Source organism: Gopherus evgoodei, unplaced genomic scaffold (genome assembly GCF_007399415.2).
Source record: "Gopherus evgoodei ecotype Sinaloan lineage unplaced genomic scaffold, rGopEvg1_v1.p scaffold_45_arrow_ctg1, whole genome shotgun sequence".
Taxonomy (NCBI): domain Eukaryota; kingdom Metazoa; phylum Chordata; order Testudines; family Testudinidae; genus Gopherus; species Gopherus evgoodei.
In genome coordinates, this window is record NW_022060066.1 from 619,374 (window position 1) to 691,462 (window position 72,089).

The 72,089-nt window shown below is 42.0% G+C and overlaps 2 protein-coding genes and 3 pseudogenes across 2 annotated transcripts; 3 read left to right on the top strand and 2 right to left on the bottom strand.

The window, feature by feature from the left end:
- Positions 1–24,156: 24,156 nt before the first annotated feature.
- On the top strand, positions 24,157–25,131 carry LOC115642745 (annotated as a pseudogene).
- A 12,730-nt stretch (positions 25,132–37,861) lies between these two features.
- LOC115642792 lies at positions 37,862–38,805 on the top strand (annotated as a pseudogene).
- Positions 38,806–47,762: 8,957 nt separating this feature from the next.
- LOC115642746 (olfactory receptor 14I1-like) lies at positions 47,763–48,719 on the bottom strand. The gene has a single exon (XM_030546460.1). It carries the CDS (start codon positions 48,717–48,719, stop codon positions 47,763–47,765), a length of 957 nt encoding a protein of 318 aa, XP_030402320.1.
- A 9,750-nt stretch (positions 48,720–58,469) lies between these two features.
- Positions 58,470–59,431, top strand: LOC115642795 (annotated as a pseudogene).
- Positions 59,432–62,730: 3,299 nt separating this feature from the next.
- On the bottom strand, positions 62,731–63,684 carry LOC115642747 (olfactory receptor 6N1-like). Its single transcript, XM_030546461.1, has one exon. The coding sequence runs from the start codon at positions 63,682–63,684 to the stop codon at positions 62,731–62,733; it is 954 nt and encodes a 317-aa protein (XP_030402321.1).
- Positions 63,685–72,089: the final 8,405 nt, after the last annotated feature.

Here is a 72,089-nt window from a genome sequence, read left to right on the forward strand (position 1 = left end):
AACAATAGTTAGGAATAATGTTCCAAATACAGTCCAAGACCAAATGCTTAAGAAACATATAATTCACCCCACCGTTGCATGTATATTTGTCACATTTTACAATGGCAATTGCTCCCGGAGCTGAGAGAGACGTCAGTTTATGGCATGAAGAATAACTGGTCGGTCATCCTTGCACCCTGGTATTTTCAGAGGGATCTACGGGAGTCAGGTACCCAGTTCTCCATAACATTCAGTGGAAACTGCACCAGAAACTCCCTTAGGCTCTTTGAACACCCCAGCTGCAATGTCCATCCTCTGTCTGTAGTGTTGTTTGAAATCCTCAGACAGATAATGATCCTTAGCACTTGTGTAGCTCTTTATAGCTGCATTGTGCAGAGAACGACTATTCATCCACACAACACATGGGCATGCTTGAGGCCTGATTGAAGGCACAGTGGAGTAAATAGTTGACTAGCCAAATGTAATTGTTCCCATTGTAGAGCAGGGGCACCCAAGTCTCAAGTCTCTTAGATGTTAAGGTCAAAATGGACCATCATGACCATCTAGGTGGCCCTCCTGCACATCACAGACCATAGAATCTCCCCCATCCACTCCTGTAATAAACCCTTAACCTCTGACTGAGTTTCCAAATTTCTCAAATCATGGTTTAAACACTTCAAGTTAAAAAGAATCCACAATTTACACTAGTTTAATCTGGCAAGTGACTCATGCCCCAAGCTGCAGAAGAAGGTGAAAACCCCCCAGGGTCTATGCCAATCTGACCTGGGAGAAAATTCCTTCCTGACCCCAAATATGATGATCAGTTAGACGAGTGGTCTCAACCCTTTTCCATCTGGCAGGTGCCAGAAGAAGGACCGTGGCTGCGGTCGAGCATCCGCCAAAATTCGGCGGCATCTCGGTGGATGCTCGACCGCCAGTTAGTATACGGACCCATTTAGATGCCCTCACAAGTGCCATGGAGCCCACATGGACTGCACTGGGGACCCCTGAGTTAGACTCAGAGCATGTGGCCAAGACTCATCAGCCAGACCCCGGGAAAGAATTCTCTGTAGTAACTCAGAGCGCTTCTGTCAGAAACAGATAGCTAAGGGTAGCATAAAATCCTTCTTTATCCTGTAAAGGGTTAATTCCTCTTTTACCTGCAAAGGATTAAGAAGCTCAAATAACATGGGTGGCACCTAACCAAAAGAACCAATAAGGGAAAAAAGCACTTTAAAATTTGTGGGGGAAGGTTTATTGTCAGGGTCTCCCGGAGTCAACAAGGATCCCGGGCAGGGAAAATACATCTCCGAAGCCATACCTAAGATAAGCATAGAATATTGCAAAAATAGTAAGTAATAGCAAAAAAAAATGTGTTAGGTTATCTTTTGTTTTAGCTTGTGAATGTTCCCTGTGCTAAGAGGGAGGTTTATGACTGTTTCTGTAACTTTAAAGATTTGCCTAGAGGGGAAATCCTCTGTATTTTAAATCTTTTTGTTACCCTGTAAAGTTATCTTCCATCCTTATTTTACGGAGGTGATTCTTTTATCTTTTTTTAAATAAACTTCTTTTAAGATTGTTTTCAGTGTCCTAAGACTCAGGGGATTTGATCTGTGTTCATTTTGTAACCAATTGGTTAGGATATTATTCTCAAGCTTCCCCAGGAAAGGGGGTGTAGGCTCTTGGGGGGGCATTTTTGGGGATGTAGGACTCCCAAAATGTTTGTTTAAATCACTTGGTGGTGGCAACAATATCAAAGGCAAGGAAGAAATTTGTCCCTTGGGAAAGTTCTTAACCTAAGCTGGTAAAAATAAGCTTAAGGGGTCTTTTGTGTGGGATTCCCACATCTGTACCCTAGAATTCAGAGTGGGGAGGAAACCCTAACACCTCCCCATCTAGTTACCCATCTCCAGCCATTGGGGATATTTGCCACTAGCAGTTGCACATTGGCTACATGCCATTGTAGGCAGTCTCATCATACCATCCTCTCCATAAATTTATCAAGTTCAGTCTTGAAGCCAGTAAGTTCTCCCCACCCCCCGCCTGCCCCGCTCTCCTTCAGAGGATGATACAGAACTTCACTCCACTGATGATTAGAAACATTTGTCTAATTTCAAGCCTAAACTTGTTGATGGCCAATTATAGCTATTTGTTCTTGTGTTCACATTGGTGCTTAACTTAAATAACTCCTTTCCCTCCCTGGTGTTTATCCCCCGATATATTTATAGAGAGCAACCATATCTCCCCTCAGTCTTCTTTCAGTTAGGCTAATCAAGCCAAGCTCTTTGAGTCTCTTGTCACAAGGTAGATTTTCCATTTCTCTTATCATCCTAGTGGCTCTTCTCTGCACCTGTTCCTGTTTGAATTTCTTAAAAATGGGACACAGAATATTCCAGATGAGATAGAATCATAGAATATCAGGATTGGAAGAGACCTCAAGATGTCACCTAGTCCAATCCCCTGTTCAAAGTAGGACCAACACCAACTAAATCATCCTAGCCAAGGGATAATCATCCCAGACAACTATTATTCCATTTTACAAGATTGTCCAGATCTTGTTGTATGATATTCTGGTCCTCCTCTGTATGGGCAATACCTTCCAACTTTATGTCCTCAACAAATTTTATTAGCACACTCCCACTTTTTGTGCCAAGGTCAGTATTAAAAATGTTAAATAACTAGTAACCTCGCTCTAGCCTGACAGTTCACCTTTCACTATGACTTGTTCTAGTCTTCTCTTTAAGTAGTTCCTCATCCACTTTTCAATTCTCATAATAATCCCCATCTTCTCCCATTTAACTAAGAATTTCCTGTGTGGAACTGTATCAAATGGCTTACAGAAATACAGGTTGCTCAGATCTACTGCATTTCTTTTGTCTAAAGTATCAGTTGGCTTCTCAAGGAAAGAGATGACTTTGGTCTGCCATGATTAAACTTTTTCAAAACCATGTTGTATTTTGTCCCAATTACAATTAACCTCTATGTCCTTTACTACTTTTGCTTTCAAAATTTGTTCCAACACGTTGCATATAATTAAGGTCAAACTAACAGACCTGTAATTTCCCAGGTCATATTTTTGTGTTTTTTAAAATAGAAGCTATATTAGCAATTTTTTCACTCATAGGTTACATCCCCCAAGTTTACAGATTCATTAAAGAGCCTTGCTATTGGTCTTGCAATTTCATATACCAATTCCTTTAATATTGTTGGATGGAGATGACACCCTTCCTCCTGCCCCCGATTTAGTCCATTAAGCTGTTTAAATTTGACTTCTACTTCAGACATGGAAATTTTACCTCCATATCCTCATTCCCATTAGCCACCCTGCCACTACTCTTAAATTCTCCATTAGCCTTATTAAAAACTGAGGAAAAGTACTTTTTTAGGTGTAAGGCCATGCTTAGATCATCTTTGATCTTTATCCCATCCTCAGTGCTTAGCAGTCCAACTTCTTTCCTTGTTTTCTTTTCATTTATATGGCAATTGAATCTTTTACTATTAGTTTTAATTCTCTTTGCAATGCTCCACTCTGCTTGGATATTGGCAGTTCTCACTTTGTCCCTTTCTGACCTCCAAGAGGTAGCCTTTCTTATTGATCAATGTCATCTTCCATTTCTTGTAGGCTTTCTGCTTTCTCTTAATCACCAGTTTGAGACTCTTGCTTATCCAGCTTGGTCTGCAACGCTTCCCTACGAATTTTTTTCCCTTCCAGGGGAGTCATGGAGGTGAAGTGATTTGTCCAAATCTGAGAGACAACTGGGCATAGAACACAAAAGTTCAGATTCCTACTTCTATGCCCTGTGCCCTGATCTCAGATATAGATATCGTGAAACCTCCAGTCGCCAGAAGCTGGGACTGGACAAATGGGGTTGATCACTCCACATGGCTCTGTTCTGTTCATTCTCTCTGAAACATAGGGCACTGGCCACTATCAGAAGACAGGATACTGGGCTACATGGACCATTGGTCTGACCCAGTATTGCTGTTCATATTCACTTATAGAAGAAAAAATGTATAAATTCTTCTCTATTTGCCTAATCTTAATTACTAAACCAGTAAATTCAAGAGATTCATTTATTAGCACGCCCTGGAATATTTCCATTTCCATTTAAACATTTTTGAGGGATAAGAGACTTTAGCAAAAAATATTTTCACTTAAAAAATGGGATCTTCGTAAACAGAAAACTTCAGTTTCTGGTTGAACCTATTTAAACAAACTTCCAGTGATGGAGATTCTACAGGCCCCCTTGGAAGCTTGTTCCAGAGCTTAACTACCCTTAGAGTTCAAAAGTTTATCCTAATATCTAACCTAAATCTCTTTTTCTGCAGACAAAGCCCATTATTTCCTGTCATAACTTCAGTGGACATGGCAAACAATTGATCCCTGTCCTCTTGATAATGACCCTAATATATTTGATGATTGTTATAAGATTTCCCCGCTCCTCCACCAAGACTTCTTTCTTCATGATTAAACACGCCCTGTTTTTTTAAGCTTTCCTTATAGGTCAAGTTTTCTAAAGCTTTCATCATTTTTGTTCCTTTCCTCTGGACTTCATCCAGTGGGTCCACATCTTTCCTAATGTGCGGCTCCCAGAAATGGACACAGTACTCCAGCTCAGGCGTCACCACTGCAAAGTAAAGTGGGACAATTTCTTCTCCTGTCTTACTTGCCACACTCCTGTTTGTATCACAGAATCATAGAATATACCTCCAAATTATATTGCCCTTTTATGCAGCTGCATCACATTGCTGACTCATAATCAATAGGGGGTTCACTATGCCCCCCGATACTTTTCAGCAGTATGACCACCTAGACAGGTATCCCCATTTTGTAGATATGCATTTGATTTTCCCTTCCTAAGTGTAGTAAATTGCACTCGTCTTACCTGAATTTCATCTTGTTTATTGTTGACTAGTTCTCTAATTTTTCAGGGTTGTTTTTAATTCTAATCCCATCCTCCAAAGTGCTTGAAACCCTTCCTAGCTCAGCGTCATCTACAGTTTTATTAAGAATAGACTCCATTTCATTATCCAAATTATTAATGAAAATATTGGACAGGACTGGACCCAGGACTGAGCCCGGCAGGTCTACTAGGTGCGCCATCCCAGTACAACAGTAAACCATTCATAACTATGCTTTTGTGTACCCACCTTATAGTAATTTCATCTAGACCACATTTCTGTAGTTTGTGTCAAAGCCTGACTTACATCAAGATATATCACATCAACAGCTTCCCCCCATCCGCTAGAACAATAACCCTGTCAAACAAATGTCTTAATTTAAAACTGAATGTTTTTAAACAAAAAAAAACATTTTTAAATGAAAAAATACATTAACATTTTGGATGAAAATTAAAATATCTTTATGGAGTATATGTCCATCAATGGCAATTAGCAAGGGATGGTGTCCCTAGCCTCCATTTTTTGAAAACTGGGTATAGGTGACAGAGGATGATCACTTGATGATTGCCTATTCTGTTCATTCCTTCTGGGGTACCTGGCATTGGCCACTGTCAGAAGACATGATCCTGGGCTAGGTGGACCTTTAGTCTGACCCAGCATGGCCATTCTGATGTTATGTACTTATGTTCTCTAAATATTAGATGCAAAAAACCCAACTAACTCTTTTAGGTACACAATTTAAAATGAATGCTATTTCCTAGACTACAAAATATGTTAAAAAATAAAGATGAGCTGTATCCATTCTTCCTATACAGGTCGTTTGACTCCTCAATCAGCCAGACTTTTAGAACGACAGTGACAATTTCCAGCTGGGTCACATTGCCTTGAAAGGTGAAGTTATTTCACAATACAGTTACTTTCTCTTACAGTTTCAGGTGTGTCTGGCTAGTGGATCTGTCTTACCAGCTGTGTTGATGGAGCTTGTCAATATAAACTCCCTTCATTCCCAAACTTTTTCTCTCCAGAAGACACACAGCAGCCTTGACTGCTGCTAAGTGGTACATTATAGGATGGCATATCTTGCTTTCCCCAAATACACATATATACACATTGCAGGAAGATTTCATTGGTGATTCTAATTTCTGTGACAGTAATTTTATGCCACTGCAGCAGTGTCAAGGGGATTTAAAGTCTCTGTGATCATCACTTCAATTTTATGAACCAGATGCACTGCTAAAGTGGTGTGCAGGGTAGTCCATATAAAGGAGAATCTGCCACTCCACAACCAGACAACTCTCTCAAAGTATGTAGATCTCTACATCGGTTAGAATCTCTTTCCATCACCATCCAACTGTCTTTACCCTCTACCTACCTTGCTCATGAAAGACAGCTCGAAAGAATCGCATGAGGAGAACTGCTTTGTACTCCACCCTTATCTCCCCATCCGTCTGGGGACATGTGAACTCAGCAGAATGTCATAGACTTCCCTAGGGTGTGTAACACATTCTGCCAAGTCAGTCTGGTCTCTTGGTTAAAGCATAGGAAACCAGCACACTACCCCTGTCTTTCCCAAATGCTTCTTGCACTGTGAACTTCAGTGTGTTACTCCAGCCCCTCAGCCTCATTTTCCCCTTCTGTGAAATAATGATAAATATCAGAATTTGACCCCTCCCAGTTGCTGTACACAGATACAGAGCTGCCAATAGAAGTCACATATGTGAGTTTTATGAGTCCTAGAATAGTAAAGATTTATGCTGTATATACTTGAGCTCAATCCACTAGCACCTGATCTAATCACCATTTACAGATATACAGCTACTAAGCACTCTTGTAACAGGGGAAAGCACCAGTACAGAAATCCATAGATTCATGGATTCCAAGGTCAGAAGAGGCCATTTTGATCATCTAGTCTGGACTCTCCAAAATAATTTCTACTGCACTTTTTTTTTAGAAAATATCCAATCTTCATTTAAAAATCCCCACCACACACCTTGGTAAATTGTTCCAATAATTAATTACACTCATTGTAAAAATTAACACATTATGGCCAGTCTGAATTTGTCTAGCTTCAACTTCCAGCCACTGGATTGTCTTAGAACTTTCTCTGCCAGACTGAAGAGTCCATTAAAAATATTTGTACCCCATCTAGGAATTTAGAGACTTTGATTAAGTCAGCCCTTAACTTGCTCTTTGTTAAACTAACTAGATTGAGCTCTTTGAGTCTATCACCTTAGGGCCTGTTTTCTAATCCTTCAGTTGTTCTTGTGGTGCTTCTCAGAACCCTATCCAGCTGATCAACATCTTTCTTGAATTGCAAATACCAGAACTGGACACAGGATTCCAGCAATGTTTGCACCAGTTTCAAATACACAGACGAAATAACCTCTCTACTCCTTCATGAGATTCCCCTGTTTATGCCTCCAAGCATTGCATTAGACCTTTACTCCACAGCATCTCACTGGGAGCTCATGTTCTGCTGGTTATGTGCCATGGCCCCCAAACCTTTTTCTGAGTCACTGGTTCTTAGATTATAGTCCCCAATCCTGTGAGTAAGGCCTGCATTCTTTCTTCCGGTGGGTATACATTTACATTTAACCACATTAAATCATATATTATTATTTGCTAGCATCCAGTTTACCATGCAATCCATATTTTCAGCTCCTCCTCTGGCCTTTGTCTCTTTTCTAGGCAAGGAGACCACCTGATCTCTTTGTTCTCCAACATCTTTAGTTGGCAGCTTGTGGGAGAGGGGGCCAGGCTATGAGTTGCCAGGAGACAGGGTGGCTGCCATTCTCTGTGCAGACCCCTGCCCCTCAAGGGCTTTGCAACAATCACACTCCCTTATCCCACAATGTAGATACTTAAAAAATGCATAGGGGAAACTGAGGCACCCACACAGTATTCAGAGAAAATATTAATAACATTCCCACTTTGTCACAGAGTCCAAGATCTCGTTCTCAAGAGATAACATCTAATATAAATCCCATCATTTTGTATCATAGAATATCAGGGTTGGAAGGGACTCAGGAGGTCATCTAGTCCAACCCCCTGCTCAAAACAGGACCAATCCCCAACTATTTTTTTGCCCCAGATTCCTAAATGTCTCCCTCAAGGATTAAACTCACAACTGTGGGTTTAACAGGCCACTGCTCAAACCACTGAGCTATCCCTCCCCCCCATGCATGTACAGCTGGGGTTATTTTTTCAATGTGCATTACATTGCACTTATATACACTGAATTTGGTAAAAAGAGTAAACAGTAAGATGGCAAAGTTTGCAAATGATACAAAATTATTCAAGATAGTTAAGTCTAGTTACCCTACAAGGGGCAGCTTGACTCACTTCTATGAATTGCACTCACTCACTCCTGCTAGCAACTGAATTTTAGGTACTATGAAGCCTTAACTTTAGGCCCAATGGCCTGCTCTCTACTTGTGTTTCAAAACATTCTAATCAGCATAAGCAAACATTATTCTCATGGGGCAGGGACCATAATTTGGTCTGTGTTTGTACAGTGCCTAGCACAATGGCATCCTGGTCTATGACTAGGGCTCCTAGACAATACAGTAACACACCTACTACTAAACTACTACAGTGGGATCAAAGCGTTCTCCTGACTGCGCCGCAAGACCAACCATCCCTCGGGGGGAATTGGAATTTTACATCACCCTTTCAGGCTTTTGATTGGATCCTGGATCCCAAAATTCCCTGGGATGGTGTTGTCGTGGAAAATGACCACCACCCAGTTGAGTTGATCAGACAGCCTGAGGCTTCTTTATTGATTAATCAAAGAATACAAGCATAGATGCAGGGAGAGACGACAAAGTCCCCTAGCAAGGGGAAGTCGCTCTACCTTACAGCAGTGATACCTGGGTTTATATAGCCAAAAACCGCAAATTACCATATGAACTCATACATCCGAAGATACCATATTTGGTTAATACAATGACATCTTTTAACCATCTGCTAAAAACAACTACTATTAATATACCGGTTATGAGCTAATTTGCAAGCTGGCTCTTTGTAACTTCCCCTTTTATGGGTTTTTATGTTTGTCAGGACTTTGACACCTGGTGTCCACCTACTTGCGGTTTTAGCAGCTGCGTTTCCAAGCAAAATTTTGAGGAAGTTGGGTCCAAAAATACATGTTTGTTCCTTTGGCCAAGTTATCAGGGGTTATTATGATTTATAGTTATGCTTGCATGAGCTACTTAATAACCTATAATGACCTTACAGCTGTTAGTCTTTTGGCAGTGATGGATGGGTTGTTGAAGGGACTTTTATGTCAGTTTAACCCCATTAAAAGCAGCATTTTAATTGTTTAGCAGCATTTGGTAATATAATAGTGTTATGATAGTAGTGTATAATATAGTAAAATCGGGAAGTGAGCCTCAGGAGGGTTAGTGTAAAATCAATGTTTTTACTTTGCTATATGTTAGTATGATTGCGGCCTAAGGCCTTAATATGATTACTAACTTGATTAAGACCCGGCCTTTGGGCCTGGGGTCAGCTTTCTTTATCAGTGTTTTCCCTGAGTTTAACTAAAATCTGATGGCTGAAGTTTGATGGGAAGTCAAATTAATGTATGTCCTCTGGTGAGTAGCCCTGAATGGCCTGTCACTCACACACTTTTAGATGGCTACATACACTGTGGTTTAGTGGAGCAAGCAGTAGCCTGGGCCTGGGCCTTAGAAGTTCTGGGGTTTAGTCCTCTCTCTGTTACTAGCTTGTTGTGTGACTTTGACCCCCTCAGTTTGTAAAAGGTGGATAATGCTAGTGGCTTCCTTTGTAAAGTGCTTTGAGATCTACTAGGGAAAAGTACAATCTACAAGTGATTATTATCACCCTTGCTTTACGGTGCTGTCAGCATGACTCATGCCCCTAGTCCCAAGGAAAGTCAGTCCTGATTTAGACTTTTGGAAGCGAGAGCAGAATCAGGTCCCTTTGATCTTAATTTTCCTCCTCTACATGTGGCTCTACTGAGGCACCAGCTGGTTCAATGGCAGAGCTGAGCATAAATTCCACTTCAGCTGACTACCAGCTGTTCCTCCAACCTAAAGCTGGAATAGGCACCTTCAAATGCTCCTGTCCAGCACCCGTCTGGTGAGACCCAATCCCACCGACGTCCATGGAAAGACGTCCACTTCCTTGGAGATCAGTGGATGAAACCTGGGAGCTGGGATTTTCAAAGGTTATTGGGCACCTGAAGATACATAGCAGTCCCTAGTGCAATTTTGCAAAGCACTTCAGGAGGTTAAGTGTTTCTCTTCCATTACAAATCAATATGAGTTAGGAATAATATTTTTAAAGGAATTTCATGCCTAACTCCCATTATAATCAGTGGGAGTGAGGCTCCTAAACTCCTTTAAAAATCTGGTTCTGGGATCCTAACCAGTTTAGACAGTTTTGTAATCCTACTTGGCACCTATCTGCATCTATAGATAAATAAATAGCTTTGAAAATCTGGCCCTTTGACTCCCTGCTCCACTGACTTTCAATCCCTTAAGCCCCTTGGGAAATCCCGGCCTTGGGATATATACTCCATTCTTTGATCTTCATTAGGAATGTTATCTTGGATGGTGAACTCCAGAAATACAGAGATTCAGCTGCCATGAAGATGGGCTTAACTACATAGATAAATCTACATATGGGGATCTGATCCCAAGCCATCCTGTTATCATGCTGCTGTAATGGGCCACTGAGAATAGGGATGTTGTGGTTCTAATGGCCAGGGCATGGGGGCTGGCACTTAGGTGGAACTAGAACACAGGTCTCCTATGACACTGGGCATCTTGTTCACTGTGACCTAAATATAAACCCCTTAGGACAAGAACTGTGTCTGTACAGTGCTTGTCACACTGCGGCCTCTAGGTGATGCCATTGTAATAATAAAGACACCAAGAAGGATTGAGACTTGCCTTGGCAGCTTCTTACTGCACTATAAATCAGTCAATCTGAGTTTGAGGGCAGTGACACAGGTACAGCAGAACTAAACCAGTACTGCTCCACTGGCTGATGCGTTGCATGGACATTTAAATTGCACTGAGTTAGCTTGAGCTCTGGGACAGATCCTCAGCTGGTGTAGATCAACAAGCCAATAGAGTGATGCTAATTGACACCACCTGAGGATCTGACCTCTTGCCTGAAAGACCTCTGATATCAGTACATAATTATATGTATTTTTATAGGTTAGGGACTCACCAATTTGCACAGCAGTAGAGGAGCTGGTGCTTTGAGAGGTGAGACTGATTTGTGAGATGCTATTGCTCATTTGCTTATTAAAGTGCACTCAGGATAAAAATGCAGAGAGCCACTAGTCTAACAGTGACAGAGCCATTCATCTGGATGCTTACATCCAGATCCTCGGCTGGTGTAAAGTTGCATAACTCCACTGACTTTACCTGTGTCAATTTATATCTCTTGAGGATCAGACTCCAATGATATGAACAGAGCTATGCAGATTTACACCCTGCTCAAAATCTGGCCCATTAACATCAGTGTAGCTAACCTGATTTACACCAGATGGGGACCTGAAACAGTGACCTCAGTGGAGTATTTCTGATTCACATCAGATGGAGATCTGGCTTTTCAGACCATAATATGTATATTTCAATTAAGTATATACATTTCAACCTGTGTTCACCTCCCATTTCAAGAGTTTTATAGCAGTGTCATAGATTGGGGGTGATTGGCCAATTGCTTTTAACATCAGCTGGGTTTTATATCATGAAAAGGGAATATGAAGTGACTGTCCAATGCGATAATTGGTATGAGGAGGTAAGAGTGAGCTGATAGTTACCCAACCACTCTGCACTAATTTATCACAAATGAAAATGACAACAGGAGGTGGGAGACCATGGAAAATCAGGGGCTCTCTGCTTTTTGCAGAGATTACACAGACGCAAAGGCTAAGGGATGCAAATGGTGTTACTATACTGTGATAAAACATGACTAGCATACAGCAGAGAATGGAGGTGGGGAAGGAGCGGCTATACATTATAATGAGCAGAAGGGGCTAGGATGAGCAGATGGCAAGTGTGGAAAATTGGGACAGGAGATGGGGGTAATAGATACCTATATAAGAAAAAGCCCCCCAAATTGGGACTGTCCCTATAAAATCGGGATATCTAGTTACCCTACAAGGGGCAGCAGAAGGTGAGGAACACGGGACTATATAATAGACACCGGGGCATTAGCGGGTGGGGTTGGGGAAGAGGTGGCTATACAGTGTAATAGGCACTAGGGGCAGCAGAGGGTGAAGGTGGGGAAGGGGCAGCTATACTGTATAATGGACACTAGGGGCAGCGGAGAGTGGGGGTGGGGAAGGGACGGCTATACTGTATAATGGGCACTAGAGGCAGCAGAGGGTGAGAGGTAGGCAAGTGTGGAAGTTTTTTTAGGTTTACAGCATATGCCTTTCTGTGCATTTGCTTTAGTTGGCATAATCAGGAGGAAATCTGTTGGTGTGACTACTGTTACACTTTCCTAAACTAATTTTGTAATAAGACTACATATGCGAATTAATGTGAATGTGTGGGTGAGAAAAACCAGCCTTTATATATCTTACTGAAAGGGCAGGTGTGTATTTGATGGCTTATGGATCAGAATGATTTTCTAGGTACGTGTGCTTATGCCTTAGACAGAGAAATAGAGATAGTGTGTGTGCATTGTGTTTGTGTGGCTGTGTCTGAGTGCGTGCATTTCAGAGTTTGAATCTGTATGTATGTACCTCCATATGTGTGTCTGCAGTGTATGTGTTGTGTGGATCTGCAGTGTGCCTGAGTGTGTGTGTGTGTGTGTGTGTGTGTGTGCGTGTGCATCAATGAATGAATGCTTGGTTAATATGTGTGTGTGCATGAATATATTGCCTGCTCTGTGTGTGTGAATTGTGATCTGCTGCGTAGCATGGACAACTAAAGCCAGGTCCTCAGCTGATGGATATGAATGTAGCTCTGAAAGCCAACTGAGTTCCACCCATTTTCGCCAGCTGAAGCTATGTCCTGAAGTTCCACATTTCTCCTTGGTTGATCCCGTGGAGCATTGATGTCCAGGCAGAACTGTGCTCCACAGTACCACCACTGCAAATCGCTGATGTTAAGTGCACCATGGCCTGATATATCAGTGAGGCCATATGCATCCCTGGCAGCACCTGGATAGTGTCACTGTCTATCTTACAGCTCTGTCCTGGCCTCTCTGTGAATTTCTTAGTGGTCCTGGTCTAATTCACAGCAGAAACAGGCTTCCTGGACTCCAGGATCTAAGAGGAAAACCTCGGATCTGAAGAAAGCCAATAAACATGGTGAGTCTCAGGCCCCAGGACTGAATTTCACAGCCCGGATCAGTGGCTAGTTATCAGTTGACAGAAGGGGACATGGATCAGCATTCATGTTGCAATACCTGGCCTCAAGGTGGAGAAGATAATGATCCAATCACTGGACCAAATTTGGTGAAGAATCTTGATCACATGCTCCCAAAGGTAGCATAGGCTAAGCAGCAGAAGAACTTGACAGGAAGCCACATGAAAACTACAATACTGTGTATGATGCCAATTGGCCTATTTACTGGTAGGCTCAGAAGTCACATTAAGGGAAGACAGACGTGGCATGTCAACTAACTTCTGGGTTCTGGCCCATAGAAGTTATCTCCTTTGGGTCACTTTTGAAACACATTGCCTGATGGGAGCATGAGTGTGTGTATGTGTGAGTAAGTGAGCTTGTATTCCTACTGCTCTCTCTAATTATCTGTCAGTCCATCTAACTATCCATTTAATTATTCATCTGTATAATCATTTGCCAATTCACCTAATTGTCTGTCTTGTTCTTTGTCTGTCCATCAAGATGTCTGTCCATTTTTCCTCCTTCTGCTTTTTGTCCACCCAATTATCTATCCATCTGTCTAACTGCCCATCTATACAGGGCAAGGTAATATTTTTCACTGGTCCAAATTCTATTGGTGTAAGAGATAAGCTTTTGAGGTTACAGAGAGTTCTGCTTCAGTGGAGGATATCTAATGTGATGCCAATTTTTAAAAAGCAGCTCCAGAGTCAATCCTGGTAATTACAGGCTAGTAAGTCTAACTTCAACACCAGAAAATTGATTGAAACAGTAAATAACAGAATTGTCAGACACAGAGATGAACATGATTTATTGAGAAAGAATCAACATGGCTTTTGTACATGGAAATTATGCCTCACCAATCTATTAGAATTCTTTGAGGGTGTCAGCAAACATATGGACAAGGGTGATCCTTTGGATATAGTGTGCTTGTATTTTCAGAAACCCTTTGACAAGTTCCCTCACCAAAGTCTCTCTAGCAAAGTAAGCTGTCATGGGATAAGAGGGAAGGTCCTCTCTGTAGTAGAAAGGGAGCATAAGATATATGCCCTTGTATCAGAGGCGTGGTAAAAGACTTGAGTTAAAGTAGTGGGCAAGCTTTTCTAATATAAAGTAAAGTTAGCAAAAGTCAGGCTGTGAGCAAACGTCAGGCTCTGCCTGCTTGCAAGTTTACAGAATTTGGCAAGAACAGGGCTCATATTGCAGAAATATACATTCCTAAGAAGTGCTAATTACAGACAATGCAAACACATGTGCAAGGTGATGAGTGATAACTAGCCATGTCAGGGGGCAGTAACTAACTATGTTAGAGGTGCAATACTAACTTGTTTGTATCGGGTATAAAAATGTACCTCAGAGGGATTATTATTGTCTGGCCTAGGGAGGAATGGAAAGTCCTGCCGTTCACTGAGCTGGTCATTGTTATGGGTATACATGTACTAGTGGTCTGGTAGAGTCTGCGGGATACTAGTACTGTGCTTCATTGACAATAAACCTGGCTGGGTGCCTTCATCCCTTAATGTAACTTGTGGTCATTGGGCAGTTCGATCAAGATCTCCTGTGCCAGCTGTCTGCACAGGTCTGGGGTGGCAAACAGAGGAAACACACACACACAGCCAAACATCTATCAACATCTAACCACACTTTCAGAATCGGTAAATGGCTAAAAGACAGGAAACAAAGGGTAGGAATAAGTAGCCAGTTTTCACAATGGAGAGAGGTAAGTAGCAGGGTCTGTACTGGGACCAGTGCTGTTCAGCATATTCATAAACAATTTGGTAAAAAGAGTAAACAGTAAGATGGCAAAGTTTGCAAATGATACAAAATTATTCAAGATAGTTAAGTCCAAAGCTGACTGCAAAGAGTTACAAAGGGATCTCATTAAATTGAGGGACTGGGCAACAAAATGGCAGATGAAATTCAATGTTGATAAATGCAAAGTAATGCTAGTTGGAAAACATAATCCCAACTATACATTTAAAATGATGGGGTCTAAATTAGTTGCTTCCACTCAAGAAAGAGATCTTGGAGTCATTGTGGATAGTTCTTTGAAAACATCAACTCAATGTGCAGCAGCAGTTAAAAAAGTGAACTGTACCTTTATGGTTCTAATTGCCCCATCTCCAGAAAGATATATTAGAATTGGAAAAGATACAAAGAAGGTCAAAATAATTAGGGGTATGGAACAGCTTCAGTAGGAGGAGAGAGAAAAATACTGGGACTATTCAGCTAGGAAAAGAGACTACTAAGAGAGCACATGATAGGGGTATATAAAATCATGAATGGTGTAGAGAAAGTGAACAGGAAAGTCTTATTTTTCCCTTCACATAAAACAAGAACCAGGGGTCACCCAATGAAATTAATAAGCAGCAGGTTTACAATTAACAAAAGAAAGTATTTCTTCACACAACACGCACTCAATCAGTGGTACTCATTGCCAGGAGACTTTGTGAAAGCCAAAAGTATAACTGGGTTAAAAAATATTAAAGCAGTGTGTGGGGATAGGGCCATCAATGGCTATTAGCTAAGATGGCCAGGGATGTAAACCCATGCTCTGGGTGTCCCTAAGCCTCTGACTTGCATAAGCTGGGACTGGATGACAGATCATTCAATAATTGCCATGTTCTGTTCAATCCCTCTGGCACCGGTCATTGTCAGAAGACAGGATGCTGGGCTAGATGGACCATTTGCCTGGCCCAGTATGGCCATTCTTACGTTCTTACGTAGGCAGGGGTTGCTGTGTGGGTATATTTCACAGTGATGCACATTAAATTTAATTTAAAAACATATCATGATTTTTGGTAGCTAAAGGATATTCCTTCTGACTCTGAGGGCAGCTAATGTCACAGGCAAAGCAAGTGGGAATTGGAGCTGGAAAGAGGCTTGCAGTGGGACTGTGACACTCTGTTAAGGGCAGCAGTGGCAAGGGGATAGGCTGTAACAAGAGCTATCTCAGTCCCTGGTGGCTGACCAGACAAGTGGCAATGAACAAACTGTCCATAGGGTGTAAAGTGCTTGACCTTAAGATGCAGCAGTTTCTATACGTCTGATAGCAGATCTGCACTGACAGATCCCCAGCATGAAGGAACCCTGAGCAGTGTCATTTGAAACATGTTAATTTCATTGACTTTTGTTTAGGATAAAAATAATAATTAAATTAAAAAATCCTTGCTTTGTTATGTTATTGTCATTAAAATCATCCCCGTTAGCAACTCAGCTACTAAAGAGAAATCTCTCCAACTAGCCATGCAGCACCTGTGGCTCTATGGAGATTTGCAGGAGGACACGGAGGTCATTATAACTCTTCATGTCTTAATCAGCACTCTGAGAAATGTTTTGCCCAGCTGAGACCTGGGCACTGCCTGGGGATCTAACAAACCCCTCAAGGAATTAAGGGCCAGTGGCAGAAACAAAGTTACTCATCATTTTAATGGGTCTCAGGGAGGCCATTAGAATGGAAACACTGTTGAGAAATGCAGGTCACGGCAGCAGTCCCATTGGGGCTGATTAGAAAGGAAAGTCAGAGCCACTGATTAATGTTAGACAAAGGAAGGGGAAGGTTTGTTCCTATGGCAAGGAGCCCCCTGATGTGTAAAGTGAAAGGGGTCAGGCCAGTTTGACCAGCTCCTGTGAAGGGAGATCCCTTCATTCATAAATTCCACCAGAGCCTCACCTAGCTAGGGGATGTAGTGGGCAGGTGTGTAGGGGGGTGCTGGTGGTGGTGGATTGCAGTGAAACTGACATGAAAACAAATGAGATTCCCACTGGGTTAGCCGAGACACAGGGCCCAGGTACAGTGAGTGAAAGGCAATTCCAGGTGTCTAGGCCTCAATGATAGAGATCAGCCAAAGTACCTGGATTGTGACAGGCTTTACTGTCCTGCCCATGACACCCAGTGCTGCCAGTGCCCCTCAGTCATAGCCTACAGCCCCTACCCACAATGCTATTCCATTTCTGGGCCCACACAGACATAGAGCCAGGGCCAGCACAACTCATTAGGTGAACTAGGTGGTCGCCTAGAGCACTGACATTTGGGGAAGACGACTGCAGCGGCCGGGTGTTCGGCCTCCGTGGTCGGTGGCAGTATTTCAGGGGCGGGACCTTCTGCTGCCTCTGTTGGGGGTGCCATTTTGGGGGTGGGACCTTCCGCCGCCTAGGGGGCCAAAGTACCTGGATTGTGACAGGCTTTGCTGTCCTGCCCATGACACCCAGTGCTGCCAGTGCCCCTCAGTCCTGACCCACAGCCCCTACCCACAATGCTATTCCATCTCTGGGTCTACACGCACACACCTCAGTCCTGATCCTATAGTCCCCTGGTTGTCACAGCCCTGCACTGTCCCCACCCCACGGCTCTGCCAGTGCCCCTCAGTCCCGATCTGCAGCTTCCTGCTATCCCAGCCCTGGGCTCCTCCATGTCCCCCAAAGCTCTGTTGATGTCCATTAATGCTGATTGCAGCCCCCGCCTTCTATCCCATTTCTCGGCTAACACACACAACACACACAGCTCTGCTGCTGCTGCACCTCAATCCCGACCCAGAGACACCCTGCAATCAAGCCCTGCCCCCTCCCTCCAACTCTGCCAGTGCCTGGGAATAAATTGTGCAGTTAGTTGCTTGATCACACTTTGGCTCAGTAGGAAATAGATTCAAGAGACCAGCTCAGCAACAAGCGAGGTTGATTGCTATAAAACAGTGGCACTGCAATGGGGTAGGAGGGCCAGAGACCCCTACTTCATTCCCCTTCTTTTCCCCCCAAGACCCACCCACTGGCCAGGCCAGCAGCTGATGGAACCTGACCAGGGAGCCCAGGCAATTGTGGGAGCCGTGTGGACTCCCCATCCAGTACAGCGCCCCCTACTGCTGAACTTGGACATTGAGATCCATCAACCTGAGAACATCCTCCAGGCCCCTGCCTGCTAGACTGGGATATTGCTAGCAACAGTGACTAAGGGGGAAGATTGCCCCAAACTGAGCACTCTACCTCACTCGCAGTAGCACAGCCTCAGCCCCCTATGGCCATGCTGGAGAAATGGGGTCAGAACTGTCTAAGAAATGAAAGTGCTCCCAGCTGAGCCCATCACCCCATTCCCTGAAGCACACTACACCCTAGCACCTCTCAGCTTCCACATAGAGTTTATTTTACTGCTCCTGTGAACTAGTCCTGATTCTGATTCCACTGCAAACGTTGTCAAAGGGAATAGTCCCAGTGACTTCTAAAGACTTTGTCTCTGGTCCTCAAGAAGGGAAATGGACCCTTTGGTAAGAGCAGTAGAGTCTGAGAATGAGGAATCCCGGGTTCTGTTCCGAGCTCTGGGAGGGGTATGGGGTGTAATGTTTAGAATAGTGGGAATTGGGAATCAGATCTCCTGCTTTCTAATCATGGGTCTGAGATAGGAGTGTGGCACATAATCTGAATGTCAGGGAACTGGAGTAATGAGCCTTGGGTGTTGTTACTGATTCTGCCCCTGACTCTTTGTGTTGTGTTAGAATCATAGAATACCAGGATTGGAAGGGAACTCAGGAGGTCATCTAGTAGAATCCCCTGCTCAAAGCAGGACCAATTCCCAACTAAATCATCCCAGCCAGGGCTTTGTCAAGCTGGACCTTAGAAAACCTCTAAGGAAGGAGATTCCACCACCTCCCTAGGTAACCCATTGCAGTGCTTCACCACCCTCCCAGGGAAAAAGTTTTTCCTAATATCCAACCTAAACCTCCCCACTGCAACTTGAGACCATTACTCCTTGTTTTGTCATCTGGTACCACTAAGAACAGTCTAGATCCATCCTCTTTGGAATCACTTTTCAGAGTAGTTGAAAGCACCTATCATCTTCTCTTCTGCAGACTAAACAATCCCAGTTCCCTCAGCTTCTCCTCATAAGTCATGTACTCCAGCCCCCTAATCATTTTTGTTGCCACAAAATTCAACCTAATGATTCAAGCTATACACTCATATACCATTGAGTAAATAGTAGTGTGGTCAAATGTTTAGAGCATAGAGCTCTGAAGCAGGAAGAGCATGATTTTCAAAGCATCTGAATCACTGAGTCAGTGTGTAGCACTGGGCCAATCACTTGAGACCTCCTTAGTAAGTGCGTTGAACAAATCATTCCTCTTTCCAGACAAAATAGTATCATACAATTTACCCCATTTAGTAAATCCCATTACAATTTTCATCTAGAAAATACATAATCATGATGATACCACCTCCTCTGAAATTATTGCCCTAGTGTGTTTTGTGTTGCAGTATGATGCAGAATTGTTCTTTCTCTGAGGAATATTACAAGAAATTTCCTTCAGAGACTGGGTCCCAGAAGCCAGTGAATGAAATAAAAACACCTCTGTTTCCTTCAACACATTTTGTGCTTGTAGCTAGGAGATAGAACTACTCTTCTTAAACAAGGTAGGGCATAAATGAATTAATTAAGACCCCAGCCATCCTCCCACTGAAGTCCATGGGTGCTGTGTCCCAGTCTGCAATGTGAGCAAGATCATGTCATTGGTTTCTTCATTTGAATTTTCCATACGTGGGCAGAGAATCTTAATGTATGTCTGAGCACATGGGTTGTGTCCGTGTTCATATCATCTATCTATCTATCTATCTATCTATCTATCTATCTATCTATCTATCTATTAATTAATATATAAATTGATCTATTCATGTCTGAATCTATCATTCTGAATACATCTAGTTTAATAATCATGGGTCAGGTTGTGAGCTTGACTTCAGTGTTGTTGTGCTAATTTAGGTGAAGTTCTGGACCCATAATTCCATAGTGTCCACCAAAGTGATAAATAAGCACCAAACATGCTCATCATCATGCCATGACTGTATTTATTTTTGTTGCTGTTTTTCTGTTATCACTGATGTTTCTTGCTTCTCCCTCCTCTCGTCCTTACTCCCCTCTATTCCTCAAGTGTTATCATCACCCACTGCGTCTGAGTGGAAATGTTGTTTCTTGAAGTGGTTCTTGTATTTGGATCTGAATACCGTCAACTGGGAGGACTTAGTCTGATCTCTTCTAATAAGAAAGTCCACTCCCAGAATCCGACCACGGCACATGCTCTGCACCTGCTGCCCAAGAGTTAAATGGCGGTCTCTTTTAGCTGAATTTTTTTCAAACCTCCCTCCACGTAATGTATGCTTCTTTAATTGCTTTCATGTCCTCCTGTATACTAATGGAGTGTCCAGATGCCTTGAAGAGCTCAGAAAATATCACTCAACTGCCAGTGACGAGCATCTTTATAGACCTTATTCCTAATGGTGAGTAAATTTCTACATTTATTTAGAGCCAATCCAAATGTCAGCCATTAAACAAAGAAATAAATTCAAATTCCTTCTGAAAAAATAGTTTAATCAATATTGATGTTTTCCATGAGAAAACTTCGATATTGATGGCAGTTTTCAATTTTCCATTCTATTTCATGTGGACTCTTTGAATCGAAATTAAGATTTTCACTATTTCAACTTTTCATATAGATTCAGGATGAAAATATATATTGGAATATTGGAATTTCTCATGAGATGGAAATTCCATTTTCCAGCCAGCTCTACATGTACTACAATGGTCGTGCTGAGGAAAATATTTACAAACATGAATAGAGGTTCCCCAAAGTCAGTCTTAAGAGAGGCTGAAGAATTCTCACCTCTTCTCCAAGGCTCCCTATTTAGAGAAAAACATTCTCTTTTGTTTTAAATTGTGCACTCTGCATAATGTGCACTAGAGTGTGCTTTGGTTGTCGGATTTAATTTTCTCTATTTCAATGAATGTGTGTGAGTGTTTGAGTGTGTTCAATTTCCAGGAGAATGGTTCGGTGGTTATGGCAGAGTTTCAGGTATCAGCAATGCTGACTCGCTGTGTAAACCTAGTCTCTTCACCCCTATCTTTCCCCCAATCATTCCCAGTTTTCCCCTTTGTAGCTCACTATTCTTTGACACTATGCTTTGAGAACCATATATTGAAGGTGCTAAGAGTATGCAAAATACAATATTTGTTATTGCTCATTTTTATTTCAATGCTGTCATTTCAGTGTCATGCCTTTATTAGAAAGTTGCTTGTCAAAAAACAACCTAGAAGTAATACATCTGTGGAAATTGTCTCTTTGTACATTGTAGGATCTTTTTTCTTGTAAAATTCTTTATAGCAAGGTGATTAGACAAAGATCCTCCACTGGTGTAAAGCAGTATAGAACTTTTTTATACCCATGAATCTGTTAAGATTTACACCAGCAAAGGAACTGGTCCTAGCTCTTATTTTGTATATTGAGAGAAACAAATGCATTTCGGATGCTGTGATGATAAATGCAGGTATTATTTAAATTGTTCTCTAATATTTACGGAAGAATAACATTTAATAGTACACAAAAGGCCAAATCCCCCATTGTTTTCAGCATTTATCATGCTTCTCATTCTTCAAAGGGCTTCAATGATATTGGGCTCAGCAGCACCAGTTTACTCATGTGAGTAGTCCTCACTTATGTGAATTTTAACTGCAGTTGGAATATTTGCATTCGTATAAGAATTCCTGTGTTTAAGATCCGAAAGAGCTCAGAATTTGCTCTCATTTGAAAAATCTTTTTTGATAAATGTGGCTGTAGAAAGAAAGAAAGAAAGAAAGAAAGAAAGAAAGAAAGAAAGAAAGAAAGAAAGAAAGAAAGAAAGAAAAGCATTGATCCCCTTTTGGATTTTCATGTAGACAGAAAATAAATGTTTTTGAAGAGGAAGAACAGAACCCCTGAAGCTGGAAACTGGTATACCTCCATTGCTGGTATAAACTGATGTAGCTCCTTTAGAGTAAATTTATCAGATCCCCGTCTGTTGCAAACCAGTTGTATTTCCATTGGTGTCAAAGTGGACATTGTGATGGGTTGCCTCCCCACCACAGGGGTGCCACCTGATGTACTGGGGTAACACTCAGTCCACCTGTTCCACCAGCCTGGGCTCCCTTACACTGTACTGCTGAGCCAGGCCCTCAAGCCTCCTCCAGCACACACGCAGGTGGGGCCCCACCCAGGTGTGGAACGAAACAGACACTGAAATCAGACCTGCATGGGAAGCTTCAGACAGGGAATTGCCCAGCACTCAAGTACACTCCCCCCCCTGCACACTGAAGTGTAAACCCAAAATTGAAAGAAAACACAGAGAACTGTACAGCATAAGCTCATTGAAATTCACCCCCTCCCTAATGCAGAGGAAGATATGCACAACTTTTTGCCCCCCAGTTATGAATTCCACAAACTGGTTTTAGAGACATCATAATCAAGTTTATTAACTACAAAAGATTTTAAATGATTATGAGGGATAGCAAACAGATCAAAGCACTATTTTAGAAAAAGCTAGAAATGTACAAGTCCATGAGTCCAGATCTAATTCATCTGAGGGTGCTGAGGGAATTGGCTGATGTGACTGCAGAGCAATCGGCCATTATCTTTGAAAACTTGTGGAGATTGGGGGGAGGTCCCGGACAATTGGAAAATATAGTGCCCATCTTTAAAAACAGGGAAGAACGAGAATCCTGAGAATTACAGACTGGTCAGCCTCACAGCAGTCCCTGGAAAAATCATGGTGCAGCCCCGAAAGGAATCCATTTGGAAGCACTAGGAGGAGAGAAAGGTGATCAGGAACAGCCAACTACCTGAAGGGGGGTTCCGAAGAGGATGGAGCTAGTCTGTTCTCAGTGGTGGCAGATGACAGAACGAGGAGCAATGGTCTCAAGTTGCAGTGGGGGAGGTCTAGGTTGGATATTAGGAAACACTATTTCACTAGGATGGTGGTGAAGCACTGGAATAGTTAACCTAGGGAGGTGATGGAATTTCCATCCTTAGAGGTTTTTAAGGCTTGACTTGACAAAGCCCTGGCTGGGATGATCTAGTTGATGTTGGTCCTGCTTTGAGCAGGGGGTTGGACTAGATGGCCTCCTGAGGTCTCTTCCAATCCTAATCTTCTACGATTCTGTGATTAGCCAGCAAATAAAACAAAAACACAATATAAGCTTAATATACTAAAGAAGCTGGTTTCAAGTAGTAATTTCTTACCCTAAATGTTGATTTAGGCAGATTGCAGAGGTTCTTGAAAGCAAGCTGCTCTTGCGTGCAGTTTAAAACTCCGAGTATTTCTTTCACAGGTCAGACACCTTCTCAGCCTCGGCTCAGTCCTTATCTCCCCCTTTATCTTTGTTCCTTAGATGTTTCCAGCAGTCATCCTGGGTGGGGATTCAGTGAAGAATGAATCCAGATTATCTCCCTTCCCCACCCTTTAATAAGATTTACATATGGCAGAACCCTTTGTCTTTCAATGTGATTCCCATACCCCTCAGTGGAAAAATACTGGTGTTTTATCATGGAAACCAGTACCATGTGACTTGAACACATGACCCTATAGTGTCAAAGCAGCCATAAATAAGAGGCAGTTTGTAGCATCCCTGGAAAGCTTCTCAGGAAGGTGGGAGATTAACATCTTCAAAGATCTATTGTTCTTCCTAATGGTCCTTTGACTTGTTCCCAGCTAGCCAGCCAGACTGACTGCCTTCTGTCTGGTGGGTATTCCCCAGGTGCAAACACTTTTGTAGTACAGATGTATAGTCAATGTTGCTAACTTTAGATACAACAATGATACATGCATACTGATAAGCTAATCATATTCAGTAAATCATGACCTTACTAATGATACCCAATATAACCTATTTTAAATAAAATACATTAGGATTATGACATAATCATATTATACTATTACTATGAAAAATATGGGGAGCAGCGTCACAGTCATACCAATGCAGCTACACCAGTTTACAATGATTATTGGGCCCAGTTACATATAGAACTGCAGCAGGTTTTTGTCTGAAGCATCCCAACACATAGGAAACCAGTATGAATTGTATGATTCATATGCACATGTATGGTATTCTTCAGATTCAGCTCCAGTGTCTTTCTCTTTCTCACCCCTGCAGATGACATATTCTGAGAGAGAGCCTGATGAGAACCAGACCATTTCTGATGTGTTCATCCTGGTGGGGTTTTCATACTTTACAAGACTTCAAATCCTTCTGTTTCTGGTGTTTCTGCTCTCCTACCTGGTCATTCTGATGGGGAACCTGCTCATTATCCTCCTTATAAAGCTAAACCCATCACTTCATACCCCCATGTATTTCTTCCTACTGAACCTGTCCTTCTTGGAAGTTTGCTACACCAGCAGTGTGGTCCCTCAGCTGCTCGCTCACCTTCTCGTGGAGCAAAAGACCATCACCATTGTGGGCTGCGCGGCACAGATGTATGTCTTCACCATCCTGGGCCTCACAGAATGCTGCCTCCTAGCAGCCATGGCGTACGACCGCTACATAGCCATATGCAACCCCTTGCACTACAGAACTATCATGAGTGGTCGGGTATGCGCACAGCTCGTGGCTGCTTCATGGACCATCGGCATCTCGGTGGAAGTAGTTCAGACCACGTGGATCTTCAGCCTGCCCTTCTGTGGCTCCAACCGCATCCACCATTTCTTCTGTGACATCCCACCGGTGGTAAAGATGGCATGAACTGACACATCCAAAAACAAAATTGTGGTCTTGACAGTGTCAGTTTTGTTCATCATGGGCCCTTTTTTGTTGATAACCGTGTCCTATATCTGCATTATCTCCACCATCCTCAAGCTGCCATCAGCAGAGGGAAGGCGTAAAGCCTTCTCCACCTGCTCCTCCCACCTCATGGTGGTGACTTTGTTCTATGGAACAGCTCTTTTCACCTACCTGAGGCCCAAGTCTATCTCCACCCCAGAGAGTGATCAAATGATTTCCCTCATGTACACAGTTGTGACCCCAGTGTTGAACCCCATAATATACACGCTGAGGAACAAAGAGGTGAAGGGAGCTTTTAGAAAAACAATAGAAAAGAGTATCTTTCACACAACTGGAGAAATCAGAGAATGAATGATAGAGTTAGTTAAAACGGGGAATGAGGGAAATTCATAAATATTTTGTTGAATTTCTTCCGATGACATTCACTTTTTTTAATTGGAATTTTGACATTTGAAAAACTTTGACCTGTTCTAAATCTGTTTGGAAAATGGGAAGAGAAACTTTTTTTTAAAATGAAAGAAATAAATAAACAAAGAAATACATAAACTTTTGTCAAACTTTTGATAGTCAGAACCTTTTGACCAGATGTAAAGATATTTGAAAAATCAAATGAGAATCATTAGTCAAAGTAGTATCCTGATTTTACATCTTCAAAATTTGAAATGTCAAAGCAAAAAACAAAACAAAACAAAACAAATTAACGTAAGAAACATTTCATAAAATATTCACCTTGGTTTGTTGAAATTTAACAATATTCACCAAGATTTTAATACCTGAATAATTCCAACCAGCTCTACAGAAAAGTCCATTTAGGCTTCCCCTTTTCCTGCTCTGGCTGCCCGGTGCAGCATTTCAGGTTTTGGGTTGGGTTGGCGTTCCCTCTGGCCTAATTTTAAATAACATTGCTCAGCACTTACGCAGGCTTCCTATATAAGACACGGATAGATTTTTCAATGCCTAACATGATCAGGTCACACAACAACTCTGGGAGATGGCTCTTGACTTCCATGGCATTTTTTACTAGCAGATCAGATTCTAAGATTATGGTGTATATCATAGATTAATCGATTTTAAGATAATAAGGGACCATTTTGATCATCTAGTGTGATATCAGCAATTTCCAGGGAAGTCCAACATTGCCAGTTTAGCCTGGAGCTGGAGCACACTCTGCGGGGAAGGATAGGAGCTCTAAGCCCAGAATTCTAAGAAGCATCTATTGAGCATGTGGAAACCGAGATTCTTCCAAATGGTCATAACTTGGCCAAGCCTGGGTGCTGTTTCATGGAACCAGCAAAAGGTGCATCCCTGACACCAGGGTGCCCCCTGCCCCGCCTTATATTTCAATTTCTGTGTCAGTGCTTACCAGAGCTAGAGTGTCCGAAAAGAGAATTCTTCCCCTTTGTTAACACAGGGGAACCAATATATTTTCCAATAATCTCTTTCTTGGAAATGACTGAACCTTTTTTTTTGTGTGGAACTCTTAAGAAAATTTCCTACTGAGGCAGACACCCAACATGAAAAAATTCAGCCCAAATGGTTAAAGTTTTAGGAAGTTATAAGGAATTAAAAACAGGGTCTTGTAATGCAAAGTATTGGGTAACCTCATTTATAGGATTTTCTCCCATTGACACTTATAATATATCTTGTCTGGAGTCTATCTAGATTCGTAGAATCTAAGGCCAGAAAGAACCACAGTGATAATCTAGTCTGACCTCCGGTATAACATAGGCCATAGAACTTCCCCAAAATAATTTCTAGAGCATAACTTTTAGAAGAAAAACATAGAGTCTTGATTGGATCCACCACATACCTCAGTAATTTTTTCCAATGGTTAATTAAAAATATACAATTTATTTCTAGCTTCAACTTCCAGTTATTTGGTAGACATGCCCAAATATCTTCAAGTGATATCATCTTCCCCATGTCTTCCATATTTATTTTTTTTTGTTCTGTGTTTAATTGAGCTATAGATCATAAACTGCCCAGAGAACTATTTTATTCTGTTAATTTTACTATAAATTTCCATGTATGGCTATGGCGCAATAATGTAAAAGAAAGAAAGAAAGAAAGAAAGAAAGAAAGAAAGAAAGAAAGAAAGAAAGAAAGAAAGAAAGAAAGAAAGAAAGAAAAATGTTTGTTTGTTTGTAATTGACAATAAAATAATTCAAGTATTTCTCTCTGTAAGGAAAAAAAATTATCACTCAAAGGCAGTTGAAATGTTCTGTAAATAAAAAGTAACTTGATCAAGTACAATTATTTATTGTTTGTCTCTTCAGGACAAAAACAAACTATTTGATGGTCTAAAAAACAAATTAGCAACATAAGCAAGCAGCATAGCATTTAAGGCCAGAAGGGACCATCAAATCATCTAGGCGGACCTCCAGTATATCACTAGCCACTACCACCACCCAGCGCTCTCACACCCATCCAACAACTTAAATTAAACCAAATTATTTTTCCTTTCCTTTGAACCTGAAGGCAGAGAGCCTGATGTTCTAATAAACTTGTTCAAGTAATATATGGTTATAAGGGTCAAATTGAATATTTTCAAAGCTAGCTAAGGGATTTGAACAATCAAATGGAAAGTCAGTTCCCAGGTTGCACCTTGTAGGATTTTCAAAGCACCTAACCAGATCTAGAACCAGATTTTGAAATGCATTCAAATATACAAAAAGGTTTTTAGTGAGGTGGGATTTAGTCACCTGAATGATTATGAAAAATCCCATTAATTGCCTATCTGCATTATAAGTGCCTAATGGCCCTAATTTTTAAAGGTATGTAGGTGTCTAATGATCACATAGGTGCCTAGATGGATTTTCAACAGTGCCTAGCACCTAGCTCTCATTTTATTGAAATAATGTGGTGTCTAGCCTCCTTAGGAATCTTTGTAAATCCCATTAGGTACATATCCTCCAACTGTAGACACCTAAATACTTTTGAAAAACTGGCCTTTAGGGTCTGACCCAGTACTCACTAAAGTCAATAGAAAGACACCTGTTGAGCATTGGATTTGGCTCTTAAGTGATGCATTGTGGTGGCCATCTGCATTTGGGGGAGTTTTGTCTCAAGGGAGCACAAAGGTAAGAGCTCAGCTATGCTGCCATAATGTATTGTGTAGGCTTTACTTAGGAGATACCACAGCAATGGAAGGGGTTCGTCTGTCACTGTTGTAACTCCACCTCCCTTAGTAATGGTAGCTAGGTTGATGGAAGAATGTTCCCACCCTTCTCCAACTGCCAGGTTTGCCGCTCTGCATCCTCTACTGGGGGAGGGTGGGACTACAGGGGAGTGTTTTCCCCTCTTTTCGGTCAATTCCAGGGTTTGCTGTGTGGGGTTCTTTCATCCTCCGCCCTCAGAAACTACATTGTGTGTGTGTGCGGGGGGGTGGGGGGGGAAGGAGAGGTGGATGGCGCCACGGATCCGCCCCTTTTTTCATGTTCTATGTGTGTATATATATATCTTACTACTGTATTTTCCACTACATGCATCCATTGAAGAAAGCTTATGCTCAAATAAATTTGTGAATCTCTAAGGTGCCACAAGTACTCCTTATTCTTTTTGATGATGAATGAGGTTGTTTTAGTCAAACGAACATGTACAAGGTGAGAGGCGGCACCTTGCTACATAGAGGGGTTGTACCTCAATACATCAGGACACTTTTTTGTATCTATGTATAAGAATGCATCCCTGAGGTGTTGTCTTTGTCTGGCCAAGGAGGGCACTGGTAAATCCCACCATTAACTAAGCCAGTCAGTTATCAGGGAGCACATATGTATTAGCAGAATTGTAGACATCTGATCCAGGGAGCTAGAGACTGTTTTATTTAGCAATAAACCTGGCCGGGTGCCTTTGTACCTTAGCAAATTCTGTGATCGCTGGGGTTTCTCTCAGAATCTGGTGTGCCAGCGATCTGAAGAGCCGGGGAAGCACACAGGGGGAACACACACGTGCAGCTGACTGATATCAACATTAGATGGAGCAGAGCACCACACTAGTGATGCTTGACAACATAAATCAGTGTAGCTTCCTTGAAACTCATAGGAAAGTTGGTGTTAATTAGCACAGCTCCATTGGAGTCAATGAGCCAGTTCCCCAGTAAGTATAAATCAGTGTAGCTCCATTATATTCCATAGGGCCAGGTATTCTGCTGGAGTAAATTTGTGCAGCTCTGTTGACACTAATGGGACAGCTCTACCACTGCTGTAGATTGGAATCACTCTGCTGATGATAAAGAATCAGATTCTCAGATGCCATAGATCAATGAGCTAATGTAAATTAGCATAGCTAAACTGTGATCAATGAGACTGATCCCCAGCTGGTGTAAATCAACATCATTCCAGTGTAGTCAATTGGCCAGGTCCTCGGCCGGGCTAAAAAACTATGGTTCAGTGAAGGTCTTCTCTCTGGTGGGCACAGATATTATTCCTGGCTGGAATATCATCAGCAACATCACAAACAAAGTTCTCACCAGGGACATCAGTGCCAAAGCTCTGAAGTCAACAGGCATGCACAGGAGTAACTGAGAGCACATTGTGAAGTAATGATACTTCACAGAGTGTGACAGGACAGGGCTTCATAGGGGTTACTAAGAACATGGTGTTAAAGGTACAGGGCTGCACACAGTCCTTTAAGGGTAGACGGTAGAGTATGATGGGGAAGTGGATGCCCAGGGTTAGTATGTTTTAGGAGTATGTTCTGTGTCTTTAAGAGCAGAGCACTGAACTGAGGCTAGCATTCTAGTGTCACCTTTGCCAGACACACAACTTGGAGCTCTAGGCTCTCCTTTAGCTTTTGGAACATGTTTTAGTTCTAATAATGTGTTACACTGTAGACTTCAGAATGTTCCTCCTCCTGATGAATTCACAACACATGGTACCAGAGTGAGGTAGAAGAGAGGACAGAGAAAAGAGGACTGTGGTGAAGGAATAAAGGAGTAATCATGGAGATGGAGCATCTAAAAGCCCCCAAATAGTTGAAACTCCCAGGTAATGCAGCAGACTCCTGGAAGAGTTTCAAAGAGAGAATCTATCTATCTATCTATCTATCTATATATCTATCTATCTATCTATCCAGAAATATATCATTATGACAAAATGAGATTGTTAGGACAAGTAATAGGCCTGTCTGCCCCACCTCACAGCGTCGTGGAGCCCAGGCTCCTGCCCAAGCCCAGGCACCTACACTGCAATTAAAAACTTGTTAGCCTGAGCCCAGTGAGCTCAAATCAGCTGGCGTTTGCCAGTGGCAGATTTTTAATTGCAGTGCAGACACACTATAAGAGGTAACCAGAGTCAAAGACTGAAAACTAAGGGACAGATCTCGAGCTTGTGTAAACTGATACAGTTCAACTGATTCCAGAGTAGCTAGGGCTATTTATGCCAACTCAGGATCCAGTTTTTGGATTTCAGTGGAACTACAATGATTTAAATGACCTGGGGATCTGTCCCATTGTCTTCCATGGAGCTGTGGCTGATTTACACCTGCTTGGGATCCAGTCTGTTACACAGTTTCAGATCCATAAACTTTGCCTGTCATTCTGAACCAAAGATGAGTCAAAAGTTTTTAACTCATCTGTCCTTCCATGGCTTTTTGTACATGGGATTAATTACGAGAGTGGAACTGTTAATGGCTGTGCAGTGATTCAGTCCCACTGAGTCAGAAAGTTGGAGGAATTCAGTGTTGCAGAGATTTTTTGTATCTGATTTTCAACTGCTACTGGGATGAATGGCCCGATCTTTCTTTCTTTCTTTCTTTCTTTCTTTCTTTCTTTCTTTCTTTCTTTCTTTCTTTCTTTCTTTCTTTCTTTCTCAGCAATTACTATTTTTCCCTTTACTCAGATAACACTAAAACAAAACACCATTAGGCTGCAGGTGCAATGGTTCATGACATTTTAAAAACATTTAATTCATATGGGTTGTAGTTATCTCAGAGAGATTGAATATCTATAAAGGACCAGAAGCTGTGTGTTAACCAGTGTAGCTCCATTGGAGTCAATGGGTCCATACCTCCAGCTGGTATAAAACATCCATAGTTCCACTGGATTAAATGGGTCAGTTCTCTCCCTTTTGTAAATTGTTGCAGTTCCACTGAAATCAATGGGGCCAGATTCCCAGCTGCTGTAAACCAGACATAACCCCATATAGTCAATTTTGCCATTTCCAAAGATGGGATGAATTAGTTTAGTGCTATGGAGTCATGGTAATTTACATGAGCTAAATATCTTTCCTGTAATGCCTAATGTTGTCTATCTTTTCATCTGTGATTCTTATTTCTTAACAGCACTAGCCCATATTAAACCTCATGGAAGATTCCAAGATCATGGTTAATAGACAGAAATCTGAGATATGTGTACCCAGCCATTAACAAAATGCTGTAGTGGGGCAGCAGTTTAGTTACATTCTTACTAAATATGGTGTTCCTCTGGACAGTGCAAGGTAAGTTAGCAACCCAAATTTGGGGTCAGTTGAGCCAGAGGTACTGGATATATAAGTCCTAAGAAAATGGCCTTATTTTATTTTATTTATTTATTTTTTCACATACCTGGGGATCAAATTTTTGATGTGTTGAAGGTCAAAATGGTCTCTGTCTGCCAACTTTTAACATGGGATAACGCATGGCACCTACTAAATCTTTAAGGAACCCAAACTGAGATTCGTGTTTAAGAAGTTATTCTCTTTTACAGTGTGTAGACGCCAATACAGAAACACAGATAGATGGTTTCCATGAGGCCCATTTGAAATATTTTAAACCGCAACTCTTTTAAGTGCTCCGAAAATTCAAATGGTTAGATGGTTTGATCTGAAATTCAGTGTGTCATTGAGGCACAAGGTCCTGTTAATGTTCCAGATTTGGGTCATGTGACCGTGGGGTTGACAAGTTACACCCCACCCAAAATGGTTTTGTTCTGCTGCCTCGTACTGTTAAACTGAGAGTTACTAATGACTGGAGGAATCACAGACCTCACTGAGATTGCTGGCTGTGAATTTTTGAGTTCTGGGTGGCTGTTTCATTTTGGGGACTGTAATCACATTCTTTGGATGTAAAAAAATAGACATGCAATTCTTTTCTGGAAGGGGAATGGTAATTGGAGGACAGAGGAGTGGGGGAACTAGCAGAAAGAGGTTTGGACTACAGTGAGGGGTGGGGTTTATGAGGAGGGCGACAAATGTCCCTTCTGACCCTATAATCTATGAATCTAAATGGAGACGAAAGATAGGAGAGAGATTGGGAGGTCTCGTGAAGGAGGCATGGGGATTTGGAGAATGGAGGAGTGTGACACTGGGCAGGGGGAGGAGGAGGTGAGTGTCAGGAGGACTAGGTGAGAATAGCAGCCAGGGCAACCATCAGTCCAGCATTCTCCCTTCCTGGGTCTGTGTCCATACCTGGGAGGGGAGGTTCTTGCCCCTCTAAGGTGGGCTGAGGCCCTCTCCCTATTCCCTATGTGGCCAGGATCTGGAGAGGTCCTGTCCTTTTGGGTGGGGAGCTGAGAACAGGGAAACTTCCTACCTATCAGAGACTCTGAAACACTCAGGAGGCGGCGGCGAACAGCCACTGAGATGAATGGAGCTGTTTCCACATCTTAAAGCTGCTGTCCCAGGCTGTATCATCTCCACAGGGTGTTCTCATTCAGTAGATACCATCCTATTCAGATGAACTGGCCCTGTCATACCTCTCAGAGCCCCCAGTGCTGCAGATGGGTGTGCAGAGGAGTCCTTTCCTTTCATCCTTCTTCTAGCCTTGCTGTCTAAAGGACAATGTTTCTAAGGCTATGACTACACTATACATTTATGTCAATGTAAGTTACATAGGCACACAACCACCACAGCTATTAAATCACTTGTGCATGTGCACACTACACTCTTGTGTCAGTGGTGCGCATCCTCACCAGAAGCACTTGTAATAATTCAGAGAGCAGTACATCGTGGGTAGGTATCCCAGCATGCAACTCATTGCCTTCCAGCACAGGATCTTTTGGGAAGTTCTGGCAGTGCCTGGTGAAGCTGAAACAAGTTTTGCGGGATGACTGGGAGCATAGTGTCAGCTTCCCATAATGCAATGTTCTCCGTCCCATAATTTCATCTGCAGCCCATAATATTTTACACCTTCTTTTCAAAGTCCCATAAATGCGCATATTCTTCCTCACTGTCCACCATCTCTGACAGAAGCATGGAGACTGCACAGATCTGCACTATTGTTATGAGGATCGCGAGTTCAGGGCACCTGATCCTTCAGTATTTGTGGAGCTGCCAGATGACCCATGGAGAACATAATGATTCCTTAGGGGCTAGCTTGCTGTGGGACTTAGAAAGAAACAATTCAAGGTTGCTGTTGGAGTTCACGGAGCAGCTGGAGATTGTAGAGCAGTGCTTCTGGGCTTGAGAAACAAGCATTGACTGGTGGGATCAATGTCAGGCAGGTTTGTGAAGATGAGCAGTGGCTGCAGAGCTTTTGGATATGCAAGACCATATTCCACATCTGTGTACCAAACTCGCCTCAGCCCTTCAGCACAAGGATACCAAAATGAAGCCGTACTGACCGGAGAAGTGAATGGTGATTGCACTGTGGAAACATGCAACACAAGTCAATCAGGAATCATTTTGGAGTCAGAAAATCGATTTCAGGGTCCGCTGTCATGCAACTGTACAGGGCCATTAATTGACTCATGCTATGCAGGACTGTGACTCTAGGCAATGTGCAAGACATAGTAGATGAATTTGCAGAAATTCCCAAACTGCTGTGGGTCCATAGATGGCACATGTGTCCCTATTTTAGCATCAGACGACCCTGCCACAGAGTACATCAACAGAAAGGGTTACTTTTCTATGTCTATGCAAGTGCTGATGGGTCATCAGGGATGCTTCACCAACATCAGTGTTGGCTAGTCAGAGAAGGTGCATGATGCTCACATATTTAAGAACACAGGCCCGTTCAAAAAGGTGCAAGCAGAGACTTTCTAACCTGAGCAACTGATTGCCATGGGGAATGTTGAAATGCCAATAGTCATCCTGGGCAACCCCTTGCTTCCATGGCTCATGAAGCCATACACCAGCCACCTTAACAGCACCAAGAACTGCTTCAGCTACAGACATAGAATGAAAGATGAATGGGCCCTTGGTCATCTGAAGGGACACTGATGTTATTTACTTACAAGATTGGTAAAAAGTGACAAATAGTCCTGTGGCACCTTATAGACAAACAGATGTATTGGAGCATAAGCTTTCATGGGTGAATACCCACTTCACCCATGAAAACTTATGCTCCAATACATCTGTTAGTCTATAAGGTGTCACAGGACTCTGTTGCTTTTTACAGATCCAGACTAATATGGCTACCCCTCTGATACTTTACAAGATTGGAACTCAGTGAGAAAAATATCCCACTGGTTATAGCTGCCTCCTGTGTCCTTCATAACATCTGTGAAGAGAAGGGGGAGAAGTTTCCATTGGGGTGGAGGTGGCGTGGCTGTCTGCTGAATTTGAACAGCCAGATACAAGGGTTATAAAAGAGCTCAACCCAGAGTTAGATGACTGAGGCAGGGCTGACTCTTCCATTAGGCGACCCTGGGTGGTCCCTAGGGTGGCAGGATTCAGGGGGCAGCATTTTGTGAGCTCCCCACAGGGTGTACGGGAGCTTCCGGTTCCGCTTCGGTTGTGCCGCCGAAGAAGGACCTTCTGCCAAAGTGCCGCGGAAAACAGTGGCAGGCAATTGAGCAGCTAAATGACTGCCTCTGTCGCCTGTGGCATTTTGGCAGAGGGTCCTTGTTCGGCGGCGCAATGAGAGTGGAACCGGAAGCTCCCTCGCACCCTGTGGGGAGCGCACAAAATGCCTTCCCCTGAATTCTGCCTAGGGCACCAGACACCCTGGCGCCGCTCCTGACTGAGGGAGGCTTTGTAGATGTTCACATTTCTATGTCTGAATCCGAGTTGTGTTTACACAGCCTTTTCTCCCCACAGGCCCAAGAAATCCAATATCTTCTGCATACTACAGGCAGGAATGCGTTTGGAACATGTAGCTGGTATAGTCAACAGGGCAGTTATACAGAACAAAGGAGAGCTGCTAGGTGGGCTCTCCTTATCAGGCAAAAAATAATTTCAAAAATTTCCAGGGCTTTAAAGGGGAGTAGGGGCTTCCTGTCCACCTGAACCCTGGGCAGCTGAATTCACAATGGTGACTAGAATGGTCAGTGGTGGGCGTTGTGGGACAACTCCAGGACACCAATAACAGTTGATGTTTCAGTGTCTACAATGCATCAATTACATTGCCCATGACTCTATGACACTCAGGGAGGTGGTGTTGTTAAATCAGTGTGGCAGGGCACTTATGTTGGTGGGAACCAAATTGAAGTGAAAAGACTTTGACAGCTCGGTCAACATAAGCAGCCACTGTGCTCCATAGAGCCTCTTTGTCTCAGGCTCAATCCATTTTGTCAATTTCCAAAACTTGTTCAGTTTGAGTGGCTAAAAAGAAACATAACCAAAATGAAAAACTCCAGGAACTTATTAATCATTTCACTTGAGTTTGAATTCTCAAATCTCCGAAGCAGCAACTCTCTTGATCTGGCTCAGTAAAAAGCTCAGGGGGATTTCAGGGAGTCTTTGATTCTAGCACCAGTCTTGGTGCATGGCTCAGATGGGATATAAGGGGTAGATTTCCACCACTCTCTCCTGTTTGGAACCAGGTTCCCTGCTCCAGCCAGTAAGAAGAGCAAGGTTCAGCTGTGAGATGTGACTTCTCCAGATCATCCTCAATTGTTTGGAGGAGGTCTGTTCTGAGATCAACAGCACAGAGGTTGAGTGAGGTAATGATTCGTGTTGTATAAGATCTACAGTGTGGTACTAGCATTAGGCATTGTTACTGCAGAGAGGAAGTGGGTACTGGTGAGCTCATATACTGGCTTGGATCTTAGAGGAACCTAAGTGAATTAGAAGGAGAACAATCCATCGATCCTTTATCACCCAAAATTATATGACTAGCTCTGTCTGACCAGGCGTTTCCTATGGCGGGGTCAGTGCTGCTCTGATCTGAAAGGTTTTATCTTTGGATCAGGGTGTGAAAACTGGAAAAAACCCAGGGAAGTGCCCTGATCTGTGGATAAAACCTGAATGAGATTCCCTGTGCCTAACTCTCTTACTCCTTGAAAATCATAGACCGAGTGCAGATGTGAGTTACCCAGAGTCCCAGAAGGTATCCATGGCAGGGCAAAACCTTAACTCAAATCTCCAAAGTCTGAGGCCAGTATTTTACTCACAGAGTCATCACACCTACAGCACATGTGGATCACTTGATGATTACTTCTTCTGTTCATTCCCTCTGGGGCACCTGGCATTGGCCACTGTCAGAAGACAGGACACTGGGCTAAATGGACTTTTTGTCTGATCCAGTGTGGCCGTTCCTATGTTCACATAGTAACATGGCCCTATCCATAAAGGAGGAGACATTTCAGGCTGGCTGACATTCTTTGGCAAAATCTATTTCCTGTAGAAATATACTCTTTCCTCAAAACCCAATGTTTGGAGAGGAAAATCTTGAAGTAATGAAAAAAAGAGATACAATGGGGGAATGGTGAGAGACTGAAAGTATCATGGCCTAGTGGAGTGAGCATGGAACCAGGACTGCAGAGGTCTCTGTTCTTTTCCTGGCTTTTTCAATGTCTGTCTGGGGGACCTTGTACAACTCACTTCACCTGCCTGTGCCTCGGTTCTGCATTTGTTGAAAGGGTATAATGATACCAACCTCCTTTGTAAAGTACTTTGAGGTCTTTAGATATAAAGAGCCAGGTACACCTGGCGACGTGACCTTCAGGCTGATAGCAAAAAAATGGACTATACCTGGAATCAGTTAGAACGAATAGCCCAGGATAGAGGACTCTGGAGATCTGTTGTTGGCGGCCCATACCCCGGTTGGGGTGACGGGCATGAGTGAGTGTGAGTGACTGATAGTATTCTTCATAACAACAGATTTCAAATATGTTTGACTCCCCACCAATAAAAAAGAATTAAAGTTAAAAGTTAAATTTCAATCTGAAATTAAATAAAAACAAATCCTTATTTACAAATTAAATGAAAAATGGGATTTGATTACCAATGATGTGAACATTTTCATTTTCTTGCTTTAGAAATTTAACCACGAAAAATTAGAAATACTGACAATTTCTTGGGAACATTATTGGGAACATTTTTTTGCCAACTACTTCTACAGATTTTTGAAAATGTTAATGGGAGTTGAGCATCCATAACCCCACAGTAGTGTTCAATATTTATATCTCGATTCATTCATGGAAATATTTTAGTGTTCACAGCTTTTAAATAGAGATATTTAAAATTAAGCACCAAAATCCATGGACATCTCATTACAGTAACTATATTTATTTCAGATGTGGGGAACGCATGCAATTTCTGCTAAAGAGAATAAGATTTAATTCCTTCTCTTCTTGTAGCCTCTAGAAGGGGACAACTACCATTGTTTTGTTAATGTGGGCTACAGATGCTCAGTACCTCTCATATCAAGGCCACAGGTTGGGTATGTGAATCCCATAAATCAGTGGTTCTCAACATTTTCAAGCCAATTCCTCTTCAGTCTAGACCAGGAGCTACTTGGGACTTCCCTGCCGCTTGTGAATATAGGAAGGGCATTTTGGTCATCGTGATCTCCTGACACTTCTTTGTGATCTGCATTTTGAGAACCATTGGACTCTGAGAAGTCCAACTTAAAAGCACTCTCTGAAACCCACATTCAACTCAACCCTGACCCTCTAGGCCTCAGGAGATGTGCAGCATCAGAACTGCAGGCAGGTAAACGGAGACAGCAGTTAGACATGAGCTTGAATTGCAGGTTGCTCTCCTTCACTCCCAATTACCTCAGAACTGAGGATAACTGCTGGTGTAGCTCCTAGGGTCTGCTGAAGCAGGGTTGCCCTCCATTGAGGCTGACTGAATTTAGTGAGCTAAGAAAATTCCTCAACCAAATTCAGTTGAGAGGAGTTAACACTTACTTAACATTAGTAATTTAAGGAGGGAGTAATAAGAACTTCTTCATATTAATCATTACAGTTGCCTCTGTAGGCACGTTTTGAGGCTAGTAAATGGAACAGCAGAACCTCAGCTCCACAGTTACAGAATTTGTCCTTTTGGGACTCACCCAGAGTCCTGAGATTCAACAATGCCTCTTCATCATCTTCTTCATAGCGTACCTTACAACCTGGGTGGGAAACGTTACCATCATCATCACAGTGATAACTGAGCACCAGCTGCACACCTCCATGTACTTCCTGCTGGCCAACTTGGCTTTCCTAGGTGTCAGTGACTCATCAGTCACTGCTCCCAAATTGCTGTTGGGTCTCCTCTCCCAGCACAGAGTCATCTCATTCAATGAGTGCATCCTCCAGATATTCTTCTTCCACTTCTTCGCTGGTGCTGCAATTTTTGTTCTTGTGTTGATGGCAGTTGATTGGTATGTAGCTATCTATAAACCATTGCGTTACTTGAATATCATAAACCAGGGTGCGTGTGTGGGCCTGATGGCAGGGGCATGGATGGGTGGATTGGCTCACTCAATTGTTCAGATCGCACTGGTCCTCCAGTTGCCATTTTGTGGTCCAAACATCCTGGATAATTTCTACTGTGATGTCCCACAAGTCATCAAACTGGCCTGCACTGACACCTACTTGCTGTTGAGTTGCTGCTGGTCTCCAAAAGTGGGATGCTCATCATAGTAATGTTCATCAACCTGCTCATTTCATACACCATAATCTTAGTCAAGATAAAGAAACACGTCACAGATGGGAAGCGCAAAGCTCTGTCCACCTGTGGAACCCAGATCACAGTTGTGTGTTTACAATTCATACCTTCCACCTTCATCTACGCTCGGCCCTTCCGGAAATTCCCCATGGACAAGTTGGCCTCAGTCTTTTTCACCCTAATCACCCCAATGATGAATGCAATGATCTACACTCTGAAAAATGCCGAGATGAAAAAAGCCATCAGGAAACTGATGAGAAGAATCTTTTTCTCACAGAGGAAATTATAAAGATGGAATTTATCTTGTATGAGCTTTTTTTCCATTTTGTAATAATTATCTTGCATGAACTTCCCATCATATTAAATGTTTTCATTCATAATTCCTGTATGTGACATGGGGAAAAATTGCACTGGTGAGCCTCTTAACATGAAGTTTTTATTCGTGATGTTCAGCTGCCAAACATGGTATTAATTCCTTATGCATTCTACTTGACCCTGAGCTAGGGATCTCTGCCATTTTCTCCACTGGAAGGATTTCCTATACTTTATTTCTCCATGCTACTAATGATGGTGGATCTGTCCTTCTCCAAACATGAGCTCTCACAGATCTGACTACTAGCAATAATAGTGAATCGGTCCTTCCCGGAGTCAATAACCAACTTTGTACTATAGCTATGGGATCGAAAGGTGGCCTAACTTTAGTAATCTTGAAGGATCTATTTATTTTCTCCTAACATGTTGTAATATTTCTATCTGATAACCTTAGGGCATCACTATACCTCCATATTTTCTCTAGCCCTTATGACTACATTTCTTATGTATTTTTCTGAGCTTAAGTAGAATGAATTACCGTAGATGAAGTATTTGGTAATAATTTGTGTGAATAGTTACACAAATAGATGTGGTTTTAGCCTTCCTCCCTGGAGCTCCACCAATCTCCCCTTCACCAGAAGTTCTTCGTGCCCCTCATCCTGCCCTCCTCCAATACTAGGGCTTCCATTCTTTCCCCATAGCAGTGGTTCTAAGTCTGCCTTTGATTCCTAAAACAGTCCCTGAAATTTTGGAACTGATCAGATGTGCTATTTAAAAGTTTTCAGAGTATATAGACAGACAGACAGAAAAATGCTGTCGAGTTGATTGTGAAACCTTCATAGGCTTGGCCAACCAATGAGAAGCAGACCCTTAGAGGTGTCATTTTCATTAATTAGTGGGTCCATCAATGCTAACATTCTTCTAAAACTTGGGCTTTCTACATTGTATTATAAAGCTTTTAATCTCAATTAAGCAAACAATTGCATATTCATGTTTCTTGTGTGTTCTTTGAGGGTATTAATTTCCATAAATTCATTAATACAGAGTAGCTGGCTGATGGTTCTATGTCTTTTTCCTCCTGTACTTTATATATTGCATTTTATGACCCTGGATGAATATCTGGGTTATTTTTTGGTGGGTGTTAATCCAGAAGGGGAAATGGCTTCCTCTTATCAATGTCAAATTACGCTTCTCAAGTGTCATTATGTCACCATGGTTATTTCCTTTTTGTGTCGGTCCAACCTTTTAGGGGGAAATAATCAATGTGCTAAAATCTGTTAGAATCAGATGCCAACATAGTGGAGAGCAGATCTATAAAGCCATAGATTCCTAGAGTATAAGCCCAAAATGGACCAAGAGATCACATGGTCTGACCTGTATATCACAAACCATTAGATTTCACCTGTTTACCCCTGTGTTGATCCCAATAACATGAGTTTGGATATGTTGCCCCTTTTTGATACAAGTGGATAGCCAGAGTTTGGGGCCTCGCAACTCATTCCAGCTGGAGGTAGAAAATGACGATAAAATCTGGTACTTCCTGTGATGCAATCTTGTTTATTTACAAGGGATGTACAAATTCTTGTTCTCTGTAGGAGGAGGAACCAAAGACAAAAGGAGTAGTTTCTTAGTTTACAGATCCAAGCTTAGTTCATCTGCAAGCCCAGAACCTCCTTGTAGGCTCTTCCCAGGTTCACACTGTACTTACAGATTGCTGCTTTGCTTTCTTCCTTTTGCTCTTGTCTCTCCCTGTTTCTTACCAGGCCTAGAGCTAGTCTTTTACACATGCACACGGGCATGCACACACACACACACGCTCACACCTCTGCTCATAACAAGAACACACAAATGGGCTTCTTTCTATTATTTCACTGTCATCTTATTTTCAACACAACAAAAATGCCAAAAGTACTGACCTTTTGAAATGTCACGAATAAGATAATTATTGACTAAATGTTTCACTCAAAAATGTTGGCTTTTTCCTTGACACTTTCCAATTCCTTTGTTTTTAACTTTTCATTTTGCAAACTCATCTGATATTTCCCCTTGAAAATTTCTTCAAAAAATCAGTTCTCACTGAAATTTCTGTTTTTTTCTAAAGAAAAAAAATCAGGTTTTCTTTGTGTAAGCAAAGTCAAGATGAGCTCTACCCTGACATCTGGTGGTGAATTATGGCGAGTGTGGAAAAGAATTTCAGGGGCTGATCTTGTTTGCATAGGAACACCCACCCCTCCTAGCATAGCTTACGGCAGCCTAAAATGGTCACTTTGACAGCTGTGGGATCCTCAATTTCTTTGTTATTGAGGCAGGAGGAATAAAGTGCTCTTACCCTGATTATATGAATGAGGGACTATGAACCTGTTTTATGACAGAGGACCTCACCATCAGCTAAGCAGCACTCGCTAGACAAGGGACATGAGTTCCAAAACCCAGTGAATTGAGAGAGGTTGGGGACTGGTATGGGTATGATAATGGGTATGTAATTCTTCCACTCTATTTCACGCTGATTAGGCCTCAGTTAGAGTACTGTGTCCAGTTTTGAGCACCACATTTCAGGAGGAATGTGAGCAAATTGGAGACAGTCCAGACAAGAGTGGCAAAAATGATTAAAGGTCTAGAAAACATGAGCTATGAGGGAAAATGGAAAAAAAGTGTGTTTGTTTAGTTTGGAAAAGAGAAGACTGAGAGGGGACATGATAACAGTTTTCAAGTATGTAAAAGATTGTTTCAAAGAAAAGGAAGAAAAATTGTTTTTCATAACCTCTGAGGATAGGACAAGAAGCAATGGGCTTAAATTGCAGCAAGGGATGTTTAGGTTGGACATTAGGAAAAACTTCCTAACTCTCAGGGTGGAATAAATTGCCTAGGGAAGTTGGGGCATCTCCATCATTGGAGATTTTTAAGAGCAGGTTAGACAAACACCTGTCAGTGATGGTCTAGATAATCCTTAGTCCTGCCATGAGTGCAGGGGACTGGACTAGATTAGCTCTTGGGGTCCCTTCCAGTTTTATGATTCTATGAGCTTTCAAATGATACCTCACAAGGCATACTTTGTACAAAATATATCATACCCTTTTAAAAGGTTGAAAAAGTTGTGTGACTAAGTGGGCTTTTCCCCTTGTTATGTTGCATGTGAGTCTTACTGTTCTGTACTAATACTGTGTGTACCTCAGCTTCCCTGTATACTGCACCAATGCCTAGGTGTTTGGGATTGGATGTGTGACTTTTGCTGAGGCCCTCAGGGCAGATGAGGCTGCCCAGCTGGCTGCACCTAACCTATGGCCGATGCCATTCATAACCTGAGAACTAGAAGAGAGCATGCTTTCAGAAGTCTTAAAGAGTAACACTTCGATGAAGAAACTACAGAACCCAAGCTACCAAAAAAGAAAATCAACCTTCTGCTGGTGTCATCTAACTCAGATGATGAAAATGTCACTCTGCACTGTTTTGGATCATTATTGGGCAGTACCCATCATCAGCACGGAAGCGTGTCAGCACGGAATGGTGGCTGAAGCGTCATGGGACATGAATGTTTAGAATATCTGGAATGCAGATGCCTTGCAATGCTGGCTACAAAACTGCCATGTGAACTCCTGTTCTCACTTTCAGATGATATTGTAAACAAGAAGAGGGAAGTGTTATCTCCAGCAAATGTGAACAAACTTGTTTGTCTTAGTGATTGGCTGAATGAGATGTAGGATTTAGTGGACTTGTAGGCTCCAAATTTTTGTACTGTTTTCTTTTTGAATGAAGTTATGTAACAAAAAAATCAACATTTGTAAGTTGCACTTTCGTGATAAAGAGATTGCACTATAGTACTTGTATGAGGTGGACTGAAAAAACACTTCTTTTGTTTGTAATTTTTACAGTGCAAATATTTGTAATAAAGATAAGAATATAAAGTGAGCCCTGTACACTTTGTATTGTGTGTTGTAAGTGAAATCAATATATTTGAAAACAGAAAAATATTCAAAAATATTTAATACATTTCAGTTGGTATTCTATTGTTTAACAGTCCGATTAAAACTGTGATTAATCATGATTAATTTTTAATTGTGATTAATTTTTTTGAGTTAATCACGAGTTAATTGTGATTAATCAACAGCCCTAATTGTTACGCAGAGTGGGATCATACATATAGGAGACCACTTAAAATGAAGTGGGAAATTAACACAACTCTGTTGAGCTGTCAGCAGGGCCCATAGGGTCCATAGGAGCTACAGCCAATTTACACCTGCTCCACAGCCAATGTGAATTAAATATTTTTAAATGCCATGTTGCATTGCATCTGCAGCTCAGTGAGCCTTTTAAATTAGTGCTGTCTGCAGCAAGAGAAAAAATAATGTAATGGCTGAGTAAGAAAGAAAGAAAGATGAGAGTTAAAACTGGTTAAAGGAATCATTCACATACAGTAATGGCAAAGTTCTTGGTTCAGGCCTGCAGCAGTGATGGTTTGCTAAGTCTCTGGATTCTTCGGTCCTCTGTCCCTTGGTTAGAATGCTCTCAGTATACGTTCATAGTCCAGAGGTTAGAGCAGGAAAAAGGCAAAATGGAGATGTTTCCAGCACCTTTTACAGCTTCGCTCAAGTGAAGGGAAACCCATTGTTCTCACTGTGGAAAATTACAGGTAACAAGATGGTGTTTGAAGTCACATGGACTTTCATGTCCATGCACGATTTCACTTAGTCATAACAGAAAAGTCCATTAAGTGTAGGTAGCCATCTTCCATTGGGAGTTAAGTGTTCTTTAATGGGCCATTCACTTGGAAAGTTCATTCACAATGTGCTCGCTAAACACCTTGTGGGTGCTACCCAGAAGCAAACATTTGAAATACAGGAATAGAGCTAAAGCTCATAACTTCAGATGCAAAAATGAGACATGCATACCAATCGCATAATCATATTCAGCAAATCATAGTGTTTCTATTGACACCTTACTTGACACACTTTGTATAAGATTTGTAGCATACAATGATTTACATGGTTGTATTTTAATCAGATAACATCACAGTTCCTTGGAGGGGAGAGCCATTGTTCAAATGCCTTTCACCAGGCTGCGTAAGATATTGAATTTGAGTCTCCCACCTCCTGGGTAAATGCTTTAACTCCAGAGCTAACAAATATGAAGGAGGCTGCCTCCCACCATCAGGGACACAGAGCCGTGGTTGTCCTCAGTGGGCATTAGCAGGGGAGTGAGTAGAAAACAGCTCAACAGCATGGGCCCAATGTATCTTGGGTACAAATCTGCTGATTTCATTGGAGAGGCACCAGGAATGATCTTGGTCCTGTGGCTGGACCTGAGCATTCTGAGCAGCATCCTGAGCAATTAGAGCAGAAACAAGGGGCTGCAGAATGTGGCACAAATGATTCAGTGAGGTCTTACTCTAAGCTGTGAGCCGTGACTGGGATATCCAGAGTGGCTTCATGGAATTAGGTGCCCAACTCATATTCACTGGTCAATGAGAATTAAACATCTTATACCCCTTTGAATACACCAGCCTTAATGAACAGAGATTTCTGTCTTGTCCCATTGTATTCTACTTGTCTTTGCATTGCCCTCACCCTGAGTGGCCAGATGATTAGCCTAAGGGTCTGAAGTCTGACATTTTTCTGTAGTATATTTAGAAGCCCAGAAGGCAGCTGAGCAGTTTTCAGCCACTCTGCAGTCCCTAGAAATGTGCTTCTACTCTGCCCTGGAGGGACTCTTTCCAGATATGACAGAGGATTCCCTTCTCCGTACTTGGACATCTCTATAGTAACAGAACACAGTGGTGCAAATATAATTCCAGTGATGTTGATATTTGTGTGGCAGGGACTGGACAAGGATCCCCAGTCCATTTCTGAAGGCCACCATGAAACCATCAAAAAGTACTAACTTCTCTCTTTTTATAAAGCGGTAAGTTAGTTTGGAAGCCTAAGTCCATGTCTTTAGGCCTCTCCTAAGCTAGGAAAAATACATGGGACATACAGCACATCATTAAAGTCAGAAGAATTGGGATGTAGCACAAGAAGAGAATTCCACTGTCAATGAGCCATCGGCTGTTGGATCACCTGTCTCAGCAGATTCCGGTTACACTGGTGTAAATTATTAGATGAGAGCATAAACTTTGTAACATGATGTTAAAATAAGGCCTAGCTTTGGGAGATGTTACTCTTGTGTAGTCAGGAATTAGCCCTGGTAGGCAATGAATGGACATTAGTATTTACTGAAATATATATTATAGCACAGAAGTATACAAAAGCTGCATCTTGATTTATGTCTCCTGGATGCTTGAGTGAGCTTCTACCCACTTTCATCTGAAGAACTGAATGAATACAACAGTCCATATATGTGTGCATAGTAATGTTACTTTTAAAATAGTTTTGACTGAGGTGAGGTCATGGCCTCTTTTTGGTTACATTCCATGAATATTCTACCAATGCAGACATGAATGTTCAAGGAAGCAGAGAATGTGAAGGAACTGGGATGGGATTCATCAACAGGCCCAAGGAAGTTGGGTATTGAACACCCAGTGGAAGTCTACAGGAGTTTCATGTCTAATTACCACAGACCCAGTTGACAGTTTTATTCATATGCCCAAATCCAGAAAAGCACTCATTCATAAATTTATCTTAAGCCTGCAATGGGACTTCCCACACATTTAAAGTCAACAACTTGCTTTTTCTAGATCAGTGCCTTTAGATCAGAATATTTAAAGGAGATGAGTTTTAACTTCATAATCACTGTGTGTTCAGACAAAAAGGCTAACAACATTTTGGGCTGTATAAGTAGGGGCATTGCCAGCAGATCGTGGGATGTGATCATCCCCTCTCTTCAGCATTTGTGAGGCCTCATCTGGAGTACTGTGTCCAGTTTAGGGCCCCACACTAAAAGAAGTATGTAGAGAAAATGGAAAGAGTCCAGCAGAGGGCAATAAAAAGTAATTATGGGGCTGGAGCACATGTTTTATGAGGAGAGGCTGAGGGAACTGGTACTCTTTAGTCTGCAGAAGAGAAGAATGAGGGGGGATTTGATAGCTGCTTTCAGCTACCTGAATGGAGGTTCCAAAAAGGATGGATCTATATTGTTCTCAGTGGTAGCAGATGACAGAACAAGGAGTAATGGTCTCAAGTTGCAGTGGGGGAAGTTTAGGTTGGATATTACGAAAAACTTTTTCACTAAGAGGGTGATGAAGCACTGGGATGGGTTACCTAGGGAGGTGGTGAAATCTCCTTCCTTAGAGGTTTTTAAGGTCAGGCTTGACAAAGCCCTGGCTGGGATAATTTAGTTGGGGATTGGTCCTGCTTTGAGCAGGTAGTTTGACTAGATGACCTCCTGAGGTCCCTTCCAACTCTGATATTCTATGATTCTATAGTTTACACCAACTGACAATCTGCCTTTCCATTTTCCAGAATTTGGATTATAATTTGTCAACGTATCTGGTCAGGAAAGAGAATCAGATCATGTTAAAATGTGACCAGATGAAACAGCTAAAAGTTCAAACACTTAATAGTAATCAAGACCTGACTGTAAATGAGCACTGGTGCATGAAATGGTCACAGAAATTGTGGTGAATAAAGGTGACATTAATCCTTTTAAGAAAATCATGATCTCAGTATTTGGTAGTCAGGAAAGAAGCTGAAGCACAGTAATTTAAATGGATCATCTATCTATCTATCTATCTATCTATCTATCTATCTATCTATCTATCTATCTATCTATCTATCACACTCTCCTTTAATCTCACTTACATTATATGCACAAATATGATAGTAATAATAACAGTAACAATAAGCAGCCAGCTTCTGTGATCCAGGGCACATTTTGTCACCTTTGGATCCTTGTGGGATAAAACACCCTTGGCCAAATCCAGATCCCTTTAAAGTAAATGTCTAAATCCTAGTTGTTATGGTTACAGGCCTAGTTGCATCTATCACCTGTCAGGGATGGTCTAAATAGTACTGAGTCTTGCTTTGAGTGCAGGGGACTGGACTAGAAGACCTCTTTTGGTTCCTTCCAGTCCTACAATCCTATGATTCTGTGATTCTCTGGTCTTTCTGAATGCACATCTTCTGATTTGTGCTTCATGCCTACACATTTCATAAGGTGGAAACTTGTAATTCTCCTACTTTTATACTGAGACTCAAGCTACAGCACCAAGTGCACCAACCATGATTTCTCAGCTGGTCTGATTGGGTTTGGGTCCTGCAGTTCTTCCCACAGAGCTGTGACCAGTCGTAAGTTAAGTGACCAGCTGGTCTTTTCCAAAGTATAATTTATTTAGCACAGCAGAAACAAAGAAAACTGTGCTCAGACACATCACTATAAACAGACTAAAATCCCATCAGCATTAAAATAATCACTTGAGCAGAAACTCAGCCATCCCTACACAGACAGAAATTATTTCCCATCTCTTCATCAACATGGGAATCAAAAGTTGAGCCCCCTCCCATGAAAGGCATGACATACTGACACCCCCAGTACATGGAGAGAACAATAAAGAAGGAGGGGAAAAGACACATGCGTCTAAGCAAACGTACCCCACTTTCTGCAATTCACAAAAAACAAAACAACCAGCAAAACAAAACAAGAAACAGAGGCAATCAAGCAAATAAAACATCCCTTATCCCAAACATAAATATTACCCCTCCCCCCAAAAAAGGAAGAGATGAGCCAGAGAGTAAATGAAGTTGACTAATGACTTTGTCGTAGCTACTGATTTACTGTGTATGGTGCTCTGACGATGGAGTAATGGTAGCCATATAAATCCTTAAAATGGATTAATAGATAGGTTCCGACCTCATTTACACTGTTAATTCTACAGTAACTCCACTGACTTCAGTGGAATTCGTCTGTACTTTAACCACTACATAAACACATTGCAGGTGATTTTCCCATGGAAAGAATATTTCTATCTGTTAAATGTAGCTATAATGAAACACAATAAAATGACAGTTATGGGAGAAAGACAAACATATTGTTCTTGGTAAATAATGTCCACACATTCAGCCTCCTCAGGGCAGCTTTGATCTCCTTATTCCTCAGGCTGTAGATGACTGGATTCATTGTTGGAGGCACTACAGAATACAGAACAGTCATCATGAGATCCATCCCTGATGCTGAGCTAGAGGTGGGTTTCAGGTAGACAAAGGTGCCAGTGCAAAACAACAAGGAGACCACAGTGAGGTGAGGGAGACAGGTGGAAAAGGCTTTACGTCGGCCCTGCTCAGAGGGGATTCTCAGCACTGTCATGAAGATGTGAACATATGACGCAATTATTAAAGCAAAGCAGCTTAATATCAAGCATGCACTAAAGCCAAGAATGCCAACTTCACTGAGGTGTGAATCAGAGCAAGCGAGCTTGAGTAGCTGGGGGATTTCACAGAAGAACTGGTTGATGACATTCAACTGGCAGAATGGTAATCTGAAGGTGTTCCCAGTGTGCAAGGCAGAGTAGATAATACCACTAATCCAGGCACTGGCTGCCATTTGGAAACAAGCATCCCTGTTCATCACTCTGTCATAGTCCAGTGGTTGGCAGATGGCAATGTATCGGTCATACGCCATGACAGTGAGTAAAGTCATATTGGTTGCTGCAAAGAAGACAAAGAGAAAGACTTGGGCAACGCATCCAGCATAGGAAATGGACCTAGTGTTCAATAAGGAGTTGGCCATGGATTTGGGGACAATGACAGAGATGGATCCAAGGTCTAGGATGGAAATATTAATCAGGAAAAAATACATGGGGGTGTGAAGATGGGGGTCAAGAGCTACAGCTATGATGATGAGAAGATTCCCAATTAAGGTTGCCAGGTAAATCACCAGAAACACCACAACATGTAAAATCTGCAGCTCTCGAATGTCAGAGAATCCCAGGAGAAGGAACTCGGTCACTGTGGTTTGGTTGGACATTTTCTTCCTTAGTTCATTGTGTCTTGCCTGTGCAGGGAAGAATTAAGACTATGGTCATCATTTTATTCTGTGTTTCATTATAGCTATATTCAACTGCTGAAGATATTCTTTAATAATATCTCATGATGTGACTGTTACAGGAGCATTGCACTCATCAGTTCCATGACCAGGCATGATGAATGCTCCTTTCCCCTGACCATCAGACCATTAGTCAAGTGCATTATCGTACCAGTGTAAACTGGCATTTGTGCCAGTGTTGCTGGGTCATTTTTCACCATCGGAGGATCTGGCCCAAGAGTTGGCTTGATGGAATGTAGTATAAGGGCTGGAACAAATTACAACCTAAACCCAACACTGCTAACAATGGTCCCTCTATTCTGAGAAATAGCCAGCTGACAACTTGGGCATGAAACTGAAGTACTAGAATATGCCAACATAGCCTCATTCCCACTCTCTGAGGCTACACTCCATAGACTCATCCCACACCAAATGTCAGCTTGTCTGTTATGATTTCACCACAGCAGCACGTCAATGGCCTGCTGCTCAATTAAAAACTGATTTACAGCACCAAATACCAGCTGTGCTTCCATCAGCATGGCATGAAGGTCTTGGAGAATCGGTAGCTCCTGGGTGGTGGTGTTCACTTCTGTGAATTTAGGTCTGTGCTGTGTGGCTTGCTGGCCATCAGTACACTTAGGTTCTATGTTTGGCTCTGTCACTGGCCTGCTCTCTGACCTTGGGCCAGTCACTTTGACCTTTCTGTGCCTTTTTTCCCCTTTCAAGTTTTATCTGTGTGTAATTATTGCTTTTGTAACCCACAGTCCTCCTGGATGTGGGGTACAAAAGTGGTACCGAGACCATCTTAGACTTTAACAAGTCTGCTCTACAGCCTTAGCTAAGGGGTTTGTGGCCCTTAGCTCGTGGAGTTAGCTCCAGATATCCTAAATTCAGTCCTGCCCACCAACACCCAGAGTCTATTGCTGTTACACTTTGAAACAGAAATGCAAACAAGGTTGCAATAGAATGAAGTCATTTGAAATTAGGCAGTATTAATGTCCACAGCATTTCTTTAAAGTTTAAGGCTCATTGCAAATTGTCTGTTGATATTTTTTATGGAAATTTGGCTTTTTTTCACCTAAAGAATGTGTGTTTTACTACTAAAAATATATTTTTCATCTTAAAAGTTTGATTGTCCACAACTGGCTAAAAAAATCATTTTTTTTTGGTTTTTCTTTTTCAAAGAAAAAATCAGCATTTTCCAGAAGGGAGAAAAATTCTGACAAGACATTTGATTAAACTGATAGTAAAAATCTTAAAAGAGTTCAGATTACAATTCATATTTATGTTCTTAAATTTCCCCTCTATATTAATTCCCAACAATATTTAACTGAAGTAGCAAACTTACTGTGTTGGAATTTGTAGACTTTTTCCCAAATTCCGATGCATTCTGTCATCCACTGCCTGGATTCTTTGGTCAATATCATCTATCTATCTATCTGTCTATCTATCTATCTATCTATCTAATTTCCCCCACCACTGTGATGTCTTGATGGCAAAGGCACAACTGCCTAAGAATCTTTTCAACCCCTCACTCTTACCTGCTCAAAACTTGAAACTTAGATCAACATAGTTATACCACTCAAGACTATACATTCACACTCCAGAGTGGTGTAGCTATGCTGCTTTCACTCCTGGTGTAGATGGAGCAAAATCAATGGAAAAAATATGTGTGATGATCCAACTCCCATAATTCAGGGAGGTGATATTCCTACATAACCACTCTTTCCATCACTGCAGGCTGTGGCTAAACTACAGAGTTTCTCTGGCACATCTACCATGCTGTAGCTATGCTGTTATAGCCCTCGTAGAATAAACATGGCTTTTGAGACAGAACTGACTGTTGCGCTCTGCAGATGAGCTGTATGTAGCCGGCTTTGATCGTCACCGGCATTAGACAAGCAACACTGCAGGAAGGTGATTTATCCACGTCTAATTTGCAAGAGCTGGAGGGACTCATTCCCTGGAGCCCTGCACAGCTCTGAAGCAGAGGCCCAGAGGCAAAAGTTCATGAATTCATCAATTTTAAATCTAAAATCTATCATTATTATCCTGGGTAATTTAATTCCAGCACAGCACAGTCCCTAGAATCTCCCCCAGAGTTTCCTGATCGCAGTCCAGCTTCTGTGTAATCTATTGGCTAGAACCGCAAAGGGATTTAGGAACCTACAGATAAAGCCAAGTGCCTAGTGGGATTTATCAAAACTCCTAAGTAAGCCAAAAGTCTAAATCCCATAGACTTTCAATGGGAGTTAGGTGCATAACCTGCTTAGGTGCTTTTGTAAATACCACTGGGAACCTATTAGAATAGTAATGTGCCTAAACCCCTTTGTAATCCTGGCCTTGTGTCTACCTTGTTACATTCTAAGGTCTGGCCTTCCTTGAACTTCAGAAACATTAAATCTATGATTTCCAAAGTTGCTTAATGGAGCAAACTTTGGATTTATACAACTGATAAGTCACCATCTGCAAACCACTACAGTCTGAGACCATTAGGGACTTCATGCAAGGAAATGTAGGTGCCTACCCGGTTAAGCAACAGCTCAGAAGAGGTTTTCAAGATGTTAATTTTGGACTTAGACACCTAAATCCTTTTGTGGATCAGCCCCTTGGCCACTGTTCAGTGGGGATTGGTGTAAACAGGGGACTTAGAGGTGAAAGCAGCTGCTTCATCTCTTGTCTCCCCAGCCAACCTGTTCCCTCCTGTGGTAAAATGTCTCTAGAATTCACATGGAAATAGGTGTGATCTGTATCCTCCTGTCCTTTCAAATGTCCAGTGGGGGCTAAGGCCAAGCGCTGTCCTGCTCTTTAAAGACACCTTGCTGAGTCACAGTCTATTCCCAGGCCCTCCCACAGTGTTAAGATTCTGCATCATGTGCAAGAAACATATCATCAGCCCAGGGATTCAGATACAGATAGCAACCAAAGTAATCAGACTGAGTGGGGAATTCCGCAGGAAACCCCCATGAGGAACACAGAGCTGTGATTATCCCCAGTGGGCATTAGCAGAAGAAAGAGCAGAAAACAAGCCCCTGAGAATGGGCCAAATTAATCCTGGGCACAAATCCACTAAGCTCCATGTTGAAGTACCAAGGATGGGCTTGGGCCTGAAAAGAGACCTGTAACCTACTCTGCCGCATCCTGTGCAATGAGAGCAGAAACAAGGCTGTGAGTGCTGCAGAATATGGCACAAATGATACAGTGAACTCTTGCTCCAGGCTTTGAGCTGTGACTGAGATATTCAGAGTGGCTTCATGGAATTGGGTGCCCATCTCCCATTGACTGCACAAGGGCAGTTAGACACCTATCTCCCTTACATCCCTTTGAATATTCCAGCATTAATGCACGGAGATTTCTGTCTTGTCTCCTTGTATCCTAATTTTATTTGCATTGCCCTAGTCCTAAGTGGCCAGATGATTCACCCAAGGTTCTGAAGTCGGATATTTTTTAGTAGTATATATAGAAGTGAAGGTGGCAGCTGGGCAATTTTCTCTCACTCACCACTCCCTGGAAATGTGCTTCTACTCTGTCCTGGAGGGAACTTTGCTATATATGATGGAGGATTCCTTTCCCTGTACTCCTGGACACCTCTATAGTGATGGAACTCAAGGGTGCAAATACAGTTCCAATGATGTTGATGTTTGTGTGGTGGGGACATGTCTTCTAGAAACTGCACAAGGATCTCAGTCCATTTCTGAAGGCCACTATGACCCACAGTCCTGTGATCTGTTTTTGGCTCATTTTAAAGAGACAGAGCCGTTTGTAGAATCCATTTCTGGGTATGGATGCTGTTTACAAAGCCCTCAATGTCTGGAAGGGCTCAGAAATAGTGGTTCTGAATCTCAGTCTAGTTTTCTGGGATGATATTGCCAAAGCCTCATAGGGGATTTCAGAGATCCAGGGCTAGATTCACAGAAGGAATCACTGTCTGTTTTTTAAGGTATTTAGGCACCTAATGGGATCTTCAAAACACCCTTTGATGTCAGTGGGAATTAAGTGCCTAAAGGCTTTTGAAAATCCTCCTAGACACCTAAATGTCATTAAAAATCTGGCCCTTAGATGTTCTAACACTGAGCGATTACTTCAGCAGGCACCATTGAAGTACATAGGCTAGCAGCATATGGCCCTGGTCTATAGCCAGATGCCTGCAGGATCTGTTCCCTTTTAGCCTCCGTTGCTCTCAGAAGTGAGACATGTGCTAAAATCCCCAGTGCCTGTTGAAAACACTGCCAGCATTCAGTTCAATTGCCTTAAGTGCATATACTGAGGCCTGTGAGATATCCCCCCTTATTTCCGCAATTCCTTCCCTCACCCCAGGGCCATCCTCTCCCTGGCTGAGATTGCTGCCATGGTCTATGAATCCTAAGGAGAACTGAGAATGTAGTGCTTGAACCCTGTGTGGATCAAGGGGAGAGAATTCAGTATACGAAGTTTCCATTTATTTCATGATTACACTCACACAATAATACCTCTGTGCACTGTACCTTTTGCAGCTGGCAATGTGGCCTTGAGGGCCTCTCCATCCACACCAGTGGAGTGGCTCAGCCAGATAAGGAGGAAAAGGAAGAGGATGCAAGATAACATGTCACAGGAGACCCTGTAAGTCTCTGCAGCTTTGAATGCTGAGCACAGGGCTTGGAGGATCACAGACAGCATCGCCAGGGAAAGAGTGGAAAGGAGAAAGATGCTGAAAAAAGGAGAGGGACATGCAGCAGGAGATGCTAGTGCTTCTCAAGCAGCAAACAGTCATGATGCAGACTCTTGTTGACCTTGAGGTTCAATAGTCCTGTGCTCGCCTCCTTCTGCAGCCTGTAGAGAACTGAATTCTAGGACCTTCCTACACAGCCTCACATACATTCCATGTGGCATCAGGGGCTGTTGTACATGGTTAAAAAAGAACTAGATAAATTCATAGAGGATTGGTCTGCCAATGGCTATTAGCCAGGGTGGGTAGGAACAGTGTCCCTAGCCTCTGTTTGCAAGAAGCTAGGCGACAGGGGATGGATCACTTGATGATTCCCTGTTCTGTTCATTCCCTCTGGGGCACCTAGCACTGGCCACTGTTGATAGACAGGATACTAGGCTAGATGGACCTTTGCTCTGACCCAGCAAGGCCATTCTTATGTTCCTCCAGCTCAACCTCCACCCTGGGGGAGAATACAGGAAATCACAGCTTGCACACACACTGACCTGTGAGAGACAAGGTTGGTGTATGGGCTTTTGAAATAGAAATGACTGTTCTTTCCCATTCAGATGTTCTTTTCCCATTATTTATTAATTTTTATTCAGTTTTAAATGAGTTTATTTGAATAGGTATGGCATAAAAGGAGTTTTTGGGGAAACATTTTTTCTTTATTAGTAAATGTCTCTTAGTCATTATAAGTGACAAGTGCTGGGCACCTCTGACAGTCATACAATGAGATATTAGGGAAAGGGGAAACGGGGCCATTTCCTCTGTTGCTGTAATCCTGACCATAACCCTTTTCATTCCCTCCACAACCATCACACAACGTGCTGAGGAAGAAAATGTCCAGCCAAACCACCGTGACCAGTTCCTTCTCCTGGGATTCTCTGGTGTTCAGGAGCCGCAGATTTTGCACTTTGTGGTGTTCCTGGTGATTTACCTGGCAGCTCTGCTGGGGAATCTTCTCATCATCACAGTTTTAGCCCTGGATCACCATCTTCACACCTCCATATACTTCTTCCTGGTGAATCTGTACATACTAGACCGTGGCTCCATCTCTGTCACCATCCCCAAATCCATGGCCAATTACCTCATGAATACCAGGGTGATTTCTTATTCTGGATGCATTGCCCAAATCTTTTTTATTTTATTTTTATTTTTATTTTTTTTCATATTCTTTGCTTCAGCAAATTTTGCCTTCTCACAGTCATGGCATATGACCAATACGTCTCCATCTGCCAACTGCTGCACTATGAGAGGGTGATGAACAGGAGAGCTTGTGTCCAAATGGCAGCCAGTGCCTGGATCAATGCGATTCTCTACTCTGCCCTGCACACCAGGAACACGTTTGAAATATCCTTCTGTGGAGGCAATGCAATAGATCAGTTCTTCTGTGACATCCTCCAGCTCCTCAAGCTCGCCTGCTCCAACTTGTACCTCAGTGAAGTTGGGGCTCTCATTTTTGGTGTAGCCACAGTCTCATGCCTCTTCATTTTCATAACTGTGACATATGTTCAGATCTTCACCAGAGTGCTGAGAATCCCTTCTGAGCAGGGCCGGCATAACGCCTTCTCCACCTGCCTGCTTCACCTCACTGTGATCTCCTTGTTACTTTTCACTTCCACTTCTGCCCACCTCCAGCTCAACTTTCACCTCCAGCTCAACCTCAAGTCTGGATCTCATGGTGGGTGTTATCAATTCTGTGTTGTCTCCAGGGATGAATCCCATCATCTGCAGCATGAGGAACAAGAAAGTGAAAGCAGCACTGAGTAAGCTGATAAATTGGAAGTTATTCAGCAAGAATAAAATGTCCACATTTCTCCTTTGTTAGCAATTTCATTCTCTGTTCCTTTATAAATATAATCATCTGATGATAGTATTCATTGTATAATTAACACTAGTAAAAATCTGGACAAACATACCTCAGGAAAAAATGTAATTATTACACAGATACTATATATATATATATATATCAATGTAATTAAGATTTGAATCTATCTATCTATCTAATCTATCTATCTATCTATCTATCTATCTATCTATCTATCTATCTATCTATATATATATCAATGTAATTAAGATTTGAATCTATCTATCTATCTAATCTATCTATCTATCTATCTATCTGTGATGTACCGCTACCCATCTCCACACTATCTGGGAACCTTGCAAATAAAATCAGTAGCCATAGCAAAGTCTCTAGTGGAGTCCCTGACAAGAGTTGGGAACTGGGAGCTAATACCCTTCTGGACCAATTTTTTATAGCCTGTTAAACAAGCAGTGGGACCACTGAAAACACAGTGCTAAAGTAGCACTCAAGGAGGATGAGGCCACTGTGGAGAAACTAAATGAATTCTTTGTATCGATCTTCACGGATGAGGATGTCAGGGAGATTCCCCAACCTGAGCCATTCTTTTTAGGTGACAAATCTGAGGAACTGTCCCAGATGGAGGTGTCCTTAGAGGAGATTTTGGAACAAATTGATAAACTAAACAGTAATAAGTCACTAGGACCAGATGATACTCACAAAAGAGTTCAGAAGGCACTCAGATATGAAATTGCAGAACTACTAACTGTATTATGTAACGTATCATTTAAATCAGCTTCTGTACCAAATGATTGGAGCATAAGTAATGTGATGCCATTTTTTCAAAAAAGAGGTCTGAGTTATTCTCAGCTCCATGACTGTCCCACTACATCATCTCATTACTGGAGTAGGGAAAGTAGATCATAGAATATTAGGGTTAGAAAGGACCTCAGAAGATCATCTAGTCCAACCCCCTGCTCAAAGCAGGACCAATTCCTAGATTTTTACCCCAGTTCTCCAAATGGCCCCTTAAGAAGTGAACTCATAAGCCTGGGTTTAACGAGCCAATGCTCAAACCACTGAGCTATCCCTTCGCCCAGCTAAGGAAGTGTTGTTTACTACTTCTCATAACACAAGAACTAATGGTCACCAAATGAAATTAATAGGCAGCATGTGTAAATATTTCTTCACACAACACACTGTCAACGTGTGGAACACCTTTCCAGAGGATATCGTGAAGGCTACAACCATAACAGGGGTCAAAAAAGAACTTGATTAATTCATGTAGGATAATTCCATCAATGGCTATTAGCCAGGATGGACAGGAATGGTGTCCCTAACCTCTGTTTGCCAGAAGCTGGGAATGAACAACAGGGATGGATCACTTGATGATTACCTCCACTGTTCATTCCCTCTGAGTCACCTGGCACTGGCCACTGCATACTGGGCTAGACAAGATACTGGGTTAGAAGGACGTTTGAGGTGCCCCAATAGGGCCATTCTTATGTTCTTATTTTCTTATGAAATATTTGTTCACACAACCCACAGTCAACCTAGGAAATTCTTTGCCAGAGAATGTTGTGAAGGCCAAGACTATAATAGGGTTCAAAAAAGAATAGATAAGTTCATGGAGGATAGGTCCATTCATGGTTATTAGCTAGTATGGGAGGGATGGTGTTCCTAGCCTCTGTTTGCCAGAAGCTGGGAATGGGCGACGGGATGGATCACTCAGTGATTACCTGTTCTGTTTATTCCCTTTGAAGCACATGGCATTGGCCAGTGTCAGAAGACAGGATACTGGGCTAGGTGGACTTCTGGTCTGACCCAGCATGGCGGTTTTTATGTATTAAAATTGCTATTTATTTATGATTTCTATTACAGGAATAACTAGAGACACTGAACAAGAGTGGGAGTCCCATTTTGGTAGGTACTTTTTAAGCACATAGGCCACATTTTCAAAGATGTTTAGATGCTCAAAGAAGCAGATAACTGCTTGGTGGGCTTTTCTAACATGTCTATATGGCTTGATTTTAATGGGAGGTAGACATCTAGGCACTTTTTATAAAAACACTAAGTACCTATCTATATCTTTAGGCACCTAAATATCTTGTAAAATCTGGGACTGAATGTGATTCTAAGCATGATTATAGTTCAGCTGGATGTTATAGCCTGTGTTATGCAGGAGGTCAGACTAGATGATCAAGATTGCCCACTCTGGCCCAGAGAATTGATATGACTTGAAGCAGGTCAAACAGAAAGTCAGTGTCAGAGCTAAAAATGGAACAAAGAGGTCCTGATTCCATGATCAGGTCTCAGTGCACTTAATCACTACTGATAGACCATGAAATCTCTTCCATGTCAATGTCCATCCCTCTGATTCTCCTTTTACCTGTTCAATTACTTTGCCTGCCAAGAGAAGAGCAGAGAGGGCAGGTAGTGGTAGGAAAGACCATTATCACTAATTGATACAGTTGTTAATACCAGGTGATTTTCAAGGACTTTGAGAGAGCCATAGGTAATCTGGGTCAGCATTTGACCCCAATGTTACTCGGTGTCTTTCACCAGCTATGACAAGATTCTACAATGGATCGTGCTTGAACAGAAATCTGAGCCTGTGCCGTGTTCCATAAAAATGTATGATACTTCCACATGGGTGCAAATGTTTGTATTAATAGATATCAAGACAATATCAGTGTCAAGAGCACATCACTATAACTCCCTTATAGTGCCCATAACTCACTTTTGATACCCACTCATTAAGAAAAAGAAGTTGCAACAATATATCAAAATCACTGTATAAACATACAGCTAAGAGTTAATTCTTCTTTTACCTGAAAAGGGTTAAGAAGCTCACATAACCTAACTGACACCTGACCAGACCAATAAAGGAACAAAATACTTCAAAATCTGGAAGGGGAAAAAGTCTTTTGTCTGTTCCGAGGTCAAGTATCGGAGGGTAGATGTGTTAAAAGTCTATATCCACAAAAACAAGGAGTCCCGTGGAAGCTTAAAGGCTAATTCCTTTTTGTTGTTTTTAATGATCTGAGTCTTCCCCTGTTTATTGACAACTTTATTCTTCCAGTAGAGAGATGCAGTGGTTTGAGGTCACTTACTCCAGGTTTCTTCCAGTGTATCTAAAAGCAAAACCTGACTGCATATGCTCCATCAATATTGAATGGGTTTCTGTTTCTAGATACATATTATGGAGAAAGCGGAAGGGAGAAATCAAATGACCATCCTGGAATTCCTCCTCTTAGGATTTGGGACAGTCCTTGACCTGCAGCCCTTCTCTTCCTGCTGTTTTTAATGAGCTATGTTGTGACTGTGGCTGGGAACATCCTCAGCATTGCACTAGTTGCACTCTATCAGTAACTTCACATCCCCATGTACTTCATGGAGATCTGCCGCACCTCAACCCTCCTGCCCAGACTGCTGATGAGTCTTCTGACAGAGGACAGAACCATTTCTGTTAAGGCCTGCATTTTGCAATTACATTGTTTGGCATCCTGTCAACTACAGAACCAATGCTGCTCATGGCAATGTCTTGCGATCAGTATTTAGCGATATGCACTCCACTCAGTTATGCTGCTCTGATGAATTTAAGTGTTTGTTTCCAGCTGGTGGTAGGATGCTGGATAAGCAGCTTCCTGGGCTGCACCATAGTAAATAATTTCTTGTTCTGATTAATGTTCTGTGATTCCAAAGAAATTGATCATTTCTTTTGTCATTTTTCACCCATGATAAAGCTGTCCTGTGGAGACATCCAGACTCTGCAATTGGTGACATTTACTATTGCTCCCACAGGAGCACGTGTACCATTTCTACTGACCCTGACAGCCTGCATTTGTATCATCACCACCATCCTGAGATGCCCTTCCAACACAGGGAGACGAAAGGCCTTTTCCACTGCTCTTCTCATCTCATTGTGCTTACAGTTTTCTTTTGGACCGGGATAACTATCTTTGTGTTTCCAACGGCTAACACTCCTAAGGTCTTAGACAAAATATTTTTTCTCTTCTACGCATCCCTTACTCCCATGATGAATCCTGCCATCTACAGATTGAGAAACAAGGAGGTCAATGAATCCCTGACAAGACCTATTCTTATACTAGCAGAAGCAGGCATAGAAGCTTAAAGGATATGTTTCCACAGATAGTAAAATAGAGATGAATTGATATAAGTTCTGTAAGATATGGCCCATCTGAGTACATGAGCACACATTTACCCTTCATTGACCATACATGATCTTTTTTTCTCTTTCTTTGCTACTCTTTGAGAATTCATCTTTCACACATTTGACAGACATTTATTTAAATAACATTTAATACTGTAAGAGACATTATTTATGAAAATTGGTATTTTTTCCAGACACATTTCAGCACTCTGGTTCATTTATCTGTACATGAACACTAGTGCTCAAATTCTGCAAGAAGCTTAACTTCTTTTGAGTGGTTCTGGGTCTTGTCCACTCCCACTGAAGCCAATGAAGTTCTGTCTCCACTGATTAGACTCCTCTGTTGTCAATTACACTTCTGAAAAGTAAGAGAAAAATGTTGCCTCCATAGTTAATGGAGAACTTTCATTGAGCAGTATTCTATGCAGATCTTTAACGAGGTAGACAAAAAATGAAAGTTTGCGGAGGGTTGGGAGTCTCAGTGTCCTACTATGTGACATTTTCTGCTTGTCCATGCACTTTTGCAGGGTCAAAGCAATTTTAAAATATCTATTTCTGTATTGCTACTGATATCAATATAGATATTGATACAGATATATAAAATGCATGATATATGCCCAAAATTTTCAAAGCCCGTGAGATCCGATTTCCCTCCTCCACCCAAAGAAATGAATGAATTAAAACGAATAGGAAATGAGCACCCAAAAACACTAGGCAACTTTGCAACTCTCAGCCCAGAGAGAGTCACATGGGTCTCCCTTGCCCCAGACAGAAATACATTTATATGCATAAACATATTTACCACCAAAGTTTGACAAAAATGAATTAAAAAATAAAATCTCATTGAGCCTCCCTGGTATTTTTGGTCTTCCTTCAAATTTTTGGTCCCTGTTCTTTGTAAAATAAATAAATAAAACCATAACTCCCCGCTCTCCTTTTAACTAGTTAAGTGTCCCCTTACCTCCCATGACCTGACCTCCCACTCTATCTTCCTGCTTTCTCCTAGTGCAGTGCCATATGGGGTGTACAGACACAGCTAAACTGGAACTAAAATTCTGATTCTTCTACTTTTCTCCTGCCCTAAGATATCGTGCCAGCAGAACTAGGAATTCTGTGGAGGTCCTGGCTATGTACTTCCAGTAGCAGTTCAGATGCTGCAGCTCTCCAGACCATTCCATCTGATCCCTCATGCTGACCTCCTCCTGCCCTACCTCTGCTCGGCATTGTCATTTACAGCTGGGCAAACTTTTTTTTTGATGAATACTTAATTTGGTCAGCTCAAAGGGATTCATGAATTTAAGTCAAGTTAGCTCAATATTTTTTCCAGTCAATATTTGGACTTAGATTATGGACAGCAATCTGCCCCATTTATAACATTTAACCCAATGGCGAAGGCACACTCTGGGAGGGGGAGACGTTAAAGACCCATAATCAATTTCCCTCCTGCCTGATGGGGGAAAAGTCTTTAGTTTCCCACACTAACATTAGAAACAAGTTCACGGGCCTATGAAATACTCTCTGCACAAGCTCTCTCGCTCTCTATCCTGTTGAAGTGGTTCCATTTGGCATAAATAATGAATAGCCAATAAAATATGGATTTTAAATTATGTCTCCTACAGTCAAAGAGTTCATCTTAACTATCATCCTTGGACTTGCTTTCTGGACAAATGACTATTCATTCTCATCATGAAAGACAATAAGTCACTGGGCTAGGAAAAGCCAGTGAGAATGACTTTACAGCTAGTGATCAGGCTTATTTGAAAAATCAGTGGTTCACTGAGCTCTAATTATCATCTTCTGCAACAGAACAGCAGACAGGGCAGAAATACATGCTTAATGTGTTTTCCAGCAAGGGATGGCTGTCTTGTGGTTAAGACATAGGTCTGAGAATCACAACTCTTCATTTCTCTTCCTAGATCAGCCACCTACTGCTTGTAGTCCAGAAACTTTGTTACAAATTAATTCATCCTTATGTAGAATGTGGGGTATGGAAAACTGTGTTTAAATTACAAGCATTTTTTTTATTATTATTTGTTTGTTTGTTTTGTCTTTCCTGCTGCCTGATTGTGTACTTCCAGTTACAAATGCGGTGTGTGGTTGACTGGTCAGTTCGTAACTCTGGTGTTTGTAACTCTGAGGTTCTACTGTAATAACCTAATTACCAGAATACATAAATTACAACGCAGCTCTTTCTAAGAAAATACATTTATTCTTAAGGGGAAAGCCTTAAAAAGAGAACATAGAGCAATACAAGACCCTACATACATGCTAAAATGCTTAACAATAGATCATCCTGGCCCCACCAACTCCCACCTTGGGCTTTGGTAGGTGTCAGTCCTTCAGAAACCACAACTGGGTTTTTCCCATGATTATCAGTCCACCATTGTCTCATATTCAGAACCAGAGCAAGCATGTATAGTTCAGTTTCTATTTTATACAGCACTGGTTTTTGATGTCCAGTCTCTGGGACCAGATAATCATTAGACAAAGGTTTCCAAAGGCAGTTGTTTTGCATAACCAGAGATGCGGAATTTCCATCAATCACTTCCTCAGCCTGAATTTCACAGACTGCTCTGAAACTCCATACACAAAAAGAGAATACAAGTCCAAGTTGAACCTATTTGAACCTTTTTGGCAAAACATTTTCTGATGAAAAATATGTTATTCCACAAAAAATATTTTTTTTCAGCCAGAGTTTCATTATTTTCAGTTTTGCAACAACCACCAAAACCAAGAAACCAAACGAAAAATCAAAAAGACAAATTGTTATTGATTTTTTTTTAATTTTGCTTTCCTATACAAATTACTTTTTAAAAAAGAAATGCAGTTTTTCATTTTGGGAAAGCAAAAAAATTTCACTGAAAATATTTTTTTTCCCTGAAAAATGTTTCATTTTTAAAAACAACTGACATATACTTGTTTTCTATTGAAAAAAACCAGCAAAAGGAATCAGTGACATTCAGAAAAAAAGTCCAAGTATTACATGAAGTATTACTTGAATGTTCTTACCCCCTTGAATTGTAAACTAGTTAAGAAACATCATCTAGAGCTGATTTCCTCACTAGGGCTGGCCAGGATTTTTTGCTATATGAAAAATCTTGAAATTATAAAACTTTTTTAAAATTAAAACAATTAAAATCTCAGGGGAAAAGGTATGTTTTTTAACAAGGTTTCATTCTTACTTTCACCCACTAGCTAAATATGACCACCCTGATTGCATCTCTGACTCAGTAAATCAGTTCCGATTACCTCAGTTTCATGTTAACCTCATAACATTAAATCTAATTTGTTACATTCTTGTGAAAGCTAAACATTTCCTGGCAGCTTTTCTCAGGGCCTCCTTCACCTCTTTGTTTCTCAGGCTGTAGATGAGGGGGTTCACCAGTGGAGTCAGAACTGTGTACAAGACAGAGAACACTTTGTTCAGATCTCGCAGGGTGTCAGTTTTTGGCAGCATGTAGACAATCATTATGGCCCCATAGAAAACTGTAACTACGATGAGGTGAGAGGAACAGGTGGAAAAGGCCTTTTGCTTTCCGGTGGTAGAAGGAATTCTCAGGATGGTAGATATAATATAAACATAGGTTGCCAGGGTTAGTAGAAATGGGGGCAGGGTAGTTATAAATGTCAGCATGGACGTGACAAGTTCCATCACGTGAGTGTCGCTGCAGGATAGTTTTATTATTGGGGTGAAATCACAAAAGAAATGGTCAATTATACTGGGGCCACAAAATGTTAATTGCGACATTAAAAATATGATGATGATGCTAACTAAGAATCCAGCCAGCCAAGATCCAGCTGCTAGTTGGCTACAAATTGCATTATTCATGATGGCTGCATAATTGAGTGGTTTACATATGGCTAAGTAACGATCATAGGACATTGCAGATAAGAGATAACACTCAACAGTCACTAGGAAACCGAAGAAATAAAACTGTGCAATACAGCCACTGAAAGAAATGGTTCTGTCCCCAGTCAGGAAACTGGCCAGCATCCTGGGAAGGATGGTGGAGGTGTAGCAGGTCTCCAAGCAGGACAGGTTTCCCAAGAAGAGGTACATGGGGGCGTGAAGGTGCTGATCAGCCACAATCAGCACCACAATGAGGATGTTCCCAGCAACAGTCACAATATAGATGACTAGAAACAGCAGGAAGAGAAAGATCTGCAGGTCAACGAGCTCCTCAAATCCCAAGAGGATGAACTCCGTGATAGATGTTTGATTTCCCTGTTCTATGTCTGCCATGGATTCTGTCTCAGGCAAAAACAAAAAAAGAATATATTACATCATTATAATCTGAAGGAGATTAACTCTATTGCTATATCATCAATTAACTCCATAAATGTGCTAAACCTGCTTCACTCAATTTTTGTATTGTGTCATTAACTTAGTTGAGGAGACAAAGTTCCCTAATTGGAAAATTGTTCTGAGTTCAACAAGAGGAAATTCAATAAAAATAAGTGCAAAAAAAATGCAGAACTACAAAATGAGGCATAAATGGTTAGTTATCACTAGTACTCCTGAAATGGATCTTGGAGTTACAGTGGATCACAAACTGAATATGACTCAACAATGTAAAAAAGGCTAGTATCATTTTGGTTTGTATTAACAGGAGTCTTTTATCTATGACACAGGAGGTAATTGTCATGCTCCACTCAGCACTGATGATGCCTCAGCAGGAGCATTGTCTCCAGCGCTGAGCACCACACTTTAGGAAAGTTGCAGACAAATTGGAGAGAATCTAGAGGACAGTAAAATATGATAAAAGGTTTAGAAAACCTGACCTAGGAGGAAAGATTAAAATAGCTGCACATGATTGGTCTTGAGAAAAGCAGACTGAGGGGAACCAGCTAACAGTGTTCAAATATATTAAGGGCTGTTATAAAATAAGGTAAACAACTGTTCTGCATGGCCACTGAAGGTAAAACAAGGAGCAATGGTCTTACTCTGCAGCAAGGAGATTTAGGTTAGATATGGGAAAACTTTCTAACTGAAAGGGTAGTTTAGCCTCGGAACAGGATTCAAAGACAGGCTGTGGAATCCCTACCATTGGAGTTTTTTTAACAACAGTTTGGGCAAACACCTGTCAAGAATAACCTAGGAGGTCCTGCCTCAGCACAGGCAGCTGGATTTCATGCCTCTTTTTGCCCTATAGTTCTATGATTCCATGAATAACAGTATTTGAATCAGGTTTGGAATTAGAAAGTCAGTGGAATTTGTGCCCTAAAATAACTTTAGGTACTTTTGAAAATCTCACCCCACCACATCTCTTAACCACCAGGTTTGTCTCATTGTTTCTTTGTACTTCCCTCTCAGTGTTGACTTGCAATCTATCAATCTTACACTAAAGCCGCCACCCTGAAAACACTTACACACAGACATACTTTTACTACTGGGAACAGTCCCATAGACCAAGGACCAGCTTTTTGCTCTGTGTTTCTTACAGCTAATGTAAGATAAATTCAGCTAATAAAGTATAAAAATATCTACGCCACTTAGGTGCTTTTGAAAATTGTATCCCAATTTCTAATCAGAGGACAAACACGGGGACTTGTCTTTTCAGATAGAAGGGTGCAGAATATAAATTCATAGTAAACAGATTGAAAACCGAGAGGGTACAGGACTAAAGAAGTAACTGAATGAGAAAGAAGAAGAAACTGAGAGGTCATCTACACACAATATTTGTACCACACTGGTATTATTAAAACTGTACAAACCCCCCCCACACACACACCTCCCCGCCGCTGCAGTGCAGCTGCTATGATACCAGTATGAAGGTGCTAAGTTATTACCAATCAGGGGCAATAAGCTATATCATCAGTATTAGACACCTTTATATCCATATATCAGTGTCCACACTAGGAGTGGTAGTGTTACGGCTATTTAAGTAGAAAATTACACCCCTAGCAGAAATACAGAAATCCATGCAAAGTATTGTGACTGACAGAAATAACGGAGAGGTGTATTCTTTGTTCTTTTGTTACATGTGTCTTTCTGTACAGCCTCTAACATTGACCTCTACTCAGTGTCATACTATCAGTAAAGCAAACACATTCTTTCTAGCAGCCCAGAATAGGTATTTTTCCTTCTCTAAATCAGTATTTCATTTAAACTGGAAAGAGTGAATGAAGTTGTTTACCTATCAGACAGTAGCCAACTGGAATATTTCAGATAACTTCTTCATTCAGAATATCAGGCGCCAGGTTTTGTTTTCCTTTCCCTTCTACTTTATAAATGCAAATGGACTCAGCAAGGAAACCTGCAGAGTCCCCACTGAACAATCCACCTCTGCCATCCATCTTTGTTCACTTGTATTGTATTCTTTCACTGAAATTAGCATGTCATTCTCCTCCTCCTTCCCACTAGAAGGTTCAAATGTCCCTCGGCATTTCTGATGATGGGACTTTGAAATTACCTGAAAAAGTAAAGGTAATAATATATCTATACTTTAGTTTAGACATGAAAAAGTAATGAGTAAAAGTTCCAAACTCAATGGGTATGCACTGGAATGAGGGGAAATTTCTGACTGGGGTGTCAATTAAATGAAATTAACTCATGCAATTAACTCAAAAAATTAAACACAATTAAACAATTATTTGTGATTAATCACAGTTTTAATGGCACTGTTAAACAATAATAACAATTGAAATGCAAAAGTCACATTGTTTTATTTTTGAGTGCAGTTGTATAACAAAAAAAAAATCTACATTGGGAAGTTGCACTTTCACAATAAAGAGTTGGTACTACAGTACTTGTCTGAGGTGAACTGAAAAATAATATTTCTTTTGTTTATCTTTTTTACTGTGAAATATTTGTAATAACAATAATATAAAGTGAGCACTGTACTCTTTGTATTCTGTGTTGTAATTGAAATCAAAATATTTGAAAATGTAGAAAAACATCCACAAATATTTATAAGAAATTTCAGTTGGTGTTGAATTATTCCAAAGTCCAGTGAGGTCATTGAGTTTCTACCAGTTGATTTCAACACAGGGCTGGCAAAACGTGGGCTTTGGACAGAAAATGGGGGGGGTTTGAGTGGTTTTGAAATATGAGTAGGGTAGGACAGGAGCAGCCACAAGGGAAACGGGGGGGCCCACAGAGTCCCAATTTGGACTCATGGTCTCTGTGTTTTGAAGGTAGAAATGGGAGGGCACAAAAAGACCCTGGAATAGGTCAGGGGAGATGAAGAGGCATACAGAATTCACATAGCTGAAGTCAAAATATCTTAGTTCAACTTACCTGGCTGTCCTCATGGTGGTGAGTCAACTATCACAGCTCCCCCGTTGATGCTGCTTACTCCTCCTGCTGAGGTGAAGTATGGGCATTGATTTGTGGATCTATTTATCGTGTCTAGACAAGATGTGATAAATTGATCCCTGATAGATCAGTTACTACCCGGCGAGTAGTATAGACGTACCCAAAGGTTCCACCAGTGTCCAAGGTCCCTGCAATGGCATGGTATTGATTAATTGAGGTATACTCAGTTGATCCCATCAGGTGGCCCATGTCTCATGCTGCAGAGGAAGGTGAAAACCCTGAAAATCCCTGCCCAATAGGAGCTGAGGGAGAATTACTTCTCCGTCCCATATCTGGTGATTCGTTAAGTCCTGAGGATGGGAGCAAGACCCACCAACCAGCCATCTAAACTGACTAGTTTCTGAACCAGCTCAAAGTTCTGTCCCACCCTGTTCCATGTTGCATCTCCAGCTCTGTTCAATTCCTGAAGCTTCAGAGGAAGGCAAACCCGCTTTCCCTTCTCCACCGCCAACATCTGGCCAATTGCATACTGTTGAAAAAAATCATCATAGTGTCTGAGCACCTTACAGTGTTTAATGTAACCTCTGCACAACACTCTTGTGAGGTAGGAAGTTAAAAGGCAGCTTGAGGATCACAACACTACTTCAGCTATTCCTGGTTCTCTCCCCAAAATAGGAAATGCACCAACTGGAAATTACCTATTCTCCCTCCTAGTCATATTCAGTGTGATTCTTCTATTGGACTTGAGAATTATGATGGGATGGAAATATGACCTCTAACTAACTGACATTGCAAATTAAGCAGGTTCTTTCTCCCCACTTACAGCTATGGTTGAAGAGTCTGGCTCTTTAGCTTTCCTGCCTGTCACTCGTGTACCCCTTAGATCTATCCTAAACCCATGTTGTAGTACCTAGGCCTTGTGCTGCTCCAAAGCTTAGGGGAGAATTTTACTCATTGAGAGTCACTATGTCACACCTCAATGGCCCCATCCCTCAGGGAGCCCCCAGGAAGGCAGATCAGCATTGTATGTGGGTAACAACGTTGTAAGCATTGCAAAGCATTTTGGAGCAGGTCAAAGGTGTGTAAGTGAAGAGTGGAAGTTTCCTTTGCAGAGTACGAGAGGTGGGGAGAGGGTGGAAGGGGGAGAAAGAAGAAGAGCAGAGAATGGGTTAACTCAACATGGCAGCTAGCAAGCTCAGTCCGAAGATAAGAAGCTGACTCCATCCCAAGGCCAGCTGCTACCTGCCAAGACAGAAGGGGGGAAGTCCAACCCTGCCCTCTAACAAGCTGTGAAAAGAAAATAAGATTCAACATTGCTGAAATAACAGCAAGAACAGTGAGAGAAAATGAAATGGCAACAAGGCCAATAGAATGGAAAACAAAGTGTACAAAACTGAGATTTTTGGGAAACTGAGGCAGCCACAGAAAGCCAATTTGGACTGGCACAAAAAGCACCAGGAGCAGAGGTTCCCTAAGTGGAACACCCACCAAGGAGCACAGAACTTAAAACCCTTCTAAGAGCTGAAGCAACTGAAAGAACACAGCGGGTTAAGCAGTTTGGAGCGCAGGTGGTATTCTCTTCGATTCTTCCTGTTGAGGGTAGGGGTCCGGGCAGAGACAGATGCATCGTGGAGGTGAATGCCTGGCTGCGAAGATGGTGTCGCCAGGAGGGCTTTGGCTTCCTCGACCACGGGATGCTATTTGAGGAAGGACTGCTAGGAACAGATGGCGTTCACCTTTCGAAGAGGGGAAAGGCCTTATTTGCGCACAGACTGGCTAACCTAGTAAGGAGGGCTTTAAACTAGGTTCGACGGGGACAGGTGAGCAAAGCCCACAGGTAAGTGGGGAACAAGACCTGGGAGATGGGTTGGAAACAGGAGGGAGCACGGGCTATAATGGCAGAGAGGAAGGAGGGTCAGGGCAAAGCTGGGAGGCAAGATCAAACCAGTATCTTAGATGCCTTTATACAAATGCAAGAAGTATGGGTAATAAGCAGGAAGAACTGGAAGTGCTAATAAAGAAATACAACTATGACATTATTGGTATTACTGAAACTTGATGGGATAATGCACACGACTGGAATGTTGGTGTGGATGGGTATAGTTTGCTCAGGAAGGATAGACAGGGGAAAAAGGGAGGAGGTGTTGCCTTATATATTAAAAATGTACTCATTTGGACTGAGGTGGAGATGGACATAGGAGACGGAAGGGTGGAGAGTCTCTGGGTTAGGCTAAAAGGGGTAAAAAACACAGGTGATGTCATGCTGGGAGTCTACTACAGGCCACCTAATCAGGCAGAAGAGGTGGATGAGGCTTTTTTCAAACAACTAACAAAATCATCCAAAGCCCAAGATTTGGTGGTGATGGGGGACTTCAACTATCCAGATATATGTTGGGAAAATAACACCGCGGGGCACAGATTATCCAATAAGTTCCAGCAGGATTGGGAGCCATTAACAACTACTCTCTGAGTACGGTTATCCAGCCAGTTATGCACCCACCTTATAGTAGCATTGCAGACAACTTTTTATTGCAGAAAGTTGAAAAAGCTACTAGGGGGGAAGCTGTTCTAGACTTGATTTTAACCAATAGGGAGGAACTTGTTGAGAATTTGAAAGTAGAAGGAAGCTTGGGTGAAAGTGATCATGAAATCATAGCCAGCATGGATTTGTAAAGAACAAATCGTGTCAAACTAATCTCATAGCGTTCTTTGATAGGATAACGAGCCTTGTGGATAAGGGAGAAGCGGTGGATGTGATATACCTAGACTTTAGTAAGGCATTTGATACAGTCTCTCATGATATTCTTATAGATAAGCTAGGAAAGTACAATTTAGATGGGGCTACTATAAGGTGGGTGCATAACTGGCTGGATAACCGTACTCAGAGAGTAGTTGTTAATGGCTCCCAATCCTGCTGGAAAGGTATAACAAGTGGGGTTCCACAGGGGTCTGTTTTGGGACCGGTTCTGTTCAATATCTTCATCAACGATTTAGATGTTGGCATAGAAAGTACGCTTATTAAGTTTGCGGACGATACCAAACTGGGAGGGATTGCAACTGGTTTGGAGGACAGGGTCAAAATTCAAAATGATCTGGACAAGTTGGAGAAATGGTCTGAGGTAAACAGGATGAAGTTCAATAAAGATAAATGCAAAGTGCTCCACTTAGGAAGGAACAATCAGTTTCACACATACAGAATGGGAAGAGACTGTCTAGGAAGGAGTATGGCAGAAAGAGATCTAGGGGTCATAGTGGACCACAAGCTTAATATGAGTCAACAGTGTGATACTGTTGCAAAAAAAGCAAACATGATTCTGGGATGCATTAACAGGTGTGTTGTAAACAAGACACGAGAAGTCATTCTTCCGCTTTACTCTGCGCTGGTTAGGCCTCAACTGGAGTATTGTGTCCAGTTCTGGGCACCACATTTCAAGAAAGATGTGGAGAAATTGGAGAGGGTCCAGAGAAGAGCAACAAGAATGATTAAAGGTCTTGAGAACATGACCTATGAAGGAAGGCTGAAGGAATTGAGTTTGTTTAGTTTGGAAAAGAGAAGACTGAGAGTTGACATGATAGCAGTTTTCAGGTATCTAAAATGGTGTCATCAGGAGGAGGGATAAAACTTGTTCACCTTAGCCTCCAATGATAGAACAAGAAGCAATGGGCTTAAACTGCAGCAAGGGAGATTTAGGTTGGACATTAGGAAAAAGTTCCTAACTGTCAGAGTAGTTAAACACTGGAATAGATTGCCTAGGGAAGTTGTGGAATCTCCATCTCTGGAGATATTTAAGAGTAGGTTAGATAAATGTCTATCTGGTATGGTCTAGACAGTATTTGGTCCTGCCATGAGGGCAGGGGACTGGACTTGATGACCTCTCGAGGTCCCTTCCAGTCCTAGAGTCTATGAAAGTTAGATGGACATGGAGAAGGTCAATAGGACTAGAACCCAGTTCTCTAGCACCATATCCCAGGTCCAACACTGCTGCCACCTAAGCACAAATACTGTAACTAGGTGCACAGAACATACATTTAATAAGAAATCCCATCCCCCAAAGAGCTCATCTTCCTAGCAGACAAGGCAGAAAAGGGGAGGAGGAGAAAGAGAGGCACATGGAGAAGAAGTGACTGGTCCAAGGTCACACAGCAGGTCAGTAGCAGAGCCAAGAACAGAACCTAGGTGTCATAACAGCCACTGACCCTCACAGCACAGGCATAAAATTGCAGTGGGAAGCAACACAACACAGCAGTAACTGAGAGATGCTACATCACACAGCTATGTAAGCGTAGCTGGCATTGGGTGCCATTAAACAACACGTGAATAGGCAGCTGTGACGGGTTGGATCACAGAAACCCCCTTGGGAACTGCCAAATGATGTGCCAAGACTACTTCTGCCCTGCTTTCCACTCCAGCACCCTGTCTTGTTGAGCCAGACATGCCCGTCTGCTCCAACACAGACCCAGGGTCTGAACCAAGTGCTCAAAAGCTGCAGACTTAACTGAAAACAGCTTACAGAAGTGTTCCTGTCTTTAACACTCAGATGCTCAACTCCCAATGGGGTCCAACCCCAAAATAAATCTGTTTTACCCTGTATAAAGCTTATGCAGGGTAAACTCGTAGATTGTTCACTCTCTGTAACACTGATAGAGAGATATGCACAGTTGTTTGCCCTCCCACAGGTTTAAAATATTTGTGCTGATTGAGACTCGTGTGATAACGCACTGGACCAGCGGTCTCATTGTCATCGGTGAGGAACACTCACCTCTCCTGCTCAATAGAAGTGACGAGTGCTATGCTCCTGTGACAGTCACATCAGGAGTTCCTTTGCACAGGGAAATTGGGACCATTCCCTTTGTCACTCTAATCCTGCCCATTGCCCTTCTTCCCTCCACAGGTGTCGCACAACGTGCTGAGGAAGAAAATGTCCAATCAAACCACCGTGAACAAGTTCTTTCTCTTGGGATTTTCTGACATTCAGGAGCTGCAGATTTTGCACTTTGTGGTGTTTCTAGTGATTTACTTGGCAGCCCTGATAGGGAATCTTCTCATCGTCACAGCCGTAGCCCTCGACCACCATCTTCACACCCCCATGTACTTCTTCTTGGTGAATCTGTCCATCCTAGACCTTGGCTCCATCTCTGTCACCATCCCCAAATCCATGGCCAATTCCCTCATGAACACCAAGTTGATTTCTTACCCTGGATGTGTTACCCAAGTCTTTTTCTTCCTTTTTTTCATGGGAGCAGATTTTTCCCTTCTCACAGTCATGGCGTATGATCGATACCTCGCCATCTGTCAGCCATTGTAATATGAGAGAGTGATGAACAGGGGAGCTTGTGTCCAAGTGGCAGCCAGTGCCTGGATTAGTGGCATTCTCAATTCTGCACTGCAC

What these genes read in the sequence shown, in the direction of transcription:
- LOC115642746 (XM_030546460.1), bottom strand. Translation starts at nt 48,719, where the DNA reads ATGTCCAACCAAACCACAGTGACCGAGTTCCTTCTCCTGGGATTCTCT.
- LOC115642747 (XM_030546461.1), bottom strand. Translation starts at nt 63,684, where the DNA reads ATGGCAGACATAGAACAGGGAAATCAAACATCTATCACGGAGTTCATC.